Here is a 66,816-nt window from a genome sequence, read left to right as displayed (position 1 = left end):
TAGAAATACACTGAATATTGTCTGATACCTGGGAAAGGATCAACAAACGTGAAATGCCATTTTACCCGTGCTAAACACACCCCCAGTGACTGTCTGAATTCAGGCCTTTGAGTTTCAAGAAGAAAAGCCCTGCTTGACTTACCTTCTCCCTTGGAGCTGGGAGACAAGCCTGGCAGGATGGTTGAGCTCCCAAGCTCTCCGATGAGATCACGAGTTCAGAATCCAATCAACTTACCTGCTCTCAAGCGCCTCTGTCTGCAGAAGACTCGTAGATTTCTGCAGAAATACAGCTCAGAGGACTAGCTAAAAGCACAGACTGACAGAGAGCAGAATTCATTTTCAGTTCAGAAGAATCTCATGGACACTCGCGTGGTATACAACATTGGACTCCGGGTGTGGGGAGAAAAAGTAGATTTCATCGCTCATGCCTCCTGAATGAAAAGGGAAGCTATTTATTAGGAGAAAAATGTTTGCGAATCACAGATCTGACAAAGGGCTTATATTCAGGATATGTAAGGAATTTTTAAAAGTCAACAGTAAGAAAACAAACAACCCAATTAGGAAGTGGGATAGGGACTCAACATAAGCGCGTAATACAGTGTTGAACATCATAAACCTTTAGGGAACTTCAAATTAATACCAAGATGAGATACCGAATCTCGTATTGGAAAGGCTAAAATCAAAAGTCCTGGCAACACCCGGCGCTGGTGAGGGTGGAACTCTCACACTTTTAGCAGGTGGGAATGCAAAACAGCACAGTCACTTTGAAAAACAGTTTGGTAGTTTCTTAGAAACTTAGACATACATTTACTTATGACCCAGCAATCCCACTCCTGGGTATCTACCCTAGAGAAATGAAAAGCCTGAACATGCATGCTTAGAGCTGTTCTATTCACAACTTCCCCAAAATGGAGACAGTGCAAATGTCCTTGTGTGGATGAATGGATAAACAAATGGTATCCCATGCAATGGCCACCTGCTCTGCACTGAAAAAGCACAGACTGTCGATAGGTGCCTGTCAGCTTCATGCAAGATGGTGCACTGTGCTACATGCGAGAAGCCCATCTCAGAAGGCTACAGGCTGCGTCATTCCGTTTACAGGACACCCTGCCAAGGACAAACTACAGTGAAGGAGGACAGATCCTTTCTGTCAGGGATTGGGAAACATCCCAAAGGAAGGGGAAACAACAAAGGGGCAGCACCTGGGCGTTTTCGGGGGTGATGGACTTGGCCTGTGCCCTGGTCACGGTGGTGGTCACCTGAATCTCTCCATGTGTTAGAGCTCATAGAACTGTACACCAAAAGAAAACCAGGCTGGGGGCTTCCCTGGTGGCACAGTGGTTAAGAATCCGCCTGCCAATGCAGGGGACACAGGTTCGAGCCCCGGTCCGGGAAGATCCCACATGCCGCGGAGCAGCTAAGCCCGTGTGCCACAACTACTGAGCCTGCGCTCTAGAGCCAGTGAGACACAACTGCTGAGCCCGCGTGCCACAACTACTGAAGCCCGCGCGCCTAGAGCCCGTGCTCCGCAACAAGAGAAGCCACCGCAATGAGAAGCCCGCGCACCGCAACAAAGAGTAGCCCCCGCTCGCTGCAACTAGAGAGAGCTCGTGCGTAGCGACAAAGACCCAACGCAGCCAAAATTAAATAAATAAAATAAATACATTTATAAGAAACAACAACAACAACAACAACAAAAAGAAAACCAGGCTGATCTTACTGTATGCTAATTTGAATAATCCAGTGGTAGATTTTGAAGTAGGTGCATCTCTCTATATTCTTTGAATAAATACATCTTGGGTGAAGCTAACAAAAATTACATCAAATGCTATATTAGAACTTTCGATCAGCTGCTCAGGCACTGCTCTTTTCTAGAGAGCTAGTTTTCTCAGAGAACTGTTACTTACGAACTTTAGTAACCAAACAGCGGCTCCCAGCACATTCAAGGGCAGGAAACAAAAGGACACTACTGAGACATGGTCAGAATCCTATGACTTGCCTGTGTACACAGGCTAAGATGATCACACCTCCCAGAAAGAGTCTCTTCACATTTCAGTCACTGAGATCTGTATTTCAACCAGTTAGTTCAGTTCTTCTGGGCCATCGCCATCCTGTTACACAAACATTTGGTGTCAAACATTTGGAAAATGATCTTAACCCAGTTAACTCCCAGCCAATTTCCACGTGTCACAAGGAGTCTCTCAAGATGATATTTCTTCACGTAGAAAGTCAATTCTCAAATAAAGAAAAGATTTCACACACACACACACACACACACACACCACACACCTTGTAAAAAAATACTGACACTTTAGAAACTGACTCACAACTAACCCACGTTTGATCATTCTTTTCTCTCTTCTTCTCCCTCCATCCACTCTGTGAAATGAATATTTGGCCATGCTATCTGTACGTGCCCCACGAGCTTCTCAAACCACACACATGACGTGACTCGTGAGCCTCTACACAAGGCATTAACCCCAGCCAGCCCTGTTGAAGTCGGCTACCTGGGGGCAGGGGGGTGGCTGGGGCAATGAATTCATCATCTCACCCCATTTCATTCCTTCCACAGTCACTTGCCCCACATGAATAAGGATCTTGCACCAACTCTCTGCTTAAATCACCGCTGCCTCGAGTCTCCATCATCATCTCACGTGGCTTCTGAGGACAGGGAACAGATTTTAGTTGAGATGAGTGAAGCCAGAGAGACAGCCCATTGGTCAGAGCTTCAGTTTGGGAGGTGATGTCTCTCGATGTACTGCTTCCCCACTACGATGAATAATTTAAAAGTCAGCTTGGCTTGGCTCTGGTGCCCCGTTGTTCAGATGTTAGCAACTAGATGGTGCTGTATGAAGGTATCTGTGGCTGTGATCGACACTGCGACAATCAGTAGACTTTAAGTGAAGCAGGTTACCCTCCATAATGGGGCGGGGGGGTGGGGGGGAGGACGCTTCTTCCAATCAGCTGAAAACCTTAAGGGCAGGGATTGAGGCTTCCTGAGGATGAAACAATTTAGCCTCAAGACTGCAGCCGAGAAACCCTGCGTGAGACTCAAAGTTGCTGGCCTGCCCTGCGGATTTCGGACTCCAGACTGCAACCTGATTTCCAGCCAGCCGACCTGCCCTATAGATATCAGAACTGCCAGCACCCACAATCCCATGATCCAGTTCCCTAAAATAAATCTCTATCGGTTGTGTTTCTCTGGAGACGCCTGACTAATACGCCCCCAATATGTCACATCTTTCTCAGTCCAACCCAAAGACATTGCCTGAGTCACCATATTATCCCGCGCCAGGTGCTGTGGATTAAAGAAGTGTGATGGGGGATGCTGCTGTTTTTTTAGTGCCTTCCACGTGTCCGGTCATGGGCGCTATAGGTGTTTTACATCCGTTATCTCCCTCAGGTCTCCCAACAAACCTCACCAGCAGGCAGAGTTATTGCCATTTTACAGATGAGGAATCTGAGGCTGAAGGAGAGTGACTGGGCTGGCAGGGGCTGCACCGGAACCCAGCTTGAGTGTAAACTGCGAATTCTGGGGTGGAGGGAGATGGCTTTGGGGAGAGGAGTTTGGGGACAGGTCCCAGAGAGTTTCCAGTGACACGGGGGAGCAGCAAAACATCACACCCTTTGCTACCAGCCCTGGGCACCCTCCCGCAATGGAAGCAGCCCCAACCCATCTGAGGACAGAACTGGCATGAACTGAAGGACGCACACAACAGAAGATGATGTCCGTCTGTGGCTTCCAGTTGGGAAGACGCCCCAAGGAAGAGCCAGGCTTCTGGTGAGGGGTCATCCAGGTGTGAGGGAAAAGCTCGAGGAGCGTGGCAGAGAAAGAAAGAGCCTCTAGGGCTGGACGCAGATGTCTCATGTGATCTTGAAGTTCTTCCTGGAGCTCCTGCAGGGCAAGGCCTGACCTACAACCTGCCCCGTGGCAGCGTCAGTAGTTGTTATGACAGGGAACGTGCCAGCACATTTCTACGCGTGCCTCATTCCATACTCACAAATACAACCCTCCTCAGTTCGTATCGTTATTAAGAATAATTAACCCATTTTCAGGTGAGGACAGTAAGGCACAGGGGGCCAAGTAAATTTCTCAAGATGATATGATAGCAAGTGGCAGAACTGGGCTGAAAGGAAGGTTGTCTAGAATCAGAGCTAGTGCCCTTACCCACGACACCATACTGTTCCCTCAGAAAAGGAAAAAAGGAAGGAAAAAGAAAAAAGGAAACCCACGATGCTCACTATATCAGGAAGTCTGCTTTGGGCTGTGAGTAAAGAGAAAACTCCTCAAACCGGCCTAATCGGAAAGGTAACGCACAACCACACGGCATGAAGCCAGGAGACAGGGCAAGCTCAGGCGCAGTGTACATATACACAGAGAGCAGTGGGAGCACAAAGGAGGGCACGGGGGGAGGATAAGGCGCAGGAGTGGCTACAGAAGCAAGGGGAAGACGAGCAGAGCAGAGGGACAGAGCTCCCGGGGACCTGCCCCAGGACACCGGTCAGCGGGTTCACACCGTCCATCCTGCTGATGGGAGCCCGAGTGACAGCTACACCTCTCACCCACGAAACAAAGCAGCCTGGCTGTCCGGGCTGTATTCATGCAACAAATACTCACCCAGGGCCCACCTGGTCATCAATGCCCTCAGCAAAGTGCCCAAAGCAGCCACAACCTAGGACAGACCTCAGTCTCAGGAGGCTCAAGATTATCCAAGATACCAAATCAAGGGGAAGAAAAGTGGGGAAGAGACGACACCAGACACTCCCAACAGAGTCGGGATAGAAGACGGGATGCTCCTCACCCGCTCCAAGGAACAGAAATTTGAGCCGAGGATTTTCAGTGTTCGCTCGTTGACAGTACGCGTTTTCAGCTGAGAAACGGCTGCTATAATAGTTATGCACCAGGAAGGGGAAACGTGGGTGTTACTCTGGTACAATAGGGTTCTGGACAATGTGGGGATAAAAGACACAAACAGCCCCTGGACCAACGGAAAACTGAGCAGAGAGATTTGCTCTAGCCCCTCGTTTCGGATATACTGTTTGCAACCAACAAATTGACAGCATAACAACAGCTACATTGCTCTGGGCGTGTACCTCACGTCATCATCACCCGCAAGACGGTAAACATGTTCTGAGCACCTGCGGGGCACCAGGCTCCAGGACCTGTGCTTTCGCAGACTTTGTGCCCACGGGAACATTTCACGCAGGAAAACGGTCCTCAAGGAGCTCACAGTATGGCGGGCAGGGAGCCAGACTGAAGACAGTGGCGAAACAAGCGTGATGAGAGCCTTGGCCGCCGGAGCCACAGGATGCTGGGATCAGGTGGTGAGGAATGGCTTCGCCCGGGGGTGGGATAATATATAATAGTATTGTCCCCATTTGCAGATGAGGGAACTGAGGATCAGAGAGGGTAAGCATCTCGCTCAAGGTCACACTGCTAGGTAGTGGTCCTGACCGGTTTTCACCTACGTCTGTTAACATGCAAAGGTCTCTGCACTATTCATTATACCAATCTCTCTCTCTCTCTCTGAATGTTGTCACCTATTTTAATTCACCATCACCACCTTAAACATTCCCTTGGCTCTACTTACTCCTTTAATACATAAATAATCTGCTGAACAAAGTACAGATTTCCTTTGAGCACATCCAGCCTCTCTCCACTTTATAAACAAAATTTCCTCGCCGGGCACGTCGGCCCCACCCAAACCGGAGGTTTACATTGAGTCTGTATCGCACTCACAAGCTGGGTAAAGAAAATGGGTCACTGAGATCTGCAGTTTTACTCACCTATTTCACACAGTCTCAAGTACAATTTTAAATGTAGCCAATATTCAAGGAAAAACAGTAGAACCACTGCTTCCCTAAAACAGCCACTCACAAAACATTTCATTGAATGCCAACGCGTTCTAGGTAGGAGACCCAGCCCCTCTCATAGGGAGTTGTGGAAATTCTTTTCCTTAAAATATGGAAATCCTTTCTTTTTATCCATTTTCTCTGTTGCTGGTGCCCTGAGAGACTCAGGCAAGCAAAGCCACTTCACTTTTCTATTTCTGACAAAACAAACAAGCAAAACAACCCTAACCCACAGGCACACAGACACATCTAATACACCCAATAGAGGTATGTCAAATATAAGGAAATGGCTATTGGAAATACAAACGGAGACCCCCTAACTAATCATAGATCCAACTTTCTGACCACAGTAGAGGTCTACTGCCCAGGATCAGCTGTACTCCAGAAAACCAGACCACCAAAGACACCTTCCTTTTCTAATTGTTATACACTGCTGCTTGTCGATTCATGTGGTAAAAGTTTTCAAAATCATTCCACACCAACACAGGAATCAAAGAGCCTGTTAAAAGTATGTACCCATTCCTAGTCGTGTCACATCACGACCCAATTCTCTCACACACTCACGAGGAAGAATTCCTCTGGTGCGTTCAATACAGGAAACGCATTTGCCTTGAAAACACTTCAATTATTTTGTCTCATTTTGTGAGGTGGGACATGAGGTGGGGAGGGAGGTGATGCCAAGGAAACAGACAAACTATTTCTGAACCTGTTGAACACTGATTCTAGCCCAGTTATCCCGGGGGTCGACCAAGGCCCACTGGAAGTTTCAACACCGTCTCTTTCGGCTTAAAAAATGGCAATCCCCAACCAGAGAAAGAGAAATAAGCCATACACAGACTGTCCAACAGGAATTCTGATACTCAAGAGGTAGGGCATCTGCGGAAAGCAACTGTTCTCTCAGAGAGAGCACCGATCCCAACTGGCTAAAGAGAAGGATTCTGGTCCTGTGACACTAACGCACACCTGGTCGGTCCTAGGGAGACGTCTCCCTCTGTCTGCGTGTCTGTCCCTGTCTCCATCCCTCACTCTCGCACCTTCTTTCCCGGGATCAGGTTTCCGCCATCAGGACGCCAGTGCACCGCCTCCCATCCTCAGACCTGGCGGGAAGGCGGGAGTGGCGGAGGTGCGGGCCGCGCCGGGAATAGAAGGGTTAAGACCACCGAGGGGAGGAGTCCTCCGGCGTCCTATAGAGGCTACCCGCCCTCCACGGGAGGAGGAGTCTGCGGGTCTGCGTCTGAAGTCATAGGGATGCGACATTCCCCGCCCACCCCCCGCCCCTTATAGAAGTAGGGTCCCCTTAGGCCTTCCCTGGGTTTTAGTGGGCCGGGAGGGAGCCGGGAGTGGCCTGAAGGAGAGTAGGTTCCTCCCCGGGGACGGCGGCAGTAGGGCTGGGGGATTCGGAGAAGAGGAGGCAGTGCCCGCCCCTCCCGGCCGCGCACCGGAGCGCCTCTCCCAGGAGCTTGGAGAGTAGAAGGGACGATCGCTTCTGGAGTCGCAGGAAGAGTTTCCGGCCGCTGGAGATGACCTCGCAGACGACGCATGGTCGTGGTGGGCTATTGGGGTTGGAAGGGGGGTGGGGGCGGGCTGCTCCCTGACTGCCTGGTAATTTGTGTTGTTGCGTGCCTACGTGAGAAGCAGCTCCTGTTACTTGATCTTTTTCTTACCTAGTTCTTACCAGTCACACCCCGTGTGATACATCACACTGGGAAAGACAAAACACAAACTAATAAAGAGACTGACTTTATTCTACCAATTGCAATTGGGAGAGCACCCCAGATCTGAAGATCAGACTGTCAGCAGGGTGGTTTTGCACTGTACTTCATTTCATAGAGAGTAGTAGACAAGTTACAGTGGGGACGTTTGCAGGTGGGAAAACCGTTCAGGGGAAGTCTCAGTCAACTGAACAGGAAATGATTATCTTTGTGACTAGCTACTTTCAGGAGGACTGACTTTTAATCTCAGTTACTAGTCATGAGACAAAAAACAAGGAGCTGGAGGGTCTGTATCTGCCCTTTAAGGAAAAGGAGGAAGGTCTGTATTTGGCCTTGTAGCAGGTAAACCCAGGAGTCACCTGAGACTTATGAGAAGCCTTATCTTGAGTCATAAGGGGAAGGGTGGTCCTTTGCAGTAAGCCATTTCGGGAACACAAAAGTCTGCAGAGATTTCTTTACTGTGGCTTTTTTCAGGGCTCAGGTGAAGTTCAACCTTGTCAACGCGGTAAACATGAGCCAGGCATCTTTCATGCCTGTCCAAGTAGATAAGTCTATAAGCAGAGAGCTTCCCTTTTTGCCCTGGAAGTAATCGACGCTCGAACAGCACTGTATAGTTATCGAAAGGTTATATGTTTGTGATCTACATGAAGGAAGCAAAAAGGAGTTATTATCCCAGAATAGGACCATCATCCTCATCTTACAGTTGAGGAAACTGAGCCACGGAGAGGTTAAGTAACCTGCCCAAAGTCACAGAAGGAGTAAGTGGTGGGGCCTCGATTCAAATCTAGGTATCTGTGGCTTCATCACCTCCCTGCTAGGCAGCCACACACCGATGGTTTCCAGTTCCACCTATCAGGCTCAATCCTCTCTCCTAAACTACAGACTTCCCTAGTCAACTGACAGGTCCACAGGGAGACTGCACTCAACAAGTGCTAGGCAACTTCTGGGACACTGGAGATGACTTCACAGCGAAGAGAAGTGTTAGACAAACTTGGTCCCAAAGGCCCTGTGCCCACTCCCTGGAGGGAGTGAGGGGCTAGAGGAGGAAGAATTGGAGGGTCTGAAGGGGGGGCTCTTTCTCTGAGAGACAGGCTGATGGACTGCCATTCTGCATGCATGTGACAAACACTTGTTACTTTGAATGTATTTATTTTTCTTTTACAGTTGGCAATGCATGGTACATGGTGAAAATACACAAAGCAGATAGGTAAAACCAAGCAGATATATGGAGGGAAGATACCTTCCCATTGTACCTAGGGAGTACCTGACAGTAAAACAGCGTGCTGCTGTGTAAAAGGAGGACATTCTCATAGACTAAATAAATGAAACGCCAGCCCCTGTAGGCCAGCTGTTGTACCGTACTACTGTACTTTTCAAGGCACTGTGCTGTAAGATTAAAAAACGTTTTCTTTAATAAATAAATAAATGAAACAGAAATTAGTCTTTTTCTTAATTATTAGTCTCATTCCCCTATCAATCACTGTTGAGGCATCTTGGGCACAGAGTGGTTAGGTCAGCTCCCCCAAGTCATTCAGGTAATACGTGTTTGAGCCCCAAAGGCAAGGAATACTCAACAAGTCCAAACTGAACCCATCCACAACCCCTCCCCACATAGCTGCACCTCCTCTACTGTTGCCTAACTCAGGGCAAGGCAGCCTTCTCCCCAGCTGCTTAGGCCAGAGATCCTTAAAGCCATCCTTGCCTGCTGCCTCTCTCTCACCACCCTCTCAATCATCAAGCCCCACCTTTCTGCCTCCTAAGTCTTTCTAAGTAAGATCCTGACACTGCTCTCCATCGGCACAGTGAGTTCCCTCGTCCACGTCACCCTCATCTCTCTCCTTGACCACCACCAGCAATCCTGATGCTTTCCAACGCTTTGTCTATCCTACTGCCTGAGGAAGCTTTCTTAAGTCCTAACCTGGGCATGACACCCCTGCTCAAAACTCTGCAGGGGCTGCCCGCTGCTCTTAGGATAATGTCCAGCCTCCTGGACTAAGCACAGCAGGCCTTGCCTGCCCCCAAACGCCTGATCTTCACCAGACCCCCTCCTTCTGCTCCAAGCCCCACTTGATATTCCAGCGCACCAAGACCTCTTTCTGTTCATCAGATGGCCGGTGTGCTCACACTCGTCCTCCCTCGCCACCCCTGCCCGCCCCCCCACCCCCGGCCCCCACCACCCACAGATTTCACCACCTCACACGTGCAGTTCCCTCCACCTTACATGCCCTCCCTCCCTCCTCATCTATCTGATTCCTTCTTAGGTTCAGCTGTCAGGCTGGGTAGAGCAATTTCCATTTTTCCTGGGGAGTACCTGGATGAAAAGCCACAGTTACCAGATTTGATATTTTTACCGAATGGAAGGTGATGGAGATTTCATTATGAATTCCCCACATGGACACACGTTTTACTGTGGTTCACAACGAGCTGATTTGAAATGCAGTCTGATGGCTGAGTTTTTCTGGGAAAGGCTTCCTTGCTAAGAACAGGATACAGACAGAAAAGCTCTCGCCTTATGTTATACGGGCCCACTGTTGCCTTTGAATATGACCTTTGGAATTTGGCCCCAGTTTTGGAAGCATAGAGGGATCCAGGGTGACCACCTGCTTCACAGTGAGGAGGGATAAGCTGAACAATGGGGAAAAAATCTGTCACTTTATGGTATCTGTGACCCAGTAAATTGAACAGGCTTTGAACTGCCCTACGCATGGACTTAGTTTTGATGAGATTTTCACTATAGTTTATAGTCCGAGTTTCTGTTAGGACAGGAGAAAGTATATATATATATATTTATTTATTTATTTATTTATTTATGGCTGTGTTGGGTCTTCGTTTCTGTGCGAGGGCTTTCTCTAGTTGCGGCAAGCGGGGGCCACTCTTCATCGCGGTGCGCGGGCCTCTCACTCTCGCGGCCTCTCTTGTTGTGGAGCACGGGCTCCAGACGCGCAGGCTCAGTAGTTGTGGCTCACGGGCCTAGTTGCTCCGCGGCATGTGGGGTCTTCCCGGACCAGGGCTCGAACCCGTGTCCCCTGCATTAGCAGGCAGATTCTCAACCACTGCGCCACCAGGGAAGCCCCAGGAGAAAGTATATTAACGGGTCCTCCCTATGCAAGGTTTGATTTACTAGTCCCCTGTGGTCATCAGGGAGGCAAGGATCAGCTGCGCGCTCAGTATGGGGACCCTCTTAGGGAATCTGACAGCACCTTCCTGCAACTCCTTAGGTGTCCCCACTGCTGGTTCTGCCTGCTACAGACCCAACTGTGAGGACTGACTTCATTCAGTACAACTCCTCTGAGCAGAGCACACCTAAGTATGAAATGAAGTGTGTGCCTTTGATATGTAAAGACAATTAAAGAGATGGAAATGGCACCAGTTCCACCACCACTACCCCAACCCCCACCCCAGCCAGAGGGTGGAGTAGATGCCCAGAGGTCCCCGGCATGCTTACCTCCACACTGATGTGTCCCTAACACAGGGCGCAGTGTAAAATGGTTCACCCGGAGCCTAGTTACTGAGCTAATAATGGGAGCCGGGCATATGCGGTTTTATTTCCCATAGATCCAGAGAAGTATCAACCCCCGCCTTCCACAGACAAGGAAACAAGCTCAAAGAGGTTAGGTCACTGATGCAGTAAAGGCTGGATCTGGGAGTCAAGCCCTAGTTCTGCCCGACTGCAAAGCCCGTCTTCTTTGCGGTCACGACAACCCACCTGGCTTGTGATTCAGGTGCCGGGATGCAGATGTTGTTCCGTGACAGGAAAGTCATGACTGTCCCAATACCATGTCCACCTGTGAAATGCAGGCACCCAGTAGGGCAAAGCCACCCTGAAAGGTTCTAAGACCCTCTCTGTGTTTGCCTTCGCAGGAGCTGCCTTGCAGCCAAGAAACTGGAGTCCGCCGGCGCAAAAGGACTGCCTCAGAGCCAACGGCCGGGCAGGACTTCAGCCTCCCCTGTGGGGAGGCACTCTGCCATATCAGAGAGGCTTTGCAATCAACCCTCCCCCAGTTATGTCTCCACCAGTCTCACTCTATTTGTCAGATGTAAGGAACTGAGAGGCAAGCAGAGGCAGAGGAAGTGTTTTTAGTGGCTGCATGACAGCTCTGGAGCTGACCCAGCTGCCATGGTGGTCTGGAGCCAACAGACTGAGAATGGAAATCTGGCTCCACCCGTGTTCATGTCTCTGCTCTTCAGCTTGTGTCTGTCAACTGTGGGTGATCCAAGTGCCACCTGAAGAACCTCCCCACCCCGAGAAGTGTGTCCTGACCAAACACCCACACACCACACACCCCCGCACACTATGGCAGGGGTCAGAGGCTCTCTTCTGTGTTCCTAGGGTTCTGTGATTTAAATCCTGCCATGGCTTTTCTCACACAACAGGGGGCAGTCATCTGCTTGCAGGTTGCAGCCCCCATCATCCCTGCATCCCCAAACTGACCCCAGTAGCGGAGACCTAGTGTCTGGTCGGTGCTTCGAACTTGTTTCCTCAATGAATGAAGGACCTCGACTCAATGTACTTGGTCAATAAAGGGTAGCTCTTCTTGGACCAGTTATTTCTGTGTTAAAACTGACACAGGAGAATGGAGTAAACAGGGCATATCTCGAGTCAGATTCTCTTCCCTTTGGTGGGGGGAGGAGCATTGCATCTTTCATACGATCCCTAATTCCGGAAACTCCTAATCAAAGAGGCTGCAACGTTCATTACACACGTGTGGGTCACTCTGTTGCCCCATCAGCCACAGTTCTGGCCTCACAGCGGAACCTGGGTCAAGATCCTTAGAGCACCGAATGTTCACTGAATGTCTCCCAAGTACCAAGTGGCTGGTGCCCAGTGTAGGCCCCGCAACTACGCGTCCAATCGATGGACTGTTGAATGAACGCAGGCTGCTAGTGGAGTCTGTGACGCTGTGCCCAGAGCACAGGTGTCCATGGAGTCAGGGACATGAGCACAGTTAGGAAGGGCATGTCCAGTCCAGGTGAGGCCATCAGCCTCACTCGGAGCTGCCCCTCACGCGGTCCTCCTAGTTCCTTGCTTGCTCCACCTCGACTCTCTCTGCTCTTCCCCCACGTCCTGCCTCTCACTCCTTCTAAGGCCTGGCACAGGCTTGTCATTCAGTATCTGTGATCCCTCCTTGTCCTTGTCAGTCAGCTGACTGAGCAGATACCCAGCTGACCAATTTATGTATCCCCAGCCATCCAGCACAGTGCCTTGACCACAGTTGGAGCTTGGTGAACGATTCAATGAAAAGTCACTGTCACACACACATACCACACACACACACACACACCACACACACACACCACACACACACACGCACACACACAGTTACCATCAGACTTATCCAGGTCAGTGCACAGTGCCTGGGCAGCCACCCTGACCTGGATTAGGACATAAGGAGCACTGGTAGTTTTGCTAGAGGGCAACTTTGAGCTTCCCTCAGGTGCCACAGCACCACTCTCAGCAGGGCTAAGAAGCTGTCTGTGTCTGTTAGGGGTAAAGACTGAGACTTCCTGCCTTCAGACACTCAGCGCCCCCTGGTTAGGGTTGATGGCGGTTCCTCAGGACGCTCATCACTAAAGTGCCGTGACGCCCTCCCAGAGCTCAGACCAGGAAGCCTTCTCCCAACAATAATGGAGTACCCTACCCTGTTACAGAAATGGGAATTATAGCTGTTTACCCCTCTTAATGTGGTTTCTCCCCTTTGCATTCACGTCCACATTTCTTCCCTGAGTCACCCAATCCAACTCTGCTAATTCCCAACGGGTTACTGCACCAAGCTGCACCTGCATCTCACTTGCTGTGCACAGCTCTATCTGGGAGGGTCGGATCTACCTACCGAGCTATGTATTTTCTGTCTCCCTTCCCTTCTGAATCTGGAGGCTCCCAGGCATCAAGAAAAGTGCTCCAGTTGGCCCACAAAAGGGGCGGTGCTGCAGGGGAGGCTGCGACTCTCATCCACAGCCTGGGTCAAAGCAGGACTGCGTTATAAGCGCCACACGCTGCCCCACTGCGCCACGGAAGCCAAAAGAGCAAAGGTCTAAGAAGTCCTAGTACAGACACTTATGTGGATAGAACACCAGCCTCTTCCTAGGGACCTGTGAGCTGTTGTTTGGTTTGGGCTTATATCGTCCATGGCCTTTTTCACAACGCTTGCAGACTTAGCTAACCTTCCATCAGGACCTCTCTGCTCCCCCCACCCCCCACCCCCACCCCCACCACTGTACCAAAGATCATACTGCTCACTTAAGTGTGCTGACTGGGTTTTCACTTTGCAAGGATACCAAAACAATTTTTTTTAATCCTGAAACGTCAAGATACCTAAGAGAACAGGTCTTCAGAAAAACTATTTTAAAATTATAATAGAAAAACTGGCTATGTAACAATGAAGATACAGCACATTAAAAGGTTATTTGGGCATTATCTAGAATTTCACACTCAAGAGAAAAACACTTAATACGTGGTCTACCGCCTTCCAGTTCTTTTTCTCTGCAGTTTTAAAAATTAGGACATGGGGGGAGGTAATGTCTTCATACTTTTCTATCTGTTGTTCTGTTTATCGTTATAGTATGGTTATGCTACTTCCCGTAATGATGAGGATGAGGATGCTGATACTGACGTCGGTAGGAGCAAACACATGTATAGAGCTTGATATGGACCAGGAACTGTTCTCTGTGACGTGTGCATATTGACACGACACCCCGTGGTCTTTCATGCACTTTGGAGACATCATGTTCAATCCATACACAGATCCCTGGTAATCTGATTCATGCCGATGGACATGCTCACTTGCCTTTTGATCCAGAGGACGCTGGGCACTGCAGTGTATTCCAGATTCGGGGGTCAGATACCACACCTCTCTGTTTCTTTCAGGCCTGGGTAGCAATCTGACTCAGCTCTTGCCGGCCAGGTGACTTTGGGCAAGGTCCTTCACCCGTTAACCTCTACGTGTCTCAAGCTTCCTCATCTGCAAAAAGGGACGATAACGTTAAAAATGCTTACCTCATAATGTTGCTGTGAGTACTCAGAGACCTTATTATACTTATACACATAGAGAGCTAAACACGGTCCAGAAGGGTGAGCTTTTCTTCTTGTGTCTCTTCACTTCGGTTTCTGCTTGTAGCCATATCCCTCTCTCCCTGCCCCCATGCTTTCTCCTCCCCCACTGCCGCTGCACTCTCTCTCCCCTTTGCCCCCTCCCTCAGACTCTCTATCCAAAAACACTGTTCACCATCTCCTCAGGATGTAACTCAGAAAATATTCATACCATCACCCTTTGGTTAAAAAAACGTGAATATTAGTGGAAGAAATAAGAAACACCATAAAACCGGCAATGTGAAAACTTCACAAGAAATAAAGTCCTACTGATGAAAGTTTGAGTATTAATACTTTTGTATCCTCATCAGATTCAGATATTCAGAATTTGATACAGGAGAATTAGACTTGATAAAAATAATGGCCCCCCAGAAGGGCTATATGATGAGGTTCTTGGGCCTTTAAATTTCCCTCTGGAATGCTTTTGAAAATGTATATACTCATGTTCTACAATCGTCCAGCGATCACTTACTTTCCCTTCATTATACAAATCATACGAAGAGGTCATTAGACTTCTAATTTCCTAGAGAATAGGCACTAAACTTTTCCATACGAGCGCCTGATGAAACCCCAGCATTGCATTTAGGCTTCACAATATCCCCATAAGGAGAGTTAAATACTCATTATGCTAAAAAATATATATATACCCACACCCATGCCCCATACATTCAGTTCTTGAGTCCCTGAGGGGCTGAAGTGATAGTGCAAAGCCCATGTGGTGAGTCAAAGGTGGTCTTGACATTGTCTCTCTGGAACACTCTCCAGGGAAATGTGGGAACGGTAACAATATTAACAACAGTAATGGCAACAGCTAGAATTCACCAGGAACTTGTCACATGCCGAGCACTGTCCTGACAACTTCCCATGTCTTAACACGGTCAGTGCTCTAAACTGCCCCAAGAAGGAGTTACATTTACTCCTAACTAGTGTTTCCACGTTACTAACGGAAGAATTGAGGCACAGAGACGCTAAGTAGCCTGCTCAGGGTCACCCAGCATAAGGGCTGGAGCCACAGGTCTGTGGAGGCATTGTGGAAAACTCAGCGTGTTCTGTATTTACTCAGTCAAGGGCAAGATCCAATATGGCTACTGCAAAATATGTAGAAAAGCAGCTAACACATAACACAAATTGACCTTACAGCATGGAGCTGCACACTAAATAGAAATCTGGTTTCTTCAGAAATCTTTTAGATGGAGGCTTGACAGGATTGGAATCAGGATGTTTTGTGGAAACAATGATCTGAGGGCCTCCTTAGAACAGCAGACAGCATGTCAGCCTCCTAGCCTGAAGGTCTTGGGTTTGTGCATCAGAGAAGGCAGCAAACCTCTGTCACCTCCACACGCTCCCGATGGAGAGAGAAACCTGGCAGTAGGGAAAATAAGACCGTTCCTCTGCTCTGGTAGTGCCCAGACAAGTTGTCCATGTCAATCAGAGCTGAGGAATTATGAAAAAACAAACAAACAAAAAGTGCAGATTCCATGATCCGCACTCAGTGAATCTCATTTAGTGTGGCTACAACGGTGCCCTAGAATCTTTGATTTTTCACTCTGCCTGGGAAACTCTCAGGAACTTTATTAAACTCCTTTGGTAGCAAGACTGTCTCCAATGTACTGACTCTTCCCAGGACAAACACACAGTTGGGAAGACCAACCCGAGAGCACAGGAGACAGAAGGCAAAGGACACAGCGTGAGAGTCAAACCAAGGGCAGGGCAGTGGATCTTCTGAGAAGACATCACCACCCCACTGGCCTGTCTCTCTGAGGCTTCAGTTTATCTCAGATCCATTCTCTTCATGGCCAGTGGGTGGAGGTGGTGAGAGGAGATGACCTTTGAGATCCCACATGGCCTGGGCTTTTCTCGGGGGCCATGGGACACAGACAATATGAGGTTATATGACCTATTCTCCCCACCTCCAGTCAGCCTCTGCTTCTCTCTTGCACCCTCACCCCCTCCATGCCACACAAGCCCAGAGCAACCAGAATTTAGGAAAAATGTCTTCCCTTCACCCATCAGACACCTGCCCCTGACCTGAGGAGATCTTCTCCCCTCTTCTCCTCTCAGCTCTCCTCCTCTGACCTCATCTGCCGTGCCAAAGCAGACAGCCTTCCCTAGTAGCTTAAAGTCCTCGCCTGGCCCGTGACTCTGGTGACCTAGCCTGGAGAGGGCTCGTCCTCTCTGAGAAGGACCCCAGACCCGGGAGCCAAGAGCCATGACGACCACAGAACCATCCCAAACGTTGATGCCTACGGCAGTGATTGACCTTGGAAACGAAGCCTTACCTCACATCCCATCTGTCCCTGAACCGTTATCTTGTCACAGAAAGCAAGACAGACGAGGAAGGTGCCTGGAATCCTTCCTGGGGAGTCCTGTGTCCTACTCCATGCTGCCATGCTATTTCCCCAGACCAGACCCTGACATGGACCATAACATTCCTATCCTTTGGATGTGAATAAGAGGTCTGGGGATACCTTCATAAAATCCTATTCTTGTGGTTGATAACCAGTATGTTATGTGGTTTACTACCACAGTGATGCATCTGGTAAGTAAGTGGAAGCTGACACGAAGTTTCAGAGGGTAGGTTTGGGTGTTGAAATGATTGGGAGGAGCTACCGGCATCTGTGGGCTGAGGGTTACAGGGAGGCAAACACTTTCTAGCAGAGAGTTAAATAAAGTGGATTTTCCATAATTGTAATTTCCCTGTGAATTAAGGGAAGCTTGAATGTTGCTTTCTCTGGAAACTTACAAAGAATCCTTGAGTGTTTTAGAGAACACATACTGAAGGCCATTCTGTTACTGGCTTTGAGCTTGACGCAACACACCAGTATCGCTTGATAGCTGAGGTTGCCCACGCCTAGAGGAATGAGGGGAATCCAACTGTGCTGACTAGACGGATCTTCAGGATATGCTGTCAATGGACGGGAAAAGTTACGTGGGAAATGTTCATAGTGTGATCTGCCATGAGTTGCTGAACAAAGCCAGATAAGCCCATTGTCTTTGAGGCACTGAGGTTTTGTTTCCATGTCTGTCTCCCTCACCAGACTTTTAACTCCTTCTCAGAAGGCTGGAAACACACCCCGTTCATCCTGGTGTCCTCGGGGCAGAGGACCTGACACACGGTAGAAAGTCAGTCCACACCTGTGGAGCTGACGTAACGGGTGAAGGACTGGACCCAGTGTCTTAATGACGAGCGAGAAGGATGTCAGTCTGCAGAGGGAGGGAGGGGAATGCCACAGGTCTTAGGACCCAGGCAGCACAGTGACACCAGCCTACACTGCAGTACTGACGTCAGTTACATCCCTTAGGGTTCCAGGACTCAGCCATTTAAATACAGATGTCATTAACCATGAAGGTCTAACTTAGAAAGCCAGGAACCTTACGGCTTAGTTTTTTGTATGAACCTTTTGTAGCTGAGGCACCTGAGGCACCAATTCAGGCACAGCATACTCTGGTCACTACTCGTCCAGGCTGAGGCCGTGTAGGGATATTCAGGGCTCACACACAAGGAGGGTAATTCCGAGGCATACATGTATCCCTAGAAACAAAGGGTTCACGACTGCTAGGTTGCCCCGAGCAGGACATACATCAGGCAGGCAGGACAGCTCCCTGGGGCCCCAGTGTGGCCTCCCACCCAGGAACCTGCCCCCCTAGGACTCCCTGTCCAGTTTGAATAATCCATCGGAGGGAGGTCTTAGTTTCAGAGGCACTGCCTGGAGGCAGCCCGTTCCAAACAGTTCTGTCTGTCCAGGACCCCAGCGCATCCTCTTTCCAAGGGTGAGTGACACCTGGAGGTGCTCTGCATGCAACGTCCAGGGGCTGGGGCCACTCCCGCGGTCCCACAGTCAGAGCTCCCTCAGGTGTGACTGGAGCCTCAGCAGACAGTTTGCATTCAAAGTGCTCACTGGATTGGGATTGACATATATACACTAATATGTATAAAATAGATAACTAATAAGAACCTGCTGTATAAAAAAATAAATAAAATAAAATTCAAAAAAAAAAAAAAAGTGCTCACAGCAGCTCTGAAGGCTGCACGGGGAGTATTCCTTTAGGAAACATAGAAAATTCCCAGGAACAGTTTGGACAGACAAGATCATTAATGCCCTCGCTCCCTCGCTACGCTTCCCCGCCAGGTGCCAGGGGTGGTGTGTTCTCCATTGTTATACAATCACTGTGTACAATCCTGAAATCAAAACTTTACATTTCTTTAATTATCTCCTAATGTCCCCCAAGCCTTTTGTATGGAAGGGCTGTAGGCAAGAAAGGCAAAAGTACTTTCATGGCAAAACATGTTTTATAATCTAACTGTAAAGACATTATGTTTCGCAACTGGCCAGGACAAAATCCTGAATGTTAAAAAATTTTCAAAATGGGTTGACACAACCTCCTGTCCTTTTGTCTCTCTCACTGATCCCGTGAGGAGGCTGGAAAAGCTCATGCTCTTGCACTGAAGAGTCATATGCCTAACGTCTCGTCTCAGTTGTCTCAAACATCCGGATGCAACAGCCACAACGTACAAAGCCATTTTTAAAATTCCCCCTTTTCCCTCTCTCAGGGACGCTTTACTCAAACCCCTAGCAGTAAACTGACACTCACCAGGGTACCGCACAGCGGCCGGGGAGCTCGGGCGCGAGTGCCGGAAGGGGCTGGGGCTGCAGCAGCAGCAGCAGCCGCCAAGTTGAAGAAAAGCCTGCAGAGCTTTTTCCCCTTCTTGCCTCTAGTTTATCTGAAGCTTTCTCCAGCCCAGAACCTGATTTTATTTGCTTTCTTCCGCTTGTAGGAGAGAGCAAGTCAAACTTTCAACATTTTTTGGCCGACCCAGAGTCCACCTTTTGTAAGGTTCGCATCCTTTTGCCCCAGGCCTGGAGGAAATAACAAACACCAAAGTCAGGAGCTGCCTGCACTCTCCCCGCCCCACCCCACCCCCAACATCGGGCAGCACAGCAGAAGCAGCCGAGGATGCAGTGCGCTAACTCTCCTGGATCTGGATCTTTTGTTTTCAAATTCTGTAAGTAACACCTATCCCAACAGTCAGTGGCTCAGCTGCTGTTTCATAGCACGGGTACATCCACAGTCACCAAGCACAAAAGGATCGTCATCCCTACTGCTTCATCCTCCCTTTACTCAAACAAGGCTTTCACCGTATTTCAGCGAGTCACAGTCTCGCTAGTGAATCCACAGCTGCCACCACTGTTTCAGATGCCCCAAGACCACCCTTGCTTTTGATGAGTTCCTAGGAGGACTCCAAGGACCTAGCACATAGTCATCCTCATGGCTAAGATTTACTGCAGCAAAAGGATACAAAGCCAAATCATCCAGGGGGAGAGGTGCACTGGGCAACATCCGGAGGAAACCAGCGCAAGCTTCCAAGAGTCCTTTCCTAGTAGAATCACGCAATTTGTCCCTCCGGCAACGGATCATGACAACGCGTGTGAAATGCTGTCCACCAGGGAAGCTCCTGAGAAACCCGGGGCCTAGCACATATCAAGATTTCAGGTTCCCAGGAGGAAAGCAGGTGTTTAGCATAAAACATACTGTTTGGACAGATGGAGGAGTAACCTACACTTCTGAAGGAGGCAACGGTGGGAAACCTCTTGAAATCCAAGTTCTCAGATGCGACGTGAGGGCCCACAAGCCCGCCCTTCTAAGGATTATAGTCCCAGGCCTGCTATGTTAACTCTATTCTTCACAGTACTCAACAGCAAAGCTTCAAAATACATGACCAAGTCAGAACTGCAAGAACTGAAACAAACAAATCTACAAGAACAGCTGGAGACTTCAACAATCTCAGTAATACACAGAACGGAGAGAAAGCAAATTAGAATGCATGGGTGAACCGAATGTTCTCACAAGTATAGAACCCTCCACATAACAACAGCCGAATATACCACATTCTTTTCAAGTGCATATGGAAGTTTCACCAAGGTAGACTATATCCTGGGTCATAAAACAAATATGACCAATTGCAAGATAATTGCAATCATACAAAGAATGTTATCTGACCAAAAGAGAGAAACCCCCAATAAGTAAGCCAAAGTTAGGAGGAAAATCTCCAAACACAAGGAAATTAAATCACATACTTCTAAGTAATCCATGGGCCAAAGAGCAAGGATCAAGGAAGGTTACAAATTAATTTAAACAAAATGAAAATGAAAAAACAACCTACCAAAATCTGCAGGATGCAGGTACAGCAGTGCTTAGCCATAAATGTACAGCATCAAATGCTTGTATTAGAAAGAAAAAAGAACCCAAATCAATAATGAAAGCTTCCACCTTAAGAAACTAGAAAAAGAAAATCCAAATAAATTCAAAGCAAGCAAATAAGGGAAATAGAGATTGGAACAGTTACCAGAAAAAGAATAGAGTTAATCAACGAAACCCAAAGCTGGTTCTTTCAAAAGGTCAATACAAATGAATAAACTTCCACCCAGACAGACAAAAAAAAAAAAAAAAAAAAAAAAAAAAAGCAAGATAACTGAAGACACAACTTACCAACATCAGGAATGAAATAGGTTACAGATCCCACAGAAATTAAAAGGAGTCTATGAATAATTCTACATAACTACTTTTGGCAATTTAGGCGAAATGGAACACACTATCAAAGCTCAGCCAAAAAGAAACAGATCACCTATTTTTAAAATCGAGTCTGTAGTTGAAAAACTTACAGAAAAGGCATCTCCAGGGCCAGATGGTATCCCTGGAAAATCCTACCAAACATTTAAGAAGCAATAACAGCAATTCTACGCAATCTCTTCAAGGAAACAGAAGAGAGGGAACACTTGTTGAATTATTTTTTCAGATTAGCATTACCCTGATACCAAAGTCAAACAAAGACAGTAGTAGCAAATCAAATTCAATATATAAAAAGAATAATACACCATGACCAAGTGACGTTTATCCCCGAACTGCAAAGCTGGTGCAGCATTAAAAAAATCAATCAATCAAGCCACCATAGTAGCATACCAAAGATAAAGAACCACATGATCGTTACCTGTTGACGCAGAAAAAGTATCTGACAAAATTCAACAGTCGTTCATGATGAAAAACATTCAGCTAACCAGGAGGAGAAGGGAGCTTTCTTAACCTGATACGGAGCATCTACAAAAATACCTGCCCCTCCATCCTACTTGATGGAGAAAGACTAAACGCTTTCTCCCTAAGATCAGGAACCAGGCCAGGAGGATAGCCAGTCTTACTCCTGCTATAAGTCAACATTGTACTGGAAGTCCTAGCCACTCCAGTAAGAAAAGAAAAAGGAATAAATGGTTTAGAGATTGGGAAGGAGGAACTCAAACTGCTCCCATCCACCGATGACATGATTATCTACCTAGAAAATCCCATGAAATCTATTAACAAAAACTCCTATAACTAAGAAGGGAGTTTAACAATGTCGCAGGATACAAGCTCAACACAAAAAAAGTCAGGCATATTTGCCTGTACTAGCAATGAACAATTAGGAAATTAAAAAAAAAAAAAGACTTGTGCATACCATTTATAATAGCTTCCCCCAAAACCTAGCGAAACATAAGCAGGATCTGTATGCTCAAAACTACAAAATGCTGAGGAAAGAAATATAAGAAGACCTAACAAAATGGAGACACATACTGCGTTCATGTGTTGAGAAATTCAATACAATTAGGATGTCAATAGTCCCCAAATAGATCCATCAATTTCATACAATTCCAATCACAAATCCAGGCAAGGATTTTTTTGTACATATAGACTAACTGATGGTAAAATTTCTGGGGTAAGGCAAAGGAACTAGAATAGCCAAATAATTTTGAAAAACAAAGTTGGAGGACTAACACCAACGTTACAATTTACAATGCAGCTTCAACCAAGATATGTAAGCAACTAAGTGGCCATGGAGGGGATGAATGGACATAGAAAATGTGGTGACATATACAACGGAATATTATTCAGCCACAAAAACGAAGAAAATCCTGCCTTTCGCAACAACATGAATGGACCTGGAAGGCTTTATGCTAAGTGAAGTAAGTGAAAGAGAGAAAGACATATTGTATGTTCTACTTATATGTAGAATCTAAAAAAGTCAAACTCACAGAAATAGAGTTTAGAATGGTGGTTGCCAGGGCCTGGGGGAAACGTTGGTCAAACGGTACAAACTTCCAGCTATAAGATGAATAAGTTATGGGGATCTAATGTACAGCATGCTGAGTATAATGAACAAAACTGTATCATATATTGAAAGCTGAGAGGGTAGATCTGAAATGTTATCACCACAATTTTTAAAAAGGTAATTCTGTGAGGGGATAGAGTGCTAACTAACCTTATTGTGGTAATCGTTTTGCCCTATCTACGTGTATCAAATCATCACACTGTGCACCTTACACTTACATGCTATATGTCAATAATACCTCAAAGAAGCTGGAAAAGATAAAAGAGTCCCCAGTTTTTCCAGTGGGAGAGCCCTCCAGCTATATTCTGTGTCCCCCTGACATCTCCCCACCATTCTTTAACTTTCCCTTATTACTGACATGACAAGTTGAGCCTGGCTCATTAATCCTATCTCTCCTCAGCCTGGGAACCCATCATTTAGTGGAGAATGGTATTCAGAAGCTAGGATCTAGCGGTAGGTGTACTTATTGTCATTGGGATGTTGCTGTTTTCAGGAAATTTGGAATATATGTGTGAACACAATCACACACACACACACACACACACACACATATTTCCATATTTCTATATCAGTCTATCCACATATGCACACATATCTATTGAAAACCAGGAGTTCTCACGGAGACCTTTAGTTCCAGTAGAACCCTTCAGAAGTTGTTCCAGTTTACCTCCTTTCCATATTGGAAATTCCCTCTTCCAAAAGTGACAGACGTGGCTCCCACCATCCTTATATATTCACTGAGTTGACAAATCCCAATGCATATAAGCCATCCCTCCTCCACAAAGAGGTCCTCCCCACGTGCTATGCTGAACCATCCCCTGCCCTTGACTTCCACACCTCACTCAAGCCTGAATCCCTGAGCCAGTTAGCCTCCTCCCCACAGAACCCCCAGGGACATCCTCCTTACCGCCTTGGGCTCTGACCTCCCAAATTGGGATGCCCCTACGCGCATATACTTGCCTTGCCCAGCAACACCTAATGGCTTTAGGACTGAACTGCTCAGGCACAAAAGAGAAGAGCAGGGAAGGGAAAGAAAGGGTAGGGACAGGGGAAAAGTGAATATATCTTAGTACAATCAGTTAATCAAGGTGAACTGGGCCAAATCCAAGCAATATGATGAAGCCAGTGGGTTTTTTTCTCACTGTCCTCCAGCTTCCCCTTCCTGTCTCTCTCCTTTGCCCCAGTTCCTTTCTCATTCTTAAGTCCTGCCCTCCATCAAGAGTAGCAATGTTATGAGGGGCATGATTCCCATATTATAACTGATCTCCGCTGGTTGGCTGACATTCAGTGTGGATGGTGTCCTCCCCGCAGCTCTTACACTCAAGCCCTCTGTCTCTCATGATGGACTAGAAGGTTTCACCCCTCTTCAGTAATTTCAGGTGTAAGCAGGAGAGAAGGTGCAGGGCACATCTTGGAGCCTCGGGTCCTTCATCTGTGAAATGGGGATGACCACAGATTGTGGGACAAACACAGAGAGCAGCACCGGACACCTTTCAATGAGTGCGGCGTGCCAAACCCAGTGCATCACAGGACTCCTTGATATCCAGGAGCACGCCAAGTAGACTGCCCCGCCAGGACCGTGGCACCTGCTGTTCCTTCTGCCTGGAATGCTCTTCCTTCAGGTAATCCCATGGCGTGCTCCCTCACTTCCTCCAGGTCTCTGCTCATTCGTCATCCTTCAGGGAGACTTTCCCTGATTACCTTGAATAAAATAATAACATCATCTCCACATACCCTTTCCCCTGATCCAGCCCTATCTTTCTTCATACATAGCACCTGCCACCCTTGATTTATTTATTGACCAACGCCATGAAATGAGAGACTTTGTCAGTTTTGTCCTGTCACAAACTCCTCGAATAGTACTCAGGTACATGGCAGGTGCTCAGAAAACATTTTCTGAACCATAGCTGGGAGCCAGGCCCTTTACACACACTGCTAACATGCACAGGTACCCTCCAAGGTGGGCACTGGCCCCATTTTATTAATTATGATACGTACTGAGACTCCAGGAGACAAGTGACACCCTCAGCAACGCACCATCAGCACGTCGGGTTCCAGGCTTCGGAATCATATCTGCCGGGTTTGCAACTCCCTCAGTTCCTGGACAGAGACCTCACAGCCAAAATGGTAAGAGATTTTACTACTGACACACAGACCCCAAACGGCTCAGATACTTTACACCTTTAGACAAACCCCTTCCTAAAGCAGCTCAGAGACATCACACCTTGGGACCCAGAATCACAACAGTTCAGAGGCCTCACACTCTGGGGTTCAGACTTCTACATTAGGGTCTAACACCCAGTGACTCTAATGCCCAAAAGCTCAGAAAATGCACATCCAGGTCTACAAGGACACAAAGCCCTACAGACTTTGTACCATGGCTCACAAAATCCACTCAGATAAAATAGCCCATTCACCAAAATCTCCCCAAAATGCTCAGAGACGTCAAATGTACTCAAACAGCACCTGGCATGTCAGACGTAGCGGTACACATCTCCAAACTGCACGACACATGTTACTTCCCAGGGAGAGACACCAAAAAAGTTTAGTGACCTCTCCTTGGGCTTAATTATATGAATCTGCGCGACTGACCCTGCGGTACCACACGCCCCAGACTGAGTGAAGGCTAAACAAGACTGTAAGAGCTCGCGGAAAGACACCACCATCGTCACCCTGCACAGCCAGCGACTGCGCCGAACCTCGCCACCGACCCGGGCAGCTAATCAGCCCCTTACGGATAGCCAGTCTTGGAGTAGTCAAACTCGGAGGAAAATGTAGACTCTGAAAATGCCCGCGCGCACACACGCACACGCACACGCACACGCACACCTTTCACCCTGAGCGCCAACTCGGCGACCACTGTGCCTGTCCCAGACAGACAGCCAATGGGAACTGGGCAGGTGAGGAGGGCGGGGCAGGAATAGCGGGATTTCCGGCGCCGCTTGACGCCCCGGAAGAGTTTATTCCGGCAATCTCGCGGCGACCAATCACCGCCCAGAACGCTTTCCCGATTTCGACCCCGCCCCCCACACGCATCCCGGAGCCAATCTCTGGCTCCGTTGCTGTCCCCACCTGGATGTGACCATGCAGAAACGAAGGGGTGAACCTGGAGTAGATAGAAAAGAAGGCTGCAGGCTGAGACCCGGTGTCCAATCGGTCTCGAATGTGCCGGGAAGATGGAGCGGTTACAATGGGGATGGACCCAGCGGCGCCCTGAGTGCCTCCGCTGGGACCCGTGGTTGATGCCCGACGCGGTGTAAGGGGACCCTCAGTGTTGTCACAGCGCTCAGTGGATTATTCCAGAACGGACGCCCCCTCCCGAATGGTTTCTTCCCGACTCGAAGGTCTTCCCTCTGCCCCTCAGTGGTACGTTCCACGACAGAACCGTTTCATCTCGCGCGCCCCTTGGTGGTGGGATCGGGGAACAGCGGATGTAGATGCCCGCGGGCCATTGCTGGCCGGTTCCCAAAGGGAGGGAGGGCACAGTTAGGATGAAACCCTCGCAATTCTCTGGAGTCTTGGATCTGGGAAAAAGTCTTCCTACGTGGAAAGTTACCTCCCTGCAGTGACACCACTATAACAGGGAGCATTACAAGAAGTTTTCTCTGTGCTGGGCCTTGTGATTGCTTGTGCCTCCCTGGGTAATACAGAATAGGCCTAGTGGGGCAAGCCAGCCACAGCCCCCCAACGGGCAGGAGGGATAAAGCTCCAGACTGGGATCAGAAGGCCTGGTGAGGGGCAGGCCTCTGTCCTTGACTGTAATCGGTGGAAAGGACAACCGTGCCGTCGGTTCCGTTAGGAAAGGGGACATCTCCCAGGGGTCCCAAAGACACTGACTACATGAGATAAAGACCATGGGCTCTGTCACCGTTCTGTTACCCCGTACATGTACCCTAGCGGAATCCTCGCCCTTTCTAGCTATGCCTGTCGGGACAGCCAGTTCTGGAGTAGTCCAACTCAGAAAAATGTACATTCTGAAAATGCCCACGCGCACACGAACACGCTCTCGCCCTGAACACCAACTCGGCTACAGCCTTGCGGGGGGAGGGGGAGGGAATAGCGGGATTTCCGGCTCCGCTTTGCGTACCGGAAGAGCTTATTCCGGCAATTTCGTGGCCACCAATCACCGCTCAGAACGTTTTCCGGCCCTGCAATCCCGGAGCCAATCTCTCGCCCCGTTGCCATCCACACCTGAATGTGACCAGGTAGAAACGAAGGGGTGAACCGGACACCACCAGGAGGTGATACGGAGGGCGGTGGGGGGGGGGGGATGCTGTTTCTCACTTCAGTCCTATCCTCCCACTTTATTCTGTGGGTCTAATGTGAATGTGAAACTTTAGCATGCATCGCAGTCACCTGGAGGGCTTGTTAAAACACTGATTGCTGCCCCCCATTCCCGAGTTTCTGATTCAGTGGGTCCTTGGCGGGGCCCGAGAATTTGCATTTCTAACCAGGCTCAGCGTCCCTCCTACACAACTAAGTGGTGGACTCTAGTATTCCTACTTCCCTCCACCGCGTTATTTGTGAACTGTTCCTTCCCTTCTCTCCCCACCTCCTTACCCCCCAACACATCCAAACGTACAGTCTCATCGCCAGACCCTGAAGATCTTGAAGGGAGCAAAGGTCTAAGCATCCTGTTCACTGCAGCAGAGCGTCTGCCCCAAGAATGATGTGAGGAGCCCATAAACAAGCTTTACTTCTCCTGCACCACCGACGGACAGCATCGTGGCAGCATGTATCAAAGTGAAAAATCCTTACAATGCTAGGTCGGTGAGGGTAGAGACTTTTTTTCTGTCTAGTACGGCCAGTCTCCCCAGTGCCCAGCACATAGTAGGCGCTCAGTGGATGATTGGTGAATGACTGAGTTTTGACCCAGCAGCTCCACTTTAAAACTGTATAATCAACATACACATTCACAGAGTTGTGTGTAGAAGGAAGGTAGTAGCAAACAATTGTGTAAAACCTCTTTATGTCCATTAAGAGTCGATGATGGTTGGATTGTAAACAAACGGTGAGGGGTTCATGTTATACCATGGAGCACACACTGGCCATGGAACAGCATGAGGGGACCAGTGTGTACTGATCAGAGGGATCTTCTTCAGGACATGCTGTTAATATTAGGTGGGAGGGGAAGCAAATGGGAGATGCTCATAGTGGGGCCTGCTCTGTGTCTGTGTGTGTGTGTGGTTTAAATACAGGGAAATATTTTTGAAAGGAACAAGGAAGCACCTATAACTAGCCCCACTGGTAGGCACAGGAAGTAGAGAATGTGGAGGAATGTGATGACCTGTGTAGTCCATGTACTGATGTACTAACGGAATCTTTCACAGCAGCCACTTATTCACGTATTATTCGAATAACTCTGTCTAAAGCAAAGTCATGTGGTGAAAACAATACCTGTACCACAGAGCATTTGTGTGTGAGGGTATCTGGAGGGTCTCCAGCAACAGGGTTCTCAAACTTACATGCCCCAGGGCCAGGCAGTTATTGTGCATTAGAGAACGCAGCTCATGTGAGGGTAGGGAAGGGCAGCACATGGGTATGGTAAATGTTCCCTGCCAACCTGCTTCCAGTGTGGGTACGATAGAGAAGATGGGGCTGGCACAGACCCCAGAACCTCACAACAACCTCCTCAGCATCATAAATAGTGGTAATTGTCAGGATAGCAACAGTTGTTACATCTTTACACTGATGTAAACTCCTTGGGAGCATCCCTCAATCTCTTCATCACAGGACACACACACATGTCAGATGAGTAAGATAACCGATCCTCTGAACACAGCATTCAAGGACTAATTAAGACTGACTTAGGAATTGGTTCTGCCCATGTTGAATTAACAGGTTTGGATTATCCTCCCACTTTAAGTAACTAAAAATTTGCACGTGACGGTCTTCAGATGCACTACAACAGGCATGCAGGATGCTGATACCTGAGAGAAGGGGGAAAATGAGGTGAGCACTACAGTTTCCCCCAGCTTACTTCCTGGAGAGGATTTCCAGGCATCAGTGCAGGGAGCGGGAACCCAGACAGAGGCCAGCGTGTGGGTACGATAGAGAAGATGGGGCTTGCGCAGACCCCAGACCCTCACCCTGTCTGAGGGGACATCCACAATGCTGCTATCGCCTACTATCTCTGTGCAGGAATGAGACCCCTGCATGGGCAGGGGTTGTGATTTTCCCAGAGAAGCTGGAGGTCTGGGTTTTTGTCATATTCTGCTTTTTTTTTTTAAATGATAGAAATTAAAGTGAAAAAAATTGTTCTTCAGTCTAACTCTGTGTAAGTCATGTAGAACAATATGTCTGGGAACAGGATTGAGTCTGAGCGCTCCTTTTTGGAGCCCTTTCAGAAGACAGCAGGAGCTCAGGAAATGGTTTGTGAAGTAATGAATGAGTGAATGAATGAACGAACAAATTCAGGAGTTAACATTAACATCCAGAAGGGTCCTTGTTCTCAGCCAGTGATGTTCCCTCTGATTCCCATACAGTCCTCTTTCTCCTCCGTTCCTAGGGTCTTCAGTCGACACTCCAATCCCCCACATCGGTAGGCATCATCACTGCCCTTCAACCCCTTCGTCCACTCGGTGTATCTTCCCAGTACTCACTGCCCACAGCAGCCCACTCTGATTCCTTCTTCCACTTTTCAGCCCCAGCAGAGCCCCATCTGGAATAGATGTCTCCACGGCCTAGCCCGAACACTGGCACTGGTTCTGGCATTGGGTTCTGACATTTCCCTGAGTGTTGATCTCAGCTTGTCCTCTTCATATCAGCTGTGTAACTGGTTCATTCCCTTTCTCTCCCTGTTCCTCCGTCTTCTCCACTGTGAAATAGTATCAATCCTCACAAGCTTTCACGAAGTGTAAATGAGATGATCCCAATAAGAGTTTTCGCAAGGCCTGGCACAGAATAAATGTGAGATAAATATTAGCCAGTATTATTAATGTTTTTGTCATTATTATTGTTTCCAGAGATGCTCTATTTTAACCATCAGTTAACTCCTTCTAACATCCTTGGGAGGTGGTTATTATTATTAATCACTATTTTACAGATGAGTAAACTGATGTACTGTGCATCAGCTCACTAACTTACTCAAGCTCACCAGAGGGGGAAACACCATACTCATACCCAGGTCTGTCTGGTCACAGAGCTCCTGCCCATTACCCCTGTCTGTGCCTTATTCCACATCAATATCAGTGACAGCAGTAGCCACTGATATCAGAAAGACAGTCAAAGCCAATCAAGACCGCATCTGCATAATCCCGGAAAGAAATGTGGTCCCCATCACATGAATTGGAAAGACCAGATATTTGGAATACTCTCAGTCTCAGTGACCACTCCTCTCTGTGCATGTCCTGTGGGCTGGAGAATCCATCCTGTGGGTCTTGTCCTCCAGAGACCTGTTAGTCACCTGCAGGATCATGTCCAAGGCTGAACCCACCTCTCCCTGCTGCTGGGCAAGGCATTCTGAGGCCCCACGTTCTAGGAACCCTCTGCCCCTTGCCCCAGCTGACCCTTCACAACCTCCTTCCTGGCACTCCCTCCTTTGAGTGGCTGCAACAGGCCACATTCACCCCTGATTCTGCTAATAGACCAATGGGCAAGGAGACTGAGGTATCAAAGAGTTAGACAGCTTGCCCAGGGTCTCTCCACTAGTTCATGGCAAAGCCTGGATTCACACACTGCACTCTCTGACTCTGTGTCCTGACGTAAAACAACATTCTCTTCTGCCTCTAGTATAGCAGGTGCTCTTTAAATCGTGCTCAGCTGCCACATGCTTTACACATGATGCCTTCTCATCATCATCAACAGTGGTAATTGTCAGGATAGCAACAGCAGTTACATCTTTACACTGACAGAACCTCAGGAGTTTCCCTCAACCTCTTCATCACAGCACGCACACACGTCATATGAGAAAGATAACTGATCCTCTGAACAGAGCATTCAAGGGCTAATTAAGACTGAACTAGGAATTGGTTTTGGCCATGATGGAGTAACAGGGTCTGGATTTATCCTCCCACTTTAAATAACTAAAAAATTGGAAGTGACAGTTTTCGGATGTGGTACAACAGGCATGCAGGATGTTGATACCTGAGAGATGGGGAAAAATGAGGTGAGCACTACAATTTCCCCCAGCTTACTTCCTGGAGAGGCTTTCCAGGCTTTGGTTCAGAAAGAGGGAACCCATACAGGGGCCAGCATTCTCCCAGAGCTGAGGAAACAGAGTTCAGCACTCAGGGAGGCCAAGGCATCTAGAATTCCTAGAGCACAGGACCAGAGAAAAGGGAGTTGCATGGAGGGGTAGGACTGCAGCGAGCGAGCGAGAGAGAGAGAGAGAGAGAGAGAGAGAGAGTGCTCCCTGGAGATCTGCACAGGGTTCCCTGGGTGTCTCCTGCTGAATTCTGATCAGCACGTGTGTGTGAAGAAACTACCTATGGCTGGGAAAAGAACCACCAAAAAGGAGTGGGCGGAACAACCCCAGAGCTCACAGAGGGATGGAAATAGCTCATCTTCGCCTACCAGAGGGAAGAAAACTCTCATATTATGTAGATATGTATTATGTAGATTACTTAGCAAGATATTACCTCAGTAGTGGGGCAAATTAGCACTAGATTAGTGACTGCTCTTGTCCCATCTAACAGTGCTTGAAAGCAAGCCTGAAAATGGTAAAGTTGTTTCTATTAAAATAGAAATTAGCTGTGGCAAGATAGCTGGAAAATCACAAGCTATTTGTAAATTAAACAACACTTCAAATTAATACAAGGATCAAAGGAGAAATAGAAAATAACAACATATCAAAATTTATGAGGTGATGCCAAAGCTTCATAGAGGGAAATTTATAGCATTAAACGTTTGTATTAGAAAAGGTAAAAGGCCAATGATCATTCAAAGATCAATAATCTTCCTTAAGAAACTAGAAAAATAAAATCAAATTTAACCCAAAGCCAGGAGAAGAAAAGGATAGCAAACATATGAGCTGGAATCAATTAAATAGAATCCAGAAAATCAGTACCCAAAAAATAAACGAAACCAATGGTTGATACTTTGAATAGATTAATAAAATAATAAACCTTTAGCCAGATTGATAAAAAAAAGAGAAAAAGAAGGAGTGACACAAATTACCGAGTTCAGTAATGCCATAGGGCAGGGGTCCCCAACCTTTGGGCCACGGAACTGTACCGCACAGCAGGAGGTGAGCAGGCGGGCGAGCGAACGAAGCTTCATCTGCCGCTCCCCATCGCTCCCCATCACTCACGTTACCGCCTGAACCATCACTCGCATTACTGCCTGATCTATCACTTGCATTACTGCCTGAACTATCCTTCCCCCCTCCCCCCCATCCGTGGAAAAATGGTCTTCCACAAAACCAGTCCCTGGTGCCAAAAAGTTTGGGGACCACTGCCATAGGGGACATCAATACAGAGCTTTCAGATATTAAATGCACAATAAGGGAAGATTTAAAAAATATTATTCAAAATTTGTTGAGAGTATATCTAACGTTAAGTGCTCTCACTACACACACACAACCTAACAAAAAACAAAAATAAAGGGACACAAGGAAATTTTAGGAGGTGTTGAATATGTCTATTACCTTGATAGTGGTGATGGTATTATCAGTGTTTGCATATGTCCAAACTCATCAAATTGTACACATTAAATATAAACAATTTGTTGTATATCAATTATACCTCGATAAAGCTGTTTAAAAAAGGACAGTAGAAAGAACGTTATCTAAAAAAATTTGATACTTAAATAAAATGAGAACATTCCTTGATAAATGCTGAGTAGCAAAGGCCACTCAAAAAGAAATAAAGATGAATAACACTATATCTATTAAGGAATTTAATTCCTTTCCCTAATTTTATGAGGCCATTGTTACCCTGATACCAAACTAGACAAAGACAACACAAGAAAAGAAAACCATAGACCAATATTTTTATGAATATAGACACAAAAATCCTTAATAAAATACTAGCAAACCAAATTATACAGCATGAGCAAGTGGGTTTTATTCCAGAAATGCAACATTGATTTAATATTAGGACTCAATTAAGTTAAATATACCACATCAATAGAATAAAGGACTAAAACCACATTATCATCTCAGTAGCTGCATAAAAAGCATTGGGCAAAATTCAGCATCCCTTCATGATAAAAACACTCAAACTAGAAATAGAAAGAAACATCTTCAACCTGATATAAGACATCTACGAAAAACCCACAGCTAACACAGTACTTAATGGTGAAAGACAGAAATGCTTCCCCCTAAAATCAGGAACAATGCAAGGATGTCATCTCTCACCACTTCTAGCCTACATTGTTCTGGAGGTTCTGGACAGGACTATTAGGCAAAGGAAAGAAATAAAATGAATCTACATTGGAAAAGAAGTAAAACTTTTCTATTTGCAGATGACATAATCCTGTGTGTAGAAAATCCTAAAGAACCCCACCCCCCTGCACAAAACTATTAGACCTAATACAGGGGCTCAACAAGGTTACAATACAAGATCATATACAAAAATCAATTGTATTTCTATACACTTACAATGAATAATTCAAAAATGAAATTAAGAAAACAGTTCCATTTACAATAGCATCAGAAGGATAATATACTTAGGAATAAACTTAACAAATGACATACAAGACTTGTACACTGAAAACTACACAAAACATTGTTGAGTGAAATTAAAGAAGATCTAAATAAGTGGAAAGGCACCTCACATTCACGGATTGGAAGACTTAGTGTTAAGATGGCAATACTCCCCTAGTAGACCTACTGATTCAATAAAATCCCTATCAAAATTTGAACTGCTCTTTCCCCGCAGAAATTAACAATCTGATCCTAGAATTCTAACAATAGCAAATAAAAGTGTCCCTGAATGGATGAAACAGTCTTGAAAAAGAAGAACAAAGTTCAAGTACTTACACTTCCCAGTTTCAAAACCCACTACAAAGCTACTATAATCAAGACAGTATTGTACTGACATAAGGATAGTATATAGACAGATAATGGAATGGAATGGAGAGTCCAGAAACAAACCCATATCTCTGTGGTCAATTGATTATTGTCAGGGGTGCCAAGGCCATTCAATGGCAAAGAATAATGTTTCAACAAATGATCTTGGGATAACTGGATGTTCACATGCAAAAGAATGAATTTAGACCTATACCTCACACTGTATACAACAATTAACTAAAAATTGATCAAAAAGCTAAATGTAAGAGCTAAAACTATAAAACACTCAGAAGAAAACGTAGATGTAAATGTTAATAATCTTGGATTAGGCAATGATTTCCTAGGTATGATACAAAAAGAACGAGCAAGAGAAGAAACAAAAATAGGTAATTTGGAATCATCAAAATTAAAACTTTTATCCTTTAAAGGACACTATCAAGAAAGTGAAAAGACAACCCATAGTATGGGAGAAATTGCTTGCAAATCATATACATTATACGGGACTTGTATCCAGAATATACAAAGAAATCTTACAACTCAATACAAAAGACAAACCACACAGTTAAAAAATGGGCAAAGGATTTGAATAGAAATTTCTCCAAAGAAGATATACAAATAGCCCATGAGCACATGAGAAGGTGCTCAACATCATTAGCTTCAGGAAAACAAAAATCAAAGGCACAATGAGATACCACTTCACACGCACTGGGATAGCTACAATAAAACAGACAGATAATAAGTGTGAAGAAATTGGAAGCCTCATACAGTGCTGGTTGAAGTGTAAAATGGTACAGCTGCTTTGGAAAACAATATGGCAGGTCCTCAAAAGTTAAATATAGGGTTACCATATGACCCAGCAATTCCTCTCCTAGGTATATACCACAAAGAAATAAAAACTTATGTATACTCAAAAAAACTTGTATATGATGTTCATAGTAGCATTATTCATAATTGCCAAAAAGTACAAACAATAGAAATATCCATGAACTGACAACTGGATAAATAAATATGGTACATTTTTACAATGGAATGTTATTCAAAAATAATAAGAAATGAAGTACATGATGGATGAGCCTTAAAAACATTTTGTTAAATCACAAGAAGCCAGTCATAAAGAACAATATATTGTATGCTTCCATTTATGTGAAATGCTCAGAACAGGCAGACAGACAGAAAGTACATTGGTAGATGCCTAGGGTTAGCGTTTCTCGTTGGGGTGATTAAAATGTTCTTAAATGTTCTTAAGTTGTGGTGATGGTTGCACAATTTTGTGAACATACTAGATATCACTGAGTTGTTCACATTAAAGGAATACTTTGTGTGATATGTGAATTATATTCCAATAAAGCTGTTAAAATTGATATAAGTAAATAAATTAATTAAATAACACTTCAGTCCATGTCAGATATTCCAATAATCCCAAAGCTTCTCTGGAAATGACTGAGTCCTGCAATTGCTGGCATGTCATGTGGTGGATGATAACTGTATTACTTGTTGTGTGATAACAAAGGAAAGCAAGTCAAAGTTCTATTCCTGCAACAACTTGCAGCTCAGTACAGGAGATTGTCCAACACTTGGTACACACAAGTTATAGATTAGTGACTTCACAGATATCTCCTCCGTACTGACTCAAGGATTGAGGGAGTGTTCTTCCAGTCAGGAGCATAAAGACTATTCAAGTCAATAAATATTCAGTAAGCTCACAATGTTTCAGGCAGTATCTTGAATCAGCATCCCACATTGTATGTTCCAGCCAATCTGAACCTCTTTCTGTTCATCACATTCCCCATGCTGTCTCTGATTTCCACAACCTCATACATGCTGTTGTAAACAACCTCATACATCCTCTGTCAGGGATGGTTCCCTCCATCTTCATCTGGTCAATTCCTGCTTACCTTCAGCTCTCAGGTTACACTTATCTTTCTCTAGGGGGCTTTATCTGTCCCTCTGAAATTAGGTTATTTCCTGCTATGTGCAGACAAATCCATATAATTACCTTCTCTCTGATAGAAAGCACTTATCCCAGTTCCTTGTCAGTGCTTGTTTTATCGAATGTCTCCCAACAGACTAGGAGTCCTTGAGGGTAGAGATTGTACATGTCTTTTCCTCCCTTGAACCCCAGAACCTACCATAATCTGGGAGACACAGTGTTACATATTCATTGCTTACACAGCATCCAGGCTTCAGAAGGCACTGATATACTTCATCTTACAAAAAAGATTAGAAGGAAATATACCAAAATATTGAATAATCTCTAGATCATGGGGTTATAAGTGATTTTAATTTTCTTATTTATCCTTTTGTTTTCAAATTATCCATAAAAACCAAGTCTAGTTTTTATAATGAGAAATAAAAAAATCAAATTTATTAACTGAAGTCTTCCATTCAGATTTAACCTTTGTTGGATGAACAGGAATTTGATGTATGATTTCATATTTGATTATTTCCCCATTCTAACATCTGATATTGAACTAAAACAATGAATATGTAACACCGTGTCTCTCAGATTATGTTAGGTTCTGGGGTTCAAGGGAGGAAAAGACATGTACAATCTCTACCCTCAAGGACTCCTAGTCTGTTGGGAGACATTCGATAAAACAAGCACTGACAAGGAACTGGGATAAGTGCTTTCTATCAGAGAGAAGGTAATTATATGGATTTGTCTGCACATAGCAGGAAATAACCTAATTTCAGAGGGACAGATAAAGCCCCCTAGAGAAAGATAAGTGTAACCTGAGAGCTGAAGGTAAGCAGGAATTGACCAGATGAAGATGGAGGGAACCATCCCTGACAGAGGATGTATGAGGCAGCTGCATGAATAGCCCAGGAATTCAAATTATCTTGATTTTTCTTGACTATCAGGGTTTGATCAGGAGACAGAAGTCACACTAGTGATTTGAACAGAAAGAATTTAATATAAAGAATTGTTACCTACATATAAAGTTATTCACTAGTAACTAAACAGGTAAAAAAAGGGATCACAGAGGTAGCAACTGCAGGAAGCAGCTTCCCATTCCTAGGATGAAAGGAACCAACGGAAGAGGTTTAATTATTAAAACTTAGAAGATAAGAGGATATTCAGCCATAAAAAGGAATGAAGCACAGATACATGCTACAACTTCGATGAACTGTGAAAACATTGCTCTAAGTGAAAGAAATCAGTCACACTAGACCACATATTGCATGATTCCATTCATGTCAAAGTCCAAAACAGAGAAATCTACAGAGACAGAAGATAGTTTAGAGGCTGCCAGTGGCTGGGAGGGTGGGGATAGGGAGTATAGGAAATATGGGGGGGGGGATGTGATAGCTACAGGGTACAGGTTTTTTTAAAAATTGTGGTAAAATATGCATAACATAAAATATACTATTTTAACCATTTTTAAGTACACAGTTTAGTGACATTAAGTACATTTGCACTGATGTGCAACCATCACCACCACCCATCTCCAGAACATTATTCATCTTTCCAAATTGAATCTCTCTACCCAGTCAACTCCCCACCCCCCTCCTCCCATCCCTGGAAGCCACCATTCCCTGCTTTCTTCCTTTTTTAAAAAAATATATTATTTTATTTATTTTTTTATACAGCAGGTTCTTATTAGTCATCAATTTTATACACATCAGTGTATACATGTGAATCCCAATCGCCCAATTCAGCACACCACCATCCCCACCCCCCCGCGGTTTTCCCCCCTTGGTGTCCATACGTTTGTTCTCTACATCTGTGTCTCAACTTCTGCCCTGCAAACCGGTTCATCTGTACCATTTTTCTAGGTTCCGCATACATGCGTTAATATACGATATTTGTTTTTCTCTTTCTGACTTACTTCACTCTGTATGACAGTCTCTAGATCCATCCACGTCTCAACAAATGACTCAATTTCGTTCCTTTTTATGGTTGAGTAATATTCCATTGTATATATGTACTACAACGTCTTTATCCATTCGTCTGTTGATGGGCATTTAAGTTGCTTCCATGACCTGGCTAGTGTAAATAGTGCTGCAATGAACACTGGGGTGCATGTGTCTTTTTGAATTATGGTTTTCGCAGGGTATATGCCCAGTAGTGGGATTGCTGGGTCGTATGGTAGTTCTATTTTTAGTTTTTTAAGGAACCTCCACAGTGTTCTCCATAGTGGCTGTATCAATTTACATTCCCACCAACAGTGCAAGAGGGTTCCCTTTTCTTCACACCCTCTCCAGCATTTGTTATTTGTAGATTTTCTGATGATGCCCATTCTAACTGGTGTGAGGTAATACCTCATTGTAGTTTTGATTTGCATTCCTCTAATAATTAGTGATGTTGAGCAGCTTTTCATGTGCTTCTTGGCCATCTGTATGTCTTCTGTGGAGAAATGTCTATTTAGGTCTTCTGCTCATTTTTGGATTGGGTTGTTTGTTTCTTTAATATTGAGCTGCATGAGCTGTTTATATATTTTGGAGATTAATCCTTTGTCCATTGATTCATTTGCAAATATTATCTCCCATTCTGAAGGTTGTCTTTTTGTCTTGTTTATGGTTTCCTTTGCTGTGCAAAAGCTTTTAAGTCTCATTAGGTCCCATTGGTTTATTTTTGTTTTTATTTCCATTACTCTAGGAAGTGGATCAAAAAAGATCGTGCTGTGATTTATGTCAAAGAGTGTTTTTCCTATGTTTTCCTCTAAGAGTTTTATAGTGTCCAGTCTTAAATTTAGGTCTCAAATCCATTTTGAGTTTATTTTTGTGTATGGTGTTAGGGAGTGTTCTAATTTCATTCTTTTACATGTAGCTGTCCAGTTTTCCCAGCACCACTTATTGAAGAGACTGTCTTTTCTCCATTGTATATCTTTGCCTCCTTTGTCATAGATTAGTTGACCATAGGTGCGTGGGTTTATCTCTGGGCTTTGTATCCTGTTCCATTGATCTATATTTATGTTTTTGTGCCAGTACTATATTGTCTTGATGACTGTAGCTTTGTAGTATAGTCTGAAGTCAGGGAGTCTGATTCCTCCAGCTCCGTTTTTTTCCCTCAAGACTGCTTTGGCTATTCAGGGTCTTTTGTGTCTCCATATAAATTTTAAGATTTTTTGTTCTAGTTCTGTAAAAAATGCCATTGGTAATTTGATAGGGATTGCATTGAGTCTGTAGATTGCTTTGGGTAGTATAGTCATTTTCACAATGTTGATTCTTCCAATCCAAGAACATGGTACATCTCTCTATCTGTTGGTATCATCTTTAATTTCTTTCATCAGTGTTTTATAGTTTTCTGCATACAGGTCTTTTGTCTCCCTAGGTAAGTTTATTCCTAGGTATTTTATTCTTTTTGTTGCAATGGTAAACGGGAGCAAATTTAATCAGAGAAGTGAGAAAATGCAGAAACAGAGGAAAACAGTCAAAGAAGACAAAATACTATTAGTTTAGTCATAAAACAAAGTCAAGGACCTTTAGTTCCTCCTCAAGAGCTATAGGTAATATTCTGAGCCATGTTCTTGAGTTGCTTTGCGGATACTAAAACCCCCACCAGGTGGAGGAAGTTAACTGCATGCTGACCACCAGCACATAGACCCCAGACTGGTTGGAACCAGAAGATTGATGATTGAGATTCCCAAAACATCCTGTTACCTCACCTTCAACCAACCAGAGAATTGAGCATGAACTGATCATGCACCCCATGACCCTCTCTTTCATCTTGCCTTTAAAAACTCTTCCCTGAAAGCCTTCTGGGAGTTCAGGTCTTTTAAGCATGAGCTGCATGTCCTCTTGCTTGGACCCATGTTGATCACCTTAGAGTAAATGTTGTACTTTCCTTCACCACGAATCGGTGTCAGTAGTTTGGCTTTACAACACTTGGGTGAATGGGCCCAAGTTTGGTTTGGTAGCATTTCAAAAACAGTGGCAAAAGAAAGTCTTTTTCGGACACACAAAATCTAAGAGCCTCCATCACCAGCAGCCCCATCCTACAAGAAATGTTAAGGGAAGTCCTTCAGGAGGAAGGAAAATGACAGCAAATGGAAACATAGATCTACACAAAGGAGTGGAGAACACCTGAAATAGTAACTGCATGGGCAAAGGTATGAGAATTTTTCCTACTATTTAAACTTTTTCAAAGATATTTACTGTTTATGAAAAACCACAATGCAGTGTAGGGATTTAAACATACTATGTGAAAGTAAAATGTATGAAAATACCTCGCAAATGTTGACTGCAGAGAAATTGAGTATTACTGTAATATTCTCATAGTATAATCTAGCTAAATAAAAATACTTTTATCTTACAGCAATAGACTTTTAAGTAATAAAAGTATATGTGAGGGGCTTCCCTGGTGGCGCAGTGGTTGAGAATCTGCCTGCCAATGCAGGGGACACAGGTTCGAGCCCTGGTCTGGGAAGATCCCACATGCTGCGGAGCAACTAGGCCCGTGAGCCACAACTACTGAGCCTGCGCGTCTGGAGCCTGTGCTCCGCAACAAGAGAGGCCGCGACAGTGAGAGGCCCGCGCACCGCGATGAAGAGTGGCCCCCGCTCACCACAACTAGAGAAAGCCCTCGCACAGAAACGAAGACCCAACACACCCAAAAATAAATAAATAAATAAATAAATTTATATTAAAAAAAAGTATATGTGATAAGTTCAAGATCAAACACTAACAAAACAAAATTTATTGCTAATAAGCCTACAAAGGGGAAAAATGAACCACACACACACACACAAAGTACCAAAAAAGGAAGAAAAAAAGCACAAAGGGAACAAAGGGCAGGTGGAACAGAAACAAAATCAGCCTCCCAGGAACAGTCCTGACTTACTATTTCTGTCACATTCAGTTATAGGCTGAGAGCAGCCTGTGGGAAGTGTAGTCTAGTAAAAATGTGGAGATGGATTTCAGAATGCAGCAGCTGGTGCCCTCAGACAATTAAATTCCCTGCCCTCAGATTCCTGAGACACACTTCCTAATGGCACTCACACTGTCTAGAAAACTCTTCCCCCCATCCTAGGTAACTTCTCCTATTCCTTCTGTTCTGAGGTTCCTGGCACCTCAGGCAAGCTCCTCTGACTTCCTTAAAAAGGCAAATAAATGCTGACAAAATCCCCTTCATTCCCTCTAAACCAGGTAGTACTTGCAAGTTTGTTGTAATTGTTCGTAGAATTGTCCGTCTCTCCCAAGCCCATGGGAGTGTGATTTCAGCATTGTAACTCCAATGCCCAGCTCAGTGTTCTGGAATTCACAGCACACCCACCCCCTCTTCAGAGGAGTGCAGGGTTGTTCCAAATGCCTGTAGCTTTGTTCCTCTAGATATCCCTGTGTCCTGGTCCCTCACCATCTTCAAGTATCTGCTCAAATGTCTCCTTCTCAATGAGGCTGACCCTGAACACCCATTTAAACCTGCATACCCAGCGATCAGCACTGCCAGGCCTCCTTTCCTTCACTACTTTTCTAATAACACATACCACACTGCATCATTTGTTGATTTATTAAATTCATTGTTTATTGCTGTCTCCCCCACTAGAATATAAACTCAACAAGGGCAGATTTTAGATTGCTTAGTGCACTGGTGCATCCTCGGCTCCTACAACACTGCCAGGCGCATAGATGATCCTCAATAAACGTCAGTTCCTGGAATGAATGAAGTGCCTGGTGCAGAGTAGGTGCTCAGTGAATGGCAGCCTTTATTACTGTTGTTTTCCCGGTTGAGCGATGCTGGAGGGGAGACAGTCAATGAGAGAACAGTGCAAATTGCTGGACATAGAAGAAGGAGGAAGTTATTGGATGTGGTCACCACCCACCTAGTTTCCCAGACCAGAGCCCTGGCAATTGTTCCCAACTGAGTAGGTGCTTCTCACTCCCGCAGAGTAGGGGCCATCCCCATTAGTCAGCCTGTCCATATCCAGCACAGAGAGGGGCACTGAGGCAGAAAGCAGGAGCTGGATCCTTTGTACTTTCCTCTATGACCACTCATCAAACCTCATGTTTACTTTTTAAGTGTTTCAAACTCCCAGTCACCCTGTGTTTGATTGTAAATATTAAAAATGGATATCTTACCATGAAAAATATGAATGTTTTCACTGCAATCTGATCTCTTCCTTCTGCTAAAGAACAATCAAGTGTAATAACCATGATTATTTCTGCCAATCACCATGGGCTGAAGACATAAAACTCTAATAGGAATGATTAGGCCCATTTAACTGAAGAGGAAACTGAGGCCTAGCAAAGGAAATAACTGGACTAAGGTTAATACAATCAATAAGAGACAAAGCTCTGATTTAGCACCTCAACCTGTGAACTTTCTATCACACGTGTCCTGGAAAATATTCACACTTCTGGGAAAAACTATTATAATTTAAACTCAAATAATGGGAGTGGACTCATAAGCAGATATGAATACTTGGCCAATTTCCTGTACAACAAACAGAGGTTAAAACTGCTTAAGAATTCACAAGTGAAATAATAAAGTTTTGCTGGATAGAAAATGATGAAGGCTCATTAAAACACCCTGAATGAAAAAAGGTCTAATTTTGGCTCATTTAAAAGTAATTATAAATGTAATTTTTACATGGTTGATATATACAACCTAAGAGACAACACATGAATCTTTAATTTTCTGCCAGATAATAGGTATCATATTATATAAAACATTCTATTTTGTTTGAGCTGTCTTTAATGTTTTTTCATTGGTCTTTTTTTTTAAAAGGTAGAATACTTAAAAAGTCATGTAACTCCAACGATACAGAAAAAGGAAATAGCCCACACACAAACACTATTAACATTTTTGCATATCACCGTCCAGGCATTTTTCTCTCTCTATGTGTGAGTATGGGTATACATATACATAATTTACAACATTTAAAATATACTTTATATACAATTTTTGCCCAGCATGTTTTGTTAAAGTGTTTTATTGTTAAATTTATGTATTTTCCTTTAAAATGCAGTACATTTAAAAGCAAATATGGAACCCTGAACATGTAGCAAAAGAGAACAGTAAGGGAAAAATCTGAGATAATATAAATCTTACATTAAAATCTAGGTGAAATACTGAATCAGTACTTGATTGAAATGACATGATTTTTGTGTATCAACATTATATGTCCAGAAAAGCAAAAGAATCAGTTAGAAAATATCTTAGAATAAAATACTGAGAAAATCCAAAATGAAATCTGTAGTTCTTCATAGACGAAAACAATGAAATTTTACTTACCACTCTAAAAGAGAATTTAAATGAATTAAGAGACTCTCAAGATAGTTTGGTGGTGAGGCTGTTGGTTGGCTGGGGTTGAGATGAGGGGTGACAGTCACCATGGCCCTCCACAGTTGTGGATCCTCCAGGACGCAGTGATGTCATGGTACTACTTCACAATTATAAGATTAAAAAAAAATAAATTTATTTATTTATTTTTGGCTGTGTTGGGTCTTCATTTCTGTGCGAGGGCTTTCTCCAGTTGCGGCGAGCGGGGGCCATTCTTCATCGCGGTGCGCGGGCCTCTCACTGTCGCGGGCTCTCCCGTTGCGGAGCACAGGCTCCAGACGCGCAGGCTCAGTAGTTGTGGCTCAAGGGCTTAGTTGCTCCGTGGCATGTGGGATCTTCCCAGACCAGGGCTCAAACCCGTGTCCCCTGCATTGGCAGGCAGATTCTTAACCCCTGTGCCACCAGGGAAGCCCACAATTATAAGATTTTGTTGCCATGGCTCACTTAGTGTGCTATTTATGGGAGTTATTAATCAGCATCACATGAGTTCATATGTCTTCAATCTTAATGTCTCTGCTTTGTCTATATCCAATTGAGGGGTGGGGAATAAAAATATTATACTATGTGACACGGAGCTGTGGTGTACTCAAGTCCCAAATGCTATTGACAGATATCAGGCATGTACCTTGATCAGATGATCTGTAAGTTATTAATATTATGCTCACCCATCAGTGATCCTGAAGGAATATAATCTTTTGTGGGACAGGGATATTTGTCTGTTTTGTGAAATGCTGTACCCCACACATCCAGAACATTGTCTGGCACATAGTAGGCACTTAATAAATTGATGTAGATTGAACGGATTGCTCTGGCTCCCCATGAAACTAAGAGAACTTCCAGGTCAAGGGCTCTAGATTTTGGAAGTCTGTTCTCCAGGACACAGCTAGAATCCTGCTTAACATCACTGAATGTTGACTCAATGAATGAAATAGTTTCCAGAGTTAAGTCATTAAGTATCTCCCTCAGAGTTGTTACTTTCTTGGCAGTCCATCTGAACTATGACTTGATACTTTTACTTAAATAAAAAATTCCATTTGGCAAAAAACTAAACACACTCAACTAATTAAAATTAAATACAGCAAAACAAAATAAGACTATAAACTTTTAAAATATAACGTTCAGACTAGGTATAAGTAATAATAAAAATTGCATAATTCTACATATTCATAGAGACAAAATAGAATGGTAGTTCCCAGGGTCTGGATGGAAGGGGGAATGAGGTGTTGTTTTCTAACTGATATAGAGTTTCAGTTTTGCAAAATGAAAAGGGTTCTAGAGATTGGCTGCACAGCAGTGTGAATGTACTTAACACTACTGAACTGTACACTTAAAAATGCTTAAGATGGTATATCAAAACCAGCCTTCACACCAAAGACATTAGACACACAGAGTCTACACAGGGACACTCCCACATAAAAACACCTCTTCAAGACAGTAGATAGCTGTTTCTCCTAAATTCATAGAAACAGAGAAAGTTAAATAAAATGAAAAGGCAGAGTAACTACTTCCAGTCAAAAGACTAAGAGAAATCCCCTGAAAGAACGAATAATGAAATAGACCTCACCAGTCTACCCAGACCCTGAGTTAAAAAAAGTAGTAATAGGGCTTCCCTGGTGGTGCAATGGTTGAGAATCTGCCTGCTAATGCAGGGGACACGGGTTCGAGCCCTGGTCTGGGAAGATTCCCACATGCCACAGAGCAGCTAGGCCCGTGAGCCACAATTACTGAGCCTGCGCGTCTGGAGCCTGTGCTCCACAACAAGAGAGGCCGCGATAGTGAGAGGCCCGCACACTGCGATGAAGAGTGGCTCCTGCTTGCCACAACTAGAGAAAGCCCTAGCACAGAAACGAAGACCTAACACAGCCATAAATAAATAAATTAATTAAAAACAAACAAACAGACAAAAAACACTTGTCTCTCTTCTAAAAAAAAAAAGTAGTAATAAAAATTACTGAATTAAGAAAGATTACCAGTAGAAACACAGATCACTGTAACAAGGAACTAGAAAATGTAAAGATGAAGTAATCAAAAATGGATAATTTAATTGCTGAGATAAAAAGCAATGTAGAAGCAATGAATAGCAAATTAAATGACACAGGAGAACAAACAAATGATCTGGAAGATAGAATAATGGGAATCACCAAATCAGAACAGCAGACAGAAAGAGAAATTAAAAAAAGAAAACAGCATACAAAATCTATGGGATAATAGAAAATGTGCCAATCTATGCACAATAGGGGTTCTAGAAGGAGAAGAGAGAGAAAAGGAGCTCGAACCTGTATTTGAAGAAATTATGACTGAAAACTTCCCAAACCTAAAGAAAGAAACTGATATCCAGGTACAGGAAGCACAGAGTCCCAAACAAGATGAACCCCAACAGACCCACACCAAGACGTCATAATTAAAATGGCAAAAGTTAGAGATAAAGAGAGGATTCTAAAAGCAGCAAGAGAAAAACAAAGAGTCAGTTACAATGGAACCCCCATTAGGCTATAAGCTGATTTTTCTGCAGACACTTTGCAGGCCAAAGGTAGTGGCATGATATATTCAAAGTCCTGAAAGGGAAAAACCTGCAACCTAGGATACTCTCCTAGCAAGATTATCATTTAGAATAGAAGAAGAGAAAGAATTTCTCAGACAAGAAAAAACTAAAAGAATTCAGCAATACTAAACTTAACCTAAAAGAAATATTGAAGGGTCTTCTCTAAAGAGAAAAGAAGGAATAATCTATAGGAAAGGGAAAATCACAATAGGAAAGGGAAATACATAAAAGGATTAAAGATAACTTAAATAAGCCAGTACATATATTAAAAAACAATGAAAAAATTGTAAAAGTGATTATAACTACAGTTAACAGTAAAAGGATAAACATGGAGATGCAAAATAAGACACCAAAATCACAAAATGGTAGGGAGGAGAGTATAAAAATGTAGATCGTTTAGAATGTGTTTGAACTTGAATGAATATCAGTTAAAAGTAAGTAGATATAGTTATGGGCCAACATACTTGAACTCCATGGTAATCACAAATTGAAAACATGCAATAGATTCATAAATACCAAAAAGAAAGGAACTCAAGCATACTACAAAAGAAAATCATCAAACCACAAAAGTAAAAACAAAATGAAGAAGAGATGAATAAAGAACTACAAAAACAACTGGAAAACAGAATTAAAATGGCAGTAAGTACATATCTATCAATTATTACTTTAAATGTCAATGGACTAAATGCTCTGATCAGAAGGCATAGAGTGGCAGATTGGATAAAAATACAAGAACTTGCAATATTCTGCTTACAGGAGACTCACTTCAGGGTGAAAGACACACATAGACTGAAATTGAGGGGATAGAAAAAGATACTTGATGCAAATGGAAACGACAAGAAAGCAGGGTAGCAATATTCATATCAGACAAAATAGACTTTAAAACAAAGGCCACAAAGAAAGACAAAGAAAGGCAGTATATAATGATAGAGTGATAATACAATAAGAGCATATTACAATCATTAACATATATGCACTCAATATAGGAACACCTAAATATATAAAACAAATACTAACAGACATAAAGGGAGAAATTGACAATAATATAATAATAGTAAGGAGGCTTTATCACCCCACTGACATCAATGAACAGATCATCTAGACAGAAAATCTATAAGATGACAGAGGTCCTAAATCACACAATAGATCTGTTGGACAGAATTGATATCTATAAAACACTACATTTAACAAAGACAGAAATACACATTCTTTTCAAGCACTCATGGAATGTTCTGTAGTATAAGCCACATACAAGGTCACAAAACAAGCCTCAACAAATTTAAGAGGATAGAAATTATTTCAAGCATCTTTTTTGACCGCAATGGTATGAAAGTAGAAATCAACCATTGAAAGAAAAACAGGAAAAGAATGAACAAATGGAGACCAAGTCACATGCTACTAAAAAAAAAAAACGTGAACCAATCGGTCAATGATGTAATCAAAGACGAAATCAGAAAAACGTCCAGACAAAATGAAAGTGAAAACACAAGTTTACAGAATTTGTGGGATGCAGCAAAAGCAGTTCTAAGTGGGAAGTTCATAGCAATACAGGCCTTCATCAAGAAACAAGAAAAATCTCATATAAACAACCTAATCTAACACCTAAAATAATTAGAAAAAGAAGAACAAACAAAACCCAAAATCAGCAGAAGGAAGGAAATAAGAAAGTCAGAGAGGAAATAAATAAAACAGAGATCGAAAAAACAATAGAAGAGATAAGTAAAACCAAGAGCTGCTTTTTTAAAAAAGATAAACAAAATTGACAAGCTTCTAGCCAGGGTCATCAAGAAGACAAGAGAGGAGGCCCAAATAAACAAAATAAGAAATGAAAGAGAAGAAATACCAAGCGATACCACAGAAATACAAATCATAAGAGAATACTATGAACAGTTATGTGCCAACAAATTGAGCAGCCTAGAAGAAATGGACACATTTCTATTAACATTCAGCCTGCTAAAGCTGAGTCAAGAAAAAACAGCTAATTTGAACAGACCAATCACTAGAAGTGAAATAGAATCTGTAATAAAACAACTTCCTGCAAACAGAAGTCCAGGACCAGACAGCTTCACTGAGAAATTCTACCAAACATACAAAGAAGAACTTATACCTATGCTTCTCAAACTATTCCAAAACATCGAAGAGGAAGGAATGCTTTCAAGCTCATTCTAGGAGGACAACATCACTTTAATACCAAAACCAGACAAAGACTCCACAAAAAAGATAATTACAGGCCAATATCATTGATGAACTTAGATGCAAAACTCTTCAACAAAATATTATCAAACTGAATTCAACAATACATTAAAAGGATCATATTCCATGATCAAGTTGGATTTATCCCAAGGATGCAAGGATGGGTCAATATCCACAAATGAATCAATGTGAACACTCCCAAAGTCATTCTATGAGGCTACCATCACCTTGATACCAAAACCAGAAAAAGAAAAGTACAGGCCAATATTTTTGATGAATATAGATGCAAAAATCCTCAACAAAATATTAGCAAACCAAATCCAACAATACATAAAAGGATTGTACACCATGGTCAAGTTGGATTCATCCCAGGGTCACAAGGATGGTTCAACATACGCAAATCAATCAATGTGATACACCACTTTAAGAAAAGGAAAGACAAAAACCATGATCTTCTATGTTTTTTCCTATGGATCCTCTATGATCATCTCAATAGAGAAAAATCATTTGCAAAAATTCAACGTCTTTTCATGATAAAAACTCTCACCAAAGTGGATATAGAGGGAACATATCTCAACATAAGAAAGACCATTTGTGAAAACCCACAGCCAACATAATGCTCAACAGTGAAAAGCTGAAAACCTTCCCTGCTGAATTGAGGAACAAGACAACGATGTCCCCTCTCACCACTTCTATTCAACATTGTATTGGAAGTCCTAGCCACAGCAATCAGACAAGAAAAAGAAATAAAAGGTGTCCAAATTGGAAGGGAAGAGATAAAACTGTTACTATTTGCATATGACATGATACTCTATGTAGAGAACCCTAAAGTCTCCACACAAAAGCTATTAGAACTAGTAAATGAATTCAGCAAGGTAGCAGGATACAAGATTAATATACAGAAATCTGTTGCTTTTCTTTACACTAATAATGGAATATCAGATAAAGAAAGTAAAAATAAATCCCATTTAAAGTCAAGTAAAAAAAAAACCCTAGGAATAAACTTAACCAAGGAGGTGAAATACCTATACGCTGAAAACTATAAAACTGTAATAAAGGAAACTGAAGATAATTCAAAGAAATGGAAAACTACCCTGTGCTCTTGGATTGGAAGAATTAATATTGTTAAAATGGACATACTACCCAAAGCAATCTACAGATTTAATGCAATCCCTATCAAAATACCCAGGAAATTTTTCACAGAACTAGAACAAATAATCCTAAAATTTATATGGAATAACAAAAGACCCAGAATTGTCAAAGCAATCCTGAGAAAAACGAACAAAGCTGGAGGTATAAGCCCTCCAGATTTCAGACTATACTACAAAGCTACAGTAATCAAAACAGTGTGATATTGGCACAGAAACAGACTAATAGATGAAAGGAACAGAATAGAAAGCCCAGAAGTAAACCCACGCACCTACGGTCAATTAACCTATGACAAAGGAGGCAAGAATATGTAATGGAGAAAAGACAGTCTCTTCAACAGGTGGTGTTGGGAAAGCTGGACAGCTACATGTAAATCAATGAAATTATAATACTCCCTCACTCCATACACAAAAATAAACTCAAAATGATTTAAAGACCTAAATATAAGACATGACACCATAAAATTCCTAGAAGGGAACATAGACAAAACTTTCATGACATAAATTGTAGCCATATTTCTTAGATCAGTCTCCCAAGGCAAAAGAAATAAAAACAAAAATAAACAAATGGGACCTAATTAAACTTAAAATCTTTTGTACAGCAAAGGAAACCATCAGGAAAATGAAAAGACAACCTATGGAATGGGAGAAAATATTTGCAAATGACGCAACCAACAAGGAGTTAATAGACAAAATATCCAAAAAGCTCATACAACTCAGTAGCAAAAAAACAAAGAACCCAATCAAAAAATGGGCAGAAGACCTAAATAGACATTTTTCAAAGACATACAGATAGCCAATGGGCACGTGAAAAGTTGCTCAACATCGCTAATTATTAGAGAAATGCAAATCACAACCACAATGAGGTTTCACCTCACACCTGTCAGAATGGCCATCATCAAAAAGTCTACAAATAATAACTGCTAGAGAGAATGTGCACAAAAGGGAACCCTCTTGCACTGTTGGTGGGAATGTAAATTGGCGCAGCCACTATGAAGAACAGTATGGAAGTTTCTTAAAAAACTAAAAATAGAGTTACCATAAGATCCAGCAATCTCACTCCTAGGTATATATTCGGAAAAAATGAAAACTCTAAGTCAAAAAGATACATGCACCCCAATGTTCATAGCAGCACTATTTATAGTAGCCAAGACAGGGAAGCAACCCAAGTGACCATCAACAGATGATTGGCTTAAGAAGATGTGATATATACATATATTGCTCAGCCATAACAAATAATGACATATTGCCATTTGCAGCAACATAGATGGATCTAAAGAATGTTATACTTAGTGAAATAAGTCAGAGAAAGACAAATACTATATGATATCACTTATACGTGGAATCTAAAAAAATAGGTACAAATGAATCTATGCACAAAACAAAAAGAGACTCACAGACATAGGAAAAACACTTATGGTTACCAAAGGGAAAAGGGAGGGGAGGAGGGACAAATTGCTAGTATGGGATTAACAGATACAAACTACTATACATAAAATGGATAAGCAACAAAGATTTACTGTATAGCACAGGGAATTATATCCAATATCTTGTAATAACTTATAATGGAATATAATCTCCAAAAAAAGGTTAGATGGTAAATTTTATGTTATATGTATTTTGCCATAATTAAAAATTTTAAATAAATGATTAAATAAATAATTTCAGAAGAAAAAATGTATAATTCTGTGCATTTCTTGTATCTCTTCTTCTTTGATCCTCAAAATTCTTCAAAGAATACATAGGTAGTTCTATTGCCATAGATGAGACTACTCTAATCCAAGTCTATCTGATGCTAAAGCCCACATGGAGTGCACTGTAGGCAGTCCCCAACTGTATTGTTTCCAAATGATTCTCTTTGATTCCCTTCCCCTTTTTCTCACTGATCCAGACTTCCCTGGTTTTCAGGCCAGCTCCTCTTCACACTTTCAGCAGCTCCTCATCCCACAGGCCACTCCCCAGATTTTCTGGCCCACTGCCTATACAGTCAACACTGAGACTTGCTAGAACAGAGGAAAATAGATACTTTAAAGTCTTCTGAGAGCATAAAACAATTGTTATTTACACCTACCTGAGGACTATTAAGGAGTGAGCATTCTAAGTAGGGGTTTTAGTTGCAGAGCTGTTTTCTGGGAGTAAGAATTCAGATAGGGGTCTCAGAGAGAGAGAGATGGAAATTGTTCTTTTTGGGCAAAGTGCTGAGGAGGAGATAGAGTCTGGAGGATCTAGAGGCTGCTGTGGAGGGCAGAAAGGAGAGAGGGAAGGTGAGCTGTTGGTCTGTAGGAAATATAGAAGACAAGAGAGGGCAAAGGACCCAGTTCATGGTGGGCATCTAGTAAATGTCCTTAGGATCTAGCTAGAAGGAGGTGTGGTAAATTGTGGGAATCCATGAAACAAGGAAATTGCCTCCCAGACTGAAGCTGTGACCAGAAACTATTCCTCTGGGTTCACAAAAATTTCCCCCCTGTTCTCAGAAGCTAATCAGGTGAAGGAAGCTTGTGGCAGGAGTGACTTAGGCAGAGATTTGGTCCATGGAATAATGGGTCTGGGTTGGGCTCGTAGCTGAAGCCAAGGGATAGAATATGCAATAAGTGGAAGAAGGAAGGGAACTATGTTGCTTATTGGTGCCCTTCCTCCACCATGTCAGGTCATTTATGTATATTACTCCATGAAATCTTCAGAGCCAATCTGCAAGGCAGATGTTCCCCCCACATGACAGATGAGGAAATAGGCTCAGAGTGATTGAGTGTCTTGTTAAAGGTCACAGAGATTGAAAATGTCAGAGCTCAGGGTGTTACCTCTAGTTGTTTGTGCCCCAAAGAAAAGTTTATGAGGACTCCTGGATTCTAGAGTAGGAACGTGTGTTTGATAAAGCCCTCTCTATTCCCTTGGCAGAGAGAGGTCTGGTTCACTGGAACAGACCCTAGAGTAACCACAGGACTGAGCCAGGATGTGCCCAGGTTCCTTAGATTCACATAATCATGGTCCAAGCCACAGCTTCCAAACCTGGTGAAGCTGAAGAAACTCTGTGAGTGAGTGGACCATGGAAAGAACACGTGTCTTTACAGTTATTCTTCAATCAAACTCACAGCTGGGTGACAGGTAAGACCAGTAATGCATCACTTTTCAGAATTATCTTCTGTCATACAACCTTCTGAAAAGTGGAAGATTTTGGGAAAAGCCTGACTTGAGTCAGGACCATGTGTCAGAGCAGGCAAGACAGTCTTTGGATTTAGTGAGATTACACTATGTGATTGAAGACAAATCACTTAACATTTCTGAGCCTCAGTTTTGTAAAATGTGGATGCTCTTATTTACTGCCAGGATCTTGTAGGGAATGGAGATATTGGACAAGTATCTTCAACTTGAAGAACTTTCTTTGCTTTACTTCAGTGTACCTTGTAAATAAGTGTGAGAATCTGCATGCAAAATAACTCATACAACACCAAAAAGCAAGTAATAGTCATCTTGGGCATCATCTTTGTCTCTTGAAAAATACACCTAATATGGTATTTAAAAATCTTGATCAGGTGATATGATTCTTGGCAGCAACTATGGTTAATGAGATAAGAAGTCATCATTGCCTAGCATCTCCACAAGCTCTGTAAGAAGTCCCTTACCCCTGCCTTAAACTTGTATTTTTAATTGTTTTATTAGGTTTTTAATAACATCCCAAGAAAGAGGGGATTGGCCAGTTGTATATTGTCAAGATTCTTCTCAAAGGACATTGTTGTGGTAAGAGTTGGCAAATTAGTGGTTCCAACCATCTTCCATAGAATGTACAGTCTGGAATTTTCTACAGTAGTAGCAATAGCGATATTAATGACCAAAATTATTGTGTTTTGTTAAGTTGTGCAAGCAACTGGGCTAAGTGCCTCACATATGTGATTTTATTTCATTCACACAGACACAAGTATGTCGAACTCACACAAAAAAAGACAATGTATAGTCTAACTAATCCCATTTTATAGATGAGTAAACTGAGGCTCATAAAAGGGTAAAGCACCAACACAATATCATTTTGACAGAACCTGGACAATCTAGGATTGACATTCAATTTGGGGCAAATCAACCTCTCAGCCCCTTGGTTTCCTCCCTGTAAGATACAAAACGAATATCTACATGCTTGGAATGTTTTAAAGTTTTACTGGGATAGCACATGTTTAAGTGCCCAACCCAGTGCCTGGCACACATGTGCTCAATGAACATTTAGACTAACAGTGATTTTGAGGATTAGGGTTGCTGTGTATATAGTATCTATGATGAAACACAAGCCCAGTACTGAAATCTACTTTCATCAATGAACTCCCAAATTGCACTTACTCTACAAAAGCAATGACAACTGTTTTCATATTGTTTTTCATTAGATATTGCAATGTGAATCTAGTTCTTCTAAAAAAATTTTTTTTAAAGATTGTTTTTTGATGTGGACCATTTTAAAAGTTTTTATTGAATTTGTTACAATATTGCTTCTGTTTTATGTTTTGGGTTTTTTTTCAATTTATTTTATTGAAGTATAGTTAATTTACAATGTTTTGTTAATTTCTGCTGTACAGCAAAGTGATTTGGTTATATATCTATATATCTATCTACATATATACATATATATATTCTTTTTCATATTCTTTTCCATTATAGTTTATCACAGGATATTGAATATAGTTCCTTGTGCTATACACAAGGATATACACAAGGTCCTTGTTGTTTATTCTTTTTTGTTATTGGAGTATAATTACAATAGCCAGGACATGGAAACAACCTAAATGTCCATCGACAGATGAATGGATAAAGAAGATGTGGTACATATATATAATGGAATATTACTCAGCCATAAAAAGAGAGAGGGGATATATGTATACATATAGCTGATTCACTTCACTGTACAGCAGAGACTAACACAACATTGTAAAGCAATTATACTCCAATAAAAACAAAAGTTTGGGCTCACTGAGATTATCCCTTAGATATGCATCTTAACTATCTGAGACATTCTATTAGTAATGTGAGTAAAGATAGTGCTAAAATAAAACTAACAATAATACTGTTATGGGTTAGATTTCATCCCCATAACAAGCATATGTTGAAGTTCTAACCCCTGGTACCTCAGAATGTGATTGTATTTGAGATAGGGTTTTAAAAGAGGTCAATAAGTTAACTTGAAGTCATTAGTGTGGGCCTTAACCCAATATGACTGGTGTCCTTATAAAAAGAGGGAAGTAGAACACAGACATGTACAGAGGGAAGACCATGTGAGGACACAAGGAGAGGTCAGCCATTCATAAGCCAAGGAGAGAGGCCTAGAAGAAATCAACTCTATTGACACATTGATCTTGGATTTCTAGCCTTCAGATTTGTAGAAAAATAAATTTCTGTTGTTTAAATCACTCAGTCTCTGGTACTTTGTTATGGAAGCCTGAGCAAACGAAGACACATACTTTTTGTGCCTTTGAGGATGCGAGTGTTATTATATTTATTTTATATGCTATTACTCCTAGTACAAATAATAATAAAGTGACCATATTATAATGCCTATCTGAGCAACCAAGAAATGATGAGAAAACCTTAAAAACCACACTGAATTATATATCTTAAATTCATGACCATGAAAGAATTGCTTCTTTTATTTTCATCCTACCTACACTACTACATTACTCCTCCACAATCACTAGCGAACTTCCTCCATTCTAATGACCCCCCTGCAATAATTCATGGAAAAGGTGGAAGTAATCAGGTTAGACTTCTCAGAGCTTTCCAAACCTAATCTACCTGTCTTTGCCCTGGCATTCTCTGCCACCCCTCTGCATACATGCTCCTGATAGCACCCAGCCCCTCACCTCTGTTCAGATCCCATGCCTTCTACCTTCTCAGGGACTTTGCTCCTGCAATTATCACTCCTCTCCATTGAACCATCAACTACTCCTTCTATATTTGAGCCTTCTCCAATCTGGGGTGGGGGGGCAGAAATCCACCCTCTTCCCCATGTCCTTCTGCAGATACTGGCACTTTTATGTGTTGTCCTTCAAAGCAGATTACCTCAACTTACCCTGAGACCATTCTGTTTTCAACCTATTTCAATAAATATGATTATCAAAATTATATAGAAAAGCATATTAGCTAGAATACTTAAAACAATTCTGAAGAAGAATTATGTTGGAGTACTCACTCTACCTGATTTCAAGACTTACTATAAAACCATAGTAATCAAGACAGTGTGATATTGACCAAAAAAATCAAGAGTCTAGTAATAGACTCATACATATATGATTAATTGATTTTCAACAAAGGTACAAAGGCAATTCAAGGCAGAAGACAATCTTTTCAACAAATAGTTTTGGGGTAATTGGATTCGATAAGAACAAAAATAAACATTTACCTATAACTATCATCACATACAAAAATTAACCCAATATGGATCATAGAACTAAATGTGACACCCAAAGTTATAAAACTCCTAGACGAAACATAGAAGAAAATATTTATGGCCTTTAGTTAGTGTAGTGAGTTGAATAGTGTGTCTTCAAAATTTATGTTCACCTAGAATATCAGAATGTGACTTTATTTGGAAATAGGGTCTTTGCAGATGTAGTTAGTTATGTTAAGATGAGGTCATACTAGATTAAGGTGGGTCCTAAATCCAAAGAGTGGTGCTCTTATAAGAAGAGGAGAGGACACACAGAAACACAAGTGGAGGGGAAAATACCATGTGAAAACGAAGGCGAAGACTGAAGTGATGCATCTGTAATCCAAGCAACATCAGGGCTTGCCACCAGAAGCTAGGAGAGAGGCATGGAACGGATTCTCCCTTAGAGCATCCAAAAGGAAACAACTTGATTTTGGACTTCTGGCCTCTGGAACTGTAGAGAATAAATTTCTGTTGTTTTAAGCCACCAAATTTGTGGTAATTTGTTATGGCAGCCCTAGGAAACTAATATAGTTAGGCAAAGATTTCTTAGATAAGGCATTACAAGCACAGTCCATACAAGAAAAATTGATACATTGGACTTCAAGTTTTGCTCTTAGAAAGACATGGTTAAAAGAAAGAAAGACAAGACACACACAGGGAGAAAATATTTATGAAACACCTACGTGATAAAATACTTGTTTCCAGAATATACAAAAAAACACTCAAATCTCAATAATAAGAAAATAAACAAACTAATTACAAAGTGGGCCAAAGATTTGAACAAATACTTCACCAAAGATGTATGGATGGCAAATACATACATGAAAAGATATCAATATCATAAATCATGCGGGAAATGCAAATCAAAACCACAATGAGATACCTCCACATACCTATTCTAATAGCTAAAATGAGAAGAAAAAACTCTGACAGTATCAGTTGCTGGTTAGGATATAGTGCAACTGGAACTCTCATATTGCTGGTGGGGATGCAAAATGATAGTGCCATTTTGGAAAATAGTTTCACAGTTTCTCGTGAAGTTAAACATATACTTACTACATGACCCAGTGATTCCACACCTAGATATTTATCCAAGAGAAATGAAAACTTATGTTAAATATATACTTACGATATGAAGTATATGTTCACAAACACATATGTTTGTAATATGTTTGTATATGTTTACAAACTTATGAAGTTAAACATATACTTACTACATGACCCAGTGATTCCACACCTAGATATTTATCCAAGAGAAATGAAAACTTATGTTCACAGAAAACCTGTAGGTGGTTATTTATGGTGGCTTTATTCATAATCACCAAAATCACCCTGTAGGTGGTTATTTATGGTGGCTTTTCATAATAATAAAACCTGTAGGTGGTTATTTATGGTGGCTTTATTCATAATCACCAAAACTGAAAACAACGTAATCACCCAAATCACCAAAACTGAAAACCTGTAGGTGGTTATTTATGGTGGCTTTATTCATAATCACCAAAATCACCAAAAACTGAAAACAACTCAAACGTCCTTCAACTGGTGAATGGATAAGCAAACTATATTCGATCCATACAGGAAAATACTACTCAGGAATAAAAAGGAACCAACTACTTACATATGCAACAGCATGGATGAATCTCAAACACATTATGCAAAGTGAAAAAAGCCAGACTCGGGCTTCCCTGGTGGCGCAGTGGTTGAGAATCTGCCTGCCAATGCAGGAGACACGGGTTCGAGCCCTGGTCTGGGAAGATCCCACATGCCGCGGAGCAGCTGGGCCCATGAGCCACAACTACTGAGTCTGTGCGTCTGGAGCCTGTGCTCTGCAACAAGGAGAGGCTGCGACGGTGAGAGACCCACGCACCGCGATGAGGAGTGGCCCCCGCTCGCCGCAACTGGAGAAAGCCCTCACGCAGAAACGAAGACCCAACACAGCCAAAAATAAATAAATAAATAAATAAATTTATAAAAAAAAAAGAAAAGAAAAAAGCCAGACTCAAAAGGTTATATACTTTATGTTTTCATATCTATGACATTCTGCAAAAGGCAATACTGTACAGGTTGAGAATAGATTGGTGATCTCTAGGGGCTGGAGTTCAGGAGGGGGTTTGACTAAAAAAGGCAGGAGACAATTTTTTCTGGTGATGGAACTATTCCGTATCTTGATTGTGGTAGTGGTTACATACTGTATGCATTTGTCAGAACCCATAAAACTGGAAACCAGAAAGAGTGAATTTTTCTGTTTTTGAATTATGCTTCTATACTAAAAATAAGAAGACATAGAATAAATCGAGGTACTACAGAGTGACTCAGGAGCGACCCAGCTGATTGAACTTACACTTCCAAAGGATCTATGTCAACATACCCAAGTTGTGCTCAGAGCCATGAAATCTTTATTCTGGAACAGCTGAGAGTGTTGGATGATGTGATCAGGAAGAAAATGTACCTAGACTGTGTTACCTTGGAGAAATAGGTTTTAATCCTCAACTTTGATAATCAGTAGTAAAGGTTTGGTTCAAGAAACATGTGTCACAGGCGAATTCCATCAAACATTTAGAGAAGAGCTAACACCTATCCTTCTCAAACTCTTCCAAAATATAGCAGAGGGAGGAACACTCTCAAACTTATTCTACGAGGCCACCATCACCCTGATACCAAAACCAGACAAAGATGTCACAAAGAAAGAAAACTACAGGCCAATATCACTGATGAACATAGATTCAAAAATCCTCAACAAAATACTAGCAAACAGAATCCAACAGCACATTAAAAGGATCATACACCATGATCAAGTGGGGTTTATCTGAGGAATGCAAGGATTCTTCAATATACACAAATCAATCAATGTGATACACCATATTAACAAATTGAAGGAGAAAAACCATATGATCATCTCAATAGATGCAGAAAACCCTTTTGACAAATTTCAACACCCATTCATGATAAAAACCCTCCAAACAGTAGGCATAGAGGGAACTTACCTCAACATAATAAAGGCCATATATGACAAACCCACAGTCCACATCATCCTCAGTGGTGGAAAAGTGAAATCATTTCCACTAAGATCAGTAACAAGACAAGGTTGCTCACTCTCACCACTATTATTCAACATAGTTTTGGAAGTTTTAGCCACAGCAATCAGAGAAGAAAAAGAAATAAAAGGAATCCAAATCAGAAAAGAAGAAGTAAAGCTGTCACTGTTTGCAGATGACATGATACTAAACATAGAGAGTCTGAAGATGCTACCAGAAAACTACTAGGGCTAATAATGAATTTGGTAAAGTAGGAGGATACAAAATTAATGCACAGAAATCTCGTGCATTCCTATAAACTAATGATGAAAAATCTGAAAGTGAAATTAAAGAAACACTCCCATTTACCACTGCAACAAAAAGAATAAAATAACTGGGAATAAACCTACCTAAGGAGACAAAAGACCTGTATGCAGAAAACTATAAGACACTGATGAAAGAAATGAATGATGATACAAACAGATGGAGAGATATACCATGTTCTTGGATTGGAAGAGTCAACATTGTGAAAATGACTATACTACCCAAAGCAATCTAAAGATTCAATGCAATCCCTAACAAACGACCACTGGCATTTTTCACAGAACTAGAACAAAAAATTTCACAATTTGTATGGAAACACAAAAGACCCCGAATAGCCAAAACAACCTTGAGAAAGAAAAACGGAGCTGGAGGAATGAGGCTCCCTGACTTCAGACTGTATTTCAAAGCTACAGTAATCAAGACAGTATGGTAGTGGCACAAAAACAGATATATAGAGCATTGGAACAGGATAGAAAGCCCAGAGATAAACCCACGCACATATGGTCACCTTATTTTTGATAAAGGAGGCAAGAATATACAATGGAGAAAAGACAGCCTCTTCAATAAGTGGTGCTGGGAAAACTGGACAGCTACATGGAAAAGAATGAAATTAGAACACTCCCTAACACCATACACAAAAATAAACTCAAAATGGATTAAAGATTTAAATGTAAGGCCAGACACTATAAAATTCTTAGAGGAAAACATAGGCAGAACACTCTATGACATAAATCACAGCAAGATCCTTTTTGACCCAGTTCCTAGAGAAATGGAAGTAAAAACAAAAATAAACAAATGGGACCTAATGAAACTTAAAAGCTTTTGCACAGCAAAGGAAACCATAAAGAAGACGAAAAGACAGCCCTAAGAATGGGAGAAAATATTTGCAAATGAAGCAACTGACAAAGGATTAATCTCCAAAATTTACAAGCAGCTCATGCAGCTCCGTATCAAAAAAACAAACAACCCAATCCAAAAATGGGCAGAGGACCTAAATAGACATTTCTCCAAAGAAGATATACAGATTGGCAACAAACACATGAAAGAATGCTCAACATCATTAATCATTAGAGAAATGCAAATCAAAACCACAATGAGGTTATCACTTCACACCAGTCAGAAGGGCCATCATCAAAAAATCTAGAAACAATAAATGCTGGAGAGGGTGTGGAGAAAAGGGAACCCTTTTGCACTGTTGGTGGGAATGTAAAATGACACAGCCACTATGGAGAACAGTATGGAGGTTCCTTAAAAAACTAAAAATAGAACTACTATATGACCCAGCAATCCCACTACTGAGCATATACCCTGAGAAAACCATAATTCAAAAAGAGTCATGTACCACAATGTTCATTGCAGCTCTATTTACAATAGCCAGGACATGGAAGCAACCTAGGTGTCCATCCATAGATGAATGGATAAAGAAGATGTGGCACATACATACAATGGAATATTACTCAGCCATAAGAAGAAACGAAATTGAGTTATTTGTAGTGAGGTGGATGGACCTAGAGTCTGTCATCCAGAGTGAAGTAAGTCAGAAAGAGAAAAACAAGTACCGTATGCTAACACATATATATGGAATCTAAAAAAAAAAAACATTATGAAGAACCTAGGGGCAGGATGGGAATAAAGACGCAGACCTACTAGAGAATGGACTTGAGGACACGGGGAGAGTAAGCTGGGACAAAGTGAGAGAGTGGCATGGACATATATACAGTACCAAATGTAAAATAGCTAGCTAGTGGGAAGTAGCCGCATATTACAGGGAAATCAGCTCGGTGCTTTGTGACCACCTAGAGGGGTGAGAGAGGGAAGGTGGGAGGGAGGGTGATGAAAGAGGAAGAGATATGGGGATATATGTCTATGTATAGCTGATTCACTTTGTTATAAAGCAGAAACTAACACACCATTGTAAAGCAATTATACTCCAATAAAAATGTTAAAAAAAGAGAAACATGTGTGAAGTGGAGAAAGCAGCGAAAAACTAAGCAATGGTTGTTACCAGTACCAGCAAATCAGACTGTTTCAGTGAAGGAGGAAGAGACCTCTAGCCCACAACTGCTGCAAATATTCGTCCTGTGAGTTCTCGAATTTCAGGTGCCCAAGGCCTTGAATCTCCTGAGGTTTCTAGAATTGAGCAGCCTGAAGGATGACTCCTTTCAGAATTCATCACAGGATTTTCAGCCTCACGATGCTCAGAGGTGAGTATCTCTCTTCTAAGGCTCCTGGCTGAGGCAGCTGACACCAATCTTCAACATGGCTTCTGACCTAGCCGCATAGCTCCTGACAAAGGTTTGTGATCCAAACTCTTATCAGTAGAAAAACATTTCCAACCACCTTTATTGGGTAAACCTGAGTCTAAACAGACCAGACCTCAAAGATACACTTTTTTTTCTGTAAGGAAAAACATTTCTCCTCCTTTCTTCATTGCCCACATTTTCTGTCTTCCCTTTCATTATCTCCTCACCTAAATTTCTGAATGAAAGAGAGTCATCAAGTGACTTGGGGGAAATAGCAGACATCAGCCAATTTTCCATGGCTCTCAGCTTACCCCATGTTTAGCTTAGCTCAATGAAAACATTCCAACCCAAAGTTAATATAACCTAAGAATTTCTGCTCCCTATGGGTTATCTTTTGTTCTTTTAAAAAACACCCAAGTTATTGTCAATGCTGGGGAACGCCAGGGTTTGTAAGTCTACTGCCAACTCTTCCACTGCAGAGGGAAAGAATGAATTTTCTAATATTTTGAAGGAAGTTGCCATAATATTGGTATCAGAACTCAAAAGGAGACTTCAGTTGTGTAAGCTGTATGTTTATGTGTTAGGCATTTATTAAGAAAAAGAAGAAAAAGAGGTTTAAAAAAAACTCTTGGAAATCAGATACCTAACAAAAAGCATTCAGTAGAATTCTTTAAAAATTTCCTTTATTTTTTTGTGGCTTATTTTATTTTTAATCTTTATTTTATATTGGAGCATAGTTGATTTACAATGTTGTGTTAGTTTCAGGTGTACAGCAAAGCGATTTAGTTATACATGTACATATATCTATTCTTTTTCAGATTCCATTCTCATGTAGGTTATTAAAGAGTATTCAGTATAGTTCCCTGTGGTATACAGTAGGTCTTTGTTGATTATCTACTTTACATATAGTAGTGTGTATATGTTAATCCCAACCTCCTAATTTATCCATTCCCCTATGGTAACCATAAGTTTGTTTTCTAAGTCTGTGAGTCGGTTTTTGTTTTGTAAATAAGTTCATTTGTATCATTTTCTAGATTCCACATATAAGTAATATCATATATTTGTCTTTCTTTGTCTGACTTACTTCACTCAGTATGACAATCTCTAGGTCTATCCATATTGCTGCAAATGGCATTATTTCATTCTATTTTATGGCTGAGTAATATTCCATTGTATATATGTACCACATCTTCTTTATCCATTCCTCTGTCGATGGACATTTAGGTTGCTTTCAAGTCCTGGCTATTGTAAGTAGTGCTGCAATGAATATTGGGGCACATATATCTTTTTTTTTTAACATCTTTATTGGAGTATAATTGCTTTAGAATGGTGTGTTAGTTTCTGCTTTATAACAAAGTGAATCAGTTATACATATACATATCTTCCCATATCTCTTCCCTCTTGCATCTCTCTCACTCCCACCCTCCCTATCCCACCCCTCTAGGTGGTCACAAAGCACCGAGCTGATCTCCCTGTGCTATGCGACTGCTTCCCACTAGCTATCTATTTTACATTTGGTAGTGTATATATGTCCACGCCACTCTCTCACTTCATCCCAGATTACCCTTCCCACTCCCCATGTCCTCATGTCCATTCTCTACGTCTGCATGTTTATTCCTTTCCTGCCCCTAGGTTCTTCAGAACCATGTTTTTTTTTTTTTGGATTCCATATATATGTGTTAGCATACGTTATTTGTTTTTCTCTTTCTGACTTACTTCACTCTGGATGACAGACTCTAGGTCCATCCACCTCACTACAAATAACTCAATTTCGTTTCTTTTTATGGCTGAGTAATATTCCATTGTATATATGTGCCACATCTTCTTTATCCATTCATCTGATGATGGACACTTAGGTTGCTTCCATGTCCTGGCTATTGTAAATAGAGCTGCAACGAACATTACAGTACATGACTCTTTTTGAATAATGGTTTTCTCAAGGTATATGCCCAGTAGTGAGATTGCTGGGTCGTATGGTAGTTCTATTTTTAGTTTTTTAAGGAACCTCCATACTGTTCTCCATAGTGGCTGTATCAATTTACATTCCCACCAACAGTGCAAGAGTGTTCCCTTTTCTCCACACCCTCTCCAGCATTTATTGTTTGTAGATTTTTTGATGATGGCCATTCTGACTGGTGTGAGGTGATACCTCATTGTAGCTTTGATTTGCATTTCTATAATGATTAGTTATGTTGAGCATCCTTTCATGTGTTTGTTGACAATCTGTATATCTTCTTTGGAGAAGTATCTATTTAGGTCTTCTGCCCATTTTTGGATTGGGTTGTTTGTTTTTTAGATATGGAGCTGCATGAGCTCCTTGTATATTTTGGAGATTAATTCTTTGTCCATTGACTCATTTGCAAATATTTTCTCCCATTATGATGGTTGTCTTTTCATCTCGTTTATGGTTTCCTTTGCTATGCAAAAGCTTTTAAGTTTCATTAGGTCCCATTTGTTTATTTTTGTTTTATTTCCATTTCTCTAGGCAGTGGGTCAAAAAGGATCTTGCTGTGATTTATGTCATAGAGTGTTCTGCCTATGTTTTCCTCTAAGAGTTTGATAGTGTCTGGCCTTACATTTAGGTCTTTAATCCATTTTGAGTTTATTTTTGTGTATGGTGTTAGGGAGTGCTCTAATTTCATACTTTTACATGTAGATGTCCAGTTTTCCCAGCACCACTTATTGAAAAGACTGTCTTTTCTCCACTGTATATGCTTGCCTCCTTTATCAAAAATAAGGTGACCATATGTGCGTGGGTTTATCTCTGGGCCTTCTATCCTGTTCCATTGATCTATATTTCTGTTTTTGTGCCCGTACCATACTGTCTTGATTACTGTAGCTTTGTAGTATAGTCTGAAGTCAGGGAGACTGATTCCTCCAGCTCTGTTTTTCTTTCTCAAGGTTGCTTTGGCTATTCGGGGTCTTTTGTGTTTCCATACAAATTGTGAAATGTTTTGTTTTAGTTCTGTGAAAAATGCCATTGGTAGTTTGATAGGGATTGCATTGTATCTGTAGATTGCTTTGGGTAGTAGCATTTTTAGAATGTTGATTCTTCCAATCCAAGAACATGGTATATCTCTCCATCTGTTTGTATCATCTTTAATTTCTTTCATCAGTGTCTTATAGTTTTCTGCATACAGGTCTTTCATCTCCTTAGGTAGGTTTATTCCTAGGTATTTTATTCTTTATGTTGCAATGGTAAATGGGAGTGTTTCCCTAATTTCTCTTTCTAATTTTTCATCATTAGTGTGTAGGAATGCAAGTGATCTGTGCATTAATTTTATATCATGCTATTTTACCAAATTCATTGATTAGCTCTAGTAGTTTTCTGGTAGCATCTTTAGGATTTTTATGTATAGTATCATGTCATCTGCAAGCAGTGACGGTTTTACTTCTCTTCCAATTTGGATTCCTTTTATTTCTTTTTCGTATTTCTTTTCTTTTCTTTTTTGTTTTTTAATTAATTAATTAATTATTTATTTAATTTTTGGCTGTGTTGGGTCTTCGTTTTTGTGTGAGGGCTTTCTCTAGTTGCAGCAAGCGGGGGCCACTCTTCATTGTGGTGCACGGGCCTCTCACTATCGTGGCCTCTTTTTTTGCGGAGCACAGGCTCCAGACGCTCAGGCTCAGCAGTTGTGGCTCACAGGCCTAGTCGCTCTGTGGCATGTGGGAACTTCACAGACCAGGGCTCGAACCCGTGTCCCCTGCATTAGCAGACAGATTCTCAACCACTGTGCCGCCAGGGAAGCCCTCCCTTTTCTTTTTGATGATAGCCATTTTGACAGGTCTGAGGTGATATCTCTTTATGGTTTTCATTTTCATTTCCCTTATGATTAGTGATGTGGAACATCTTTTCATGCTCCTGTTGGCCGTTTGTATGTCTTCTTTGGAAAAATATCTATTCAATTCATCTGCCCATTAAAAAAATTCCGATTGTGTACTGTTATTGAGTTGCATGAGTTCTTGATATATTTTAGATATTAACCTCTTAAAGATATATGGTTTGCAAATATTTTCTCCCACTCCATAGGTTGCCTTTTAATTTTGCTGATTATTTGTTTCACTGTGCAGAAGATTTTTAGGTTAATGTCTCACTTGTTGATTTTTGTTTTATTGCTTGTGCTTCTGGTGGCCTATATAAGAAATTGTTGCAAAGACCAATGTGAAGGAGCTTTTCCCCTATGTTTTCTTCTAGGACTTTCATAGTTTCAGGTGTTACATTTAAGTCTTTAGTCCATTTCAAGGTAATTTTTGTGAATGCTCTAAGACAGTGGTCCTATTTCATTTTTCTGCATGTGGTTTCTCCTGTTTCCCCAGCACCATTTATTGAAGAGACTATCCTTTACCCATTGTGTATTCTTGGCTCCTGTGTCCAATATTAGTTGAACATTTATATGAGAGTTTATTTCTGAGCTCTCATTTCTCTTCCATTGTTCTATGTGTCTATTTCTGAGCTCTGTGTTCTATGTGTTTATTAGTTGAACATTTATATGAGAGTTTATTTCTGAGCTCTCATTTCTCTTCCATTGTTCTATGTGTTTATTTCTGAGCTCTCATTTCTCTTCCATTGTTCTATGTGTCTATCTATGTGTGCCATTACCATACTGTTTTGATTACTATAGCTATGCAGTATAGTTTGAAACCAGAAAGTGTGATGCCTCTGGATTTGTTCTTCTTTCTCAAGTTTGCTTTGGCTATTCTGTGTCTTTTGTGGTTACATACAAATTTTCAGATTGTTTTATCTACTTCTGTGAAAAATGCCTTTGGAATTTCAGTAGGGATTGCATTGAATCTATAGATGGTTTTGGGTACTATGGACATTTTAACAATATTAATTCCTCCAATCCAGAAATATGGGATATCTTTCCATTTGTTTGTGTTTTCTTCAATTTTCTTTCATTAAACTTGCAGTTTTCAGTGTACGGGTCTTTCATTTCCTTGGTTAACTTTATTCCAAAGTATTTTATTTTATTTTATTTTATTTTATTTTATTTTTTGCTATTATAAATGAGATCATTTTTCTTTATTTCTTTTTCAGATATTTTGTTGTTAGTGTATAGAAACACCACTGATTTTTGTATGTTGATTTTATATCAGGAAACTTTCCTGAATTCATTGATTATTTCCAACAGTTTTTTGCTTAAGTCTCTGGGATTTTCTATATACAAGACCATATCATCTGCAGATAAACACAATTTAACTTCTTCCTTTCTGATTTGGATAACTTTTCTTTTTCCTGCCTAATTGCTCTAGCTAGGAGTTTCAGTTGTATGTTGAATAACAGTGGTGAGTGTCAGCACTTTTGCCTTGTTCTTGATCTTAAAGGAAAATCTTTCACACCTTTCTCCATTGAGTATAATGTTAACTGTGGGTTTCTTGTATATGGCCTGTATTATGTTGAGGTGTCTTCCCTTTATACCCAATTTGTTGAGGGTTTTTATTATGAAAGAATATTGTATTTTGTCAAATGTTTTTTCTGCATCTATTGAGATGATTATATGATTTTTTTCTTTCATTTTATTAATGTCATGTATCACATTTATTAATTTGTGTATGTTGAACCTTCCTTGCATCCCAGGGATAAATCCCACTTGATCATGGTGTATGATCCTTTTTTTTTTAATATATAAATTTTCTTATTTATTTATTTATTTTTGGCTGAGTTGGATCTTTGTTGCTGTGCACGGCCTTTCTCAAGTTGTGGCGAGTGGGGGCTACTCTTCATTGCGGTGTGTGGGTTTCTCATTGCGGTGGCTTCTCTTGTTGTGGAACATGGGCTCTAGGCGTGCGGGCCTCAGTAGTTGTGCGTCGTGGGCTCTAGAGTGCAGGCTCAGTAGTTGTGGTGCACGGGTTTTGTTGCTCTGTGGCATTTGGGATCTTCCTGGACCAGGGCTCGAACTTGTGTCCCCTGCATTGGCAGGCGGATCCTTAACCACTGCACCACCAGGGAAACCCCACAGTGTATGATCCTTTTAATGTGCTGTTG

The 66,816-nt window shown here is 42.3% G+C and overlaps 2 long non-coding RNA genes across 5 annotated transcripts; one reads left to right on the top strand and one right to left on the bottom strand.

Annotated features, from left to right (window-relative positions):
• Window positions 1-7,123: 7,123 nt before the first annotated feature.
• Window positions 7,124-12,103, top strand: LOC132357297 (uncharacterized). Its single transcript, XR_009500203.1, has 2 exons — window positions 7,124-7,401; window positions 11,427-12,103. It is a non-coding gene; the product is annotated as an uncharacterized LOC132357297 (long non-coding RNA).
• Window positions 12,104-13,782: 1,679 nt separating this feature from the next.
• LOC132357298 (uncharacterized) lies at window positions 13,783-25,581 on the bottom strand. 4 transcript variants are annotated; one of them, XR_009500207.1, is made up of 5 exons: window positions 25,525-25,581; window positions 24,788-24,901; window positions 23,415-24,490; window positions 19,246-19,511; window positions 13,783-14,524 (listed from the first exon to the last, which is right to left on the bottom strand). It is a non-coding gene; the product is annotated as an uncharacterized LOC132357298 (long non-coding RNA). The 4 variants fall into 4 exon arrangements; XR_009500204.1 differs by having other exon boundaries at window positions 24,788-25,558; XR_009500205.1 differs by having other exon boundaries at window positions 13,784-14,524; window positions 23,457-24,490; window positions 24,788-25,558.
• Between the last annotated feature and the right edge of the window lie 41,235 nt (window positions 25,582-66,816).

The sequence above is a fragment of the Balaenoptera ricei genome, chromosome X, assembly GCF_028023285.1.
Source record: "Balaenoptera ricei isolate mBalRic1 chromosome X, mBalRic1.hap2, whole genome shotgun sequence".
NCBI lineage: Eukaryota > Metazoa > Chordata > Mammalia > Artiodactyla > Balaenopteridae > Balaenoptera > Balaenoptera ricei.
Note: the sequence above shows the minus strand (reverse complement) of the source record. Positions and strands in the feature narration are given on the sequence as shown.